This window comes from Molothrus ater, chromosome 10 (assembly GCF_012460135.2).
Source record: "Molothrus ater isolate BHLD 08-10-18 breed brown headed cowbird chromosome 10, BPBGC_Mater_1.1, whole genome shotgun sequence".
NCBI classification, from domain to species: Eukaryota; Metazoa; Chordata; class Aves; order Passeriformes; family Icteridae; genus Molothrus; species Molothrus ater.
Genome location: NC_050487.2, coordinates 15,140,758 through 15,212,644, shown reverse-complemented (window position 1 = coordinate 15,212,644; position 71,887 = coordinate 15,140,758). Strand labels below are relative to the sequence as shown.

Below are 71,887 nucleotides of genomic sequence, written 5' to 3'. Positions count from 1 at the left end.
CTTCAGGATGGAAGGTGCTATAATAAATGTGAGCTCATAACGTTGTTGTTAAAAATAACTGGAACTAAATTATAAGAAAAAAATCAATCTTATTTGGTCCTAGCCCAAGGGGGAAATGGACATGAGGGATTGGGCAATCCTTCTGTAAGTTCTTTCTTTAGACTATATTTAAACCACGTTGAGAGCCAGATTCTCAGCTGGTGTCAATTGTTATTGACTTCAGTGGAGTGAAGCTGGTTTACACAAGTTGAGGCTGCTAAATGCCAGTATTTGGATGAAGCTGAGGCAGCTGGAATTACTTTTGCAGAAAACTCTAGTCTGATGCTAGTTCAAAAGCTCTGATCCCTCCTGAGTGCTTGAGCCATCGGTGCTCTGATTTAGCAGTTCTTTTGGGACGTGAATGGCTATGAAAAGGCCTTTACTTGGGTCAAAATTTGTTCTAATCTTAGCTAGGTTCTGCAACTCTAATGTCTGTCATTATTCTGTAGTCACTGCATTAGATGGGCTCCTCTGAAAAACTCTGTAAAACCTTTTTTACTTGCTACTTTGCTAGCATCATCTCCTGTCTAGACACTCTAATTATGAGAACCAGGGAGCATACAGTGTGATGTGTAGATAAACCTGGATAACTCCAAGGCAACTGAGTGCTGCTTCCATCCCTCCCCTCCAAAACCAGTTTTGCCCATTTGTTGTCTGTTTCAGTATGAACATTAGCGAAGGGGGGACTGTACAGTGCTACCTGGGAAATATTAATTTGAATTTTGCATTCAGAAGCAAATGTTCTAAGCCATAGAAATGGAGAGGCAAACCTCAAATTGCAGTGGGATCTAGCAACAGTGGGTTAGCCTTCCCTACTTCTGTTTTTCAGTATGCCTAAAAACTCTCTGGATTAAGTAAACAACCTCCCCCACCACCACTGTCAGCAGAATGCATTAAATCTGTAAGCTGATTTGAGTAATTTTTGTGTACTCATATCCACTCTAATTCCCTTCTTATCCATGGACTTGTTTTTTATTTATGCCAGCACAGACTGTATCCAAACTCATCCTCTATCTATTTCAGCAATTTTTAAAATAAGAGCATTTAAAGCTACTGATTTAAAAGGAGACCATCAAATTATCAATACAATATAGAATATTGAAATGTGTTTTATTGTTTCAGTTATTGTCCACAGTCTGTCACCCCTGGAGGTGTGTAAGAAGAAAAAAAAACCCACTTTTTTTCTACTGCCCTTCTTTAATATGCCATCTTTCCTGATTCCTAGCTGTAACTGGTAAGAATTGTCTGTAATGCTTAGCAAGGCCCCTGGGATTCAGACTCTTTCTCAAGTCTCTGCGCTTGGAGTGCCACACGGGTTTCCATGGGTCTCTGCAGGAGCTGGGGCATGTGAGAACAATCTGTTTGCTGCATTTTGACTCCAAATCAATGTGCTTTGAAGTGATTATAGGGAGGGATTTTTCGTTTGCCTTTTGTTTTCTTGGTAGCAGCTTTTGAAAATCACCGTGCTGGTCCATGGGAGAAGTGCCACCATGCAGCTCCTTTGCTCCAAGGGAGGCACTTTTTGCACTCCTGGCAGTGACATGGGTGAGCGAATGCTCTGGGACATGTATTTAGTTCCCAGCTCTTTAAGGTCTGGGTCAAAAACCATCTTTTTATGAGTCCTAGTAATGGAAGCATTTGATGGCTAGCATCCTAGCCATGGGCATGGATGACTTGAAAAAAATTGATCATAGAGGAGGTTAATGGGTGACTTGTATGAATCTCCTAGCTTTGGGTTCTGACAGAAGCTGTTGAGTTTGAGCTGCACAGTGCTGCTTCTTTGGGAAAATTGCACAGGTATAATTAGAATCTGTTTCCCAAGCAATGGAAAAGTCAATCTGGATGTTCTTCTTTCAGTGTAAGCTTGAGGTTTCTTCTGAATTCACCTAGGACACATCAGAGTGTATCTTTATGAAGAACTGAATTTAGTGGTGGATGTATTGAAAGAGTGAATCTCCAATCCTGAGCCCCTAAAATCAAACTCCAGGTAGGATTTCTAGGTAAGTCTTTGTGTGGGGGTGTCCTCACCCTGCATTTAGCCAAATCTGAGACTCCAGATGGAGCTGTGACTCTAGGACTTTTCCCAAGGGAGACGGGAAAAATCAGAGTCAAGGACAAGCCCGCTCCAGTCCTGTGTGGAAGTGGGAGCGCATTTTTTCTCTCCCCAGCCTTTTCTACTTTTCTCAGGTGGGTGATTTGCTTTGTGCTGGGTTGTTGGACATTTGTAAATATCCCAGAATTTGGTGCATGCACATGAACCCAAGGGAAAAGAAATCACCATGTGAGGGAAAAACACACTTCTTTCCATTCTTTTTTTCCCCCCCATCATTGTATCTCCATGTTGATGTGAATGAGTGTGTGGACATTGTACTGCAAGGGCTTCCTGCACCAGATGCAACTCTCAACCAGCCCATAACTGCTCTCTCATGCACCAGGGTGACACAGCCACATCATCTCTTCTCCTTCTGTTGATTTTTGGCATGGATTGTCTTTGTTACCTTTTCCATTGCACTGCTACCAAACCTGCAGCAATAGCAGGAAGATGGTTGGCATTCTTCTGTGTGAGACCTGTAGGAAGAGTAGGTTTGTACTTCCTACACTGGTTTGAAGGTAAGGATGCCAGTCTGGGTATGCACTGAACATCCCACTAGGATTATTTAACTCCTTTCCTTGCTGGGGGACATTTCCACAGAATGTACTATGGCAGGCTTTGAACCAATTTGTAGCTCCTCTGTTTATGATGAAATTAGTTCACTTGTTTTATGTAAACTCTCTATGAGATTGTTTACTTTGGCAGAGGGATCATGTGCTTTCAGAGATGCAAGGAATTTAGCTACTGGGAGCGTGTTTAGTTTAGTTAGTTGCATTTGCAAAACAGATGGTGGAGGGGAAAATGTATGTGTGAGCAGGCTTTAGGACAGGATTTGGTTAATGTTTGCTGCCTCTCTAGGTTTTTTTTTGTTGCTTTCTGGCTGAAGCAGCATGAGTTTCCATGACAGGGAGAAGAAAGACAACACATAAGAACTGATATGCATTTTGCACACAGGGAGAAATAAATATTATTTGCACTTGAGCTGTCATTTTCTGGGCTTCTTTGCCAAGGTGGACCTCAAAATTTCTAGGGCTGGTGAGGTACAGATGCACCATGGGGGCATTGTACATTGACTTGTCTCTGCTCTCTGGAGCCCCATGGGCCTCAGCAGACCTCTGAGGCATTGCTGTGCTGCTACAGAGCAAAAGGAGGGAAATCTTCATGAGATGTGTGCCCCAGAGCTGGCTAGGGTGGGGTGAGGCCATCCCCATGACACTGAGGTGTTCTTTCAGTTAATGCATTTAGATGCAGCTCTCTGCTGAAGTGAGAAAGGACAGTTGTCCTCAGTGGCCGGAAGGAGAATGAGGGTGGATCCCAGCTCTGCTCAGCCAACTATTTGAGCCTTGTGTCAGGCAGATCATTTTGGAACAGGCCAGAGTTTCCCTGTTCCAAGGGCCAAATCAGTGCCAAGTTGCAAGGGATGTTTGTAAGGCTCTGCCATGTCCATCTGTGGTGGGTTATGCATGCTGGGTTGTAGGGCACTGGGAGAGGTGTCACTTTCCACTGTATTTCCAAACTGAAAGGCTGTCTGTTCTTGTGAGCTCTGCCACTTGCTTTATATACTTGGGAGCCAAAATCCTCTCAAACCTTCATATCTTTTCTTTGGGTTTGTTATGGGGAGCAAGCAACTCCCTCTTTGCAAGATCCTCACAGGAACAATCTTGGAGCGATTAACCCTAATCAAACTTGGCGCTTGCTCAGGGCAGGATCATGTTCCCCTGCATTCCTCCGTGGATATGGCAGGCAAAGAATCTGTCATCGTGTCTGATGACCTTGCCTGCAGTGCAGAGTGCCAAGAATGCCCCATGTTTTCTCAGGGTGGGGTGCTGTCCACCACCAATGGCCAGCAAAGCGTGATGATGGGGTGAGCGCGCTCTGGGATTGCTGGGGCGTTTGCTGGTGGGCTTGGTGGGGGAGGAGCCCACATGCCACCACCTGGTTATTTTGGGCAATGGACTGAGCTGCTGAGCTGGATCTTTCACAGCTTCATCCAATCTTCTGCCCCTACAGAAACATTTCTCAGACATTAACGCTTTGCCCATCTAGGTGTCATGTTTCTGAGAGACCTCTGTGCTTCCCAGTATGAGCCCAGTGAATATACTTTTGCCCTTCTTCAAATCTCAGAGCTGAGGGGCAGTGGTTAAAGGTTCTTGAGCATTTTGCAAGCCTCCACTGACAGAAGGATGGCTGTCTTGCAGGTGAAAGAGTTTTCTGTCTGCTTATTGACCTCTTTTTTACCAAGGCTAGATGGATATTGGTTACTTTTGGACAGATGTAAGTGGGGACTTGATTAGCAACTATTTAACCCTTGTCCCTTTTAGATTTTTATGAGCTTGAGAAGTCTTATATCCCTTCAATTTCCCTATGAAGAAGTTGAGGCATAATGAGTTGCAGTGGTTTGTCCCCAACAAGTCTAACCAGAAAAGTGCTTGAAATTCAAATTTCTTCTTAATCAGTCAGATTCTTGATAAGAATGTCCTTCTGTTTCTGGTAGTAGTGCCTGCTGGCATCTGTGTGAAGAAAGAGGGCATCTTTCCTAAATGGGAATTACCAGGAGCATGCAGTCTTGCTTCTCCTACTGTGCCCAAAATGAACTAAGAGCTGGTTGGAGCAGGAACAAACCATTGTCATGGATGAACCAGCTATGGAGAATAACAAAAGTCAATGTCTTCCTTGAGCAAGATATGCTGCCATATGTGCCATAGCATCTCAGTGCCCTGCTGCAGAGTGTGCCTGCAAGGTGAAGTGTAGCCTCCAGACATCACCTTGGAGCAGTGCTCTCCAGGATAGGCTGGATTTTGCCTGGCTTTGTGTGTAAGTGTGGTTGCCAACACCTGCACAAAGCAAAGGCAGAGCAGACCTGAAGAGCAGCATTGGGTACCTGTTTGACCACGGCAGGGTGCATGGCCAGGTGAAGGTGTGAGCAGCAGCAGCACTGAAGGTGAAAATGATAAGGGAGAGGTTTTCTACTGGGTTCCAGCCCTGTGTATCTTTTTTTCTTCCCCCATCCTGTGTTAGAGCTCAATCTTTCTCATAATTGTCCACCTAGATCAATTACAGTCTAAGCTCTGCAGCCAGCTGTGGGAAGCACAGATGTATAGCACCATGCACTGCGTCCAGGGATGGCCTGGTCTGCTCAGTGGTCCTGCCTGGAGTCCCATGCTCTTCCCAAACTCTATTTGCAATGCAGGTAAACTGTAAAGGAGGGGGAGTATGTGTAAGACAAGGCAGGTGCACCAGTGTGTCTGCATTTTGCTGCCTCTTTGTGGGCTTTTCAATGAAGACAAAATAGTTGGTCCTTGGTGTTATGGGTTTGCAGTTTCCCTCTTGAAACTTTAAGATGTGAATCATAGGCCTGTGTTGGTAGACACTACACAGCTAAGAAAGAGACCATCCCTGTCTTTAGGACTAAAAACCATATAGAAGGTCAAAGCAGGATAGCTTGTGGGTAGAGTAGAGCTGGAGGGAGAAAGTGACAGTGCAGTTGGAAAGATGTAGTGGAAAATCAGGAATGGCACCTTGCAACTAGTCTAACCAAGACCCTAGGGAAGAAAGTTTCCAGGTGTTGTGGAAGCAGCTTTGCACACCTTTATGGGGAGGTGTTTGGCAAAGAGCTAATTCTCAAACTCTGGTGCATGACCTCTCACTCAACCACTGATTAGTGAGTGCTGCAGGACACCACCACTGCAGTTCATGGGAAGAGACAGCTAGAAAGGGACTGTAAGGTAGTCTATAGGAAAGGAGATAATTTCAGGAATCCCTGAGATGTCCTTGCCTTGGCTAGCCTTTTCAGACCTTGTGCACTCTCTGGCCTGCCCTTTTGGCTACAATACCTGTTGTGGTACCACTGCAAAACTACTGGTGTGTACACTTTGGGGACTCCTGTGGTAGAACAGCACAGGGCAGGATGTTTATTGGGAAGGGTAGGGGTGAAGAGTACAAATGCACCAGGAGTGGAAGGCTGGTAAGAGAAGGGCTGTGGGTCCTGCATAGATTGAAGTTGAAAACTTTGGTTGTGCAAGAGTGTCTGAGGCAGAGGGGATGTTTGTGATGGGCAGGAAGGAGGGGTGCCTGCATGTGTGCATAAGGAAGTACCTGCAGCAGCTGTTGCAACTGTTTTAATAAAGGAACGTTTGCCTGAATTTCTCTTTTGGCACCTGAGGGCCCTTCCCAGGATGCCCTTGCTGCAGTTGCTGTTTGATTTCCAGGGTAAATGCAGTACACACACACACACACACAGCCCCATCTTGTTCATGCAAACCCATGATCCCATCAGCACATGGCTCCTCTTCCTTTTGCTAACAGGGAAGGGGGGGTGTGGGGGTTGGAATAATGACAGAGCTGATTATAATTAATATTTTTTATGTCTGAAGAGTGAAAGTCCTCCCCAAGTCCCCCAGCTGAGCGCAAGCCAAAGTGCTAAATCCCTGTAGGGGTGTGTTTTATTACTGACGCTCTGCGTGTCGAGGCTGGTCGCGGGGTCTGATGCTGTGTGTGTGGAATTTTTGTGGCTATTTTCTATTGTGCCAATGAAAAGAAGGATCCCATCCATATAATAGAAAGGAAACTTGAAGGTTTCCATGCCTACATGGAGGTGAATGCTTGCAGTATTAGTGTTTTCAGTAAGGATTTTACCTTCACATGACATTGCAAATGATGGAGCAGATGTTACTGGGGTTGGAATATGATGGGATTCTCAGTGGCCCTTCCACAAAAGGTTTTGGCTACTCCTTGGTTCGGCTGGGCTGTAACTGGCTTTTTTATAGTCTCATAATTCTTCACTGGGCAGCGTGTGCTGGGTTTGACTCATCCCTGACTGTTCCTCTTTCAGGAACAGGGCTCTGCCAGAATGATGGGGACAGGGAGGCGCTGGTGGCTTCCTGATCCTCTCTTGACCAGCTGGGTGATCTCAAACAGGTCGTTTGCTCCTCAGGACTCTCTTTTTTCTGTGTGCCTGAGGTCACACACAGATTGAAGGCTGAGCTGGGTATGGAAGTTGCCTTAGCCAGGCTGTCTACACAGTGTAGTAATAGTGAGGGAGCTGCCCTTCCCAAATCAGTCCAAAGCCACATCCTGCAAGTACTGATCACTTCAGGGGGATGAAAGGCACCCTCAGCACACACCAAATGGACAGGAGAAAGTGGTACCCTGTGTGACACCTTAGAGGTACCTTTAACTGGGAATGGTAGCGATGGGCTGCAATCCTGCAAGCTTTCAAAGATCATCTGAGCCTTTTGGCTGAGAAAATGTGGAGAGCTCCAGGAGTCTTGGCAACCTGGGTTGTCTTTGTACCTGTGCAGCCCTTGGTCACTTGAAGCAAATTTCAACCATCAGAGTGCATCTATCACTCCCCTGAGAGAGAGGCTGCCTGCACACAGTGCCCAGGAGCTCCCAGACATCCCTTCTCTCTGTCCCCCTCACTAAGGAGGGGTGAGTTGTCCCTGCTGTAGCTGTGTAGCAGGTGAGAGCATGTTGGGACACAGGCCCACAGGTGGCAGCTCACAGCTTCTGCACCCAGCTTCAACCTTGTCTCAGGTAAAGAGGATGTTTCTCTGTGAGGTGGCTCACTGTCCTTCCCTTTCTATCGGCAGAAATTCTGCCAGGAATAGGCTGAACCACACCAGCCTTGGTAGCTGTGCCCACCATTCCAGGATGGGTGTCTCTTCATCTCCCACACAGCTGGCTCATGTACTGCTGTTGCTCAACCTCCTCCTTTCTGCCTTTTTGGCAATGATGTGGACAAAAACAGCCTATAAATCTGTTCAGATTGTGAGCTCCAGTGCCTGACCCTGAATCTCCAGTCTGTACTTGTAATACCTGCAACTCCAATGTGATCTGCCATGCAGGGGTGAGATGCTTTGGGCTTTGAACTTTGCACTCCAAAAATACATTCAGCTGTTTGACAGAGGTCTGAGGTTTTCTCTGAAGCTTTATTATTATTATCACTGTGGGTTTTTTTGACCTTCCAAAACCTATTTTTTTTTTTTCTCCTCTCCCCCAGAAGAGTATGCTCAGTAGCTAAAGGAAAAAGCTGGCTGGAGCATGCAGACTGTGAGCAGTGTAGGAGCTGCTGGGAGAGAGGAAGGGCAGCAGGAGAGTTGGGACAGCACATGGCTCCTGCCCTCAATTAGCCTGTGTGGCCATCACTGTTGAAATAAAAGCACAGCAGGTCTCCAAGGAGTTCTCTTCTGGATCTTGCTGAATTTGCAAGCTGGGACCACAGTATAACTTAATTTCCTGAAATGTCAAGTGGCTAAAACTGGCTGCCTGCTCTATTGGTGTTGGGTTGTTTGTTTTTTTTTTTTTTAATGAACACATTGTACTTCCATTTCCTGCAAAAAAATTACTATCAATGTTTGATGATTGCTTAATAAGAGAAATCAGTAAGCACATGGAAAGTTCACATCCTGCAGATGAATATAATTACTATAACCTTTCTTCTGTGGTGCCAGGAGTTGGTGGGGTTTTTTGGTTGTGGTTTGATTTATTTGTATTTTTCTCCTTCCAGCTGAGAACATCGATTTGAAACTGTATCCTGAAATGCTGAGACCATTGGTGAGATGTAGGAGGCCTTCAGCAATGACCAGATTTACTCCAGAAGGAAAAGGTAGAATTTCCTGGATGAGCAAGCAGGAAGAATGTATATCAAATTGGGAAAAGTAACAATGTTGAGGACAAACCTGTCATGCAGTCTTGTGATAGACTGTGGGTTTTGTTTGATTTTGTAAGAGAAGAGGGCTTATCTAATTGAATTGTGGGTGTGAGCTCTTAGGAAGGTGACTGTAAGGCTTGCAGGCAAGCCTGAAGGGTCCCAAATGGATTTGTGGTTATTTTTTATATCTCTGTTGCTAGACAAGCCTTTATATTATCTCATAAGTGTGATTTTTGAGTCCTGTTAGCTCTTTATTCAAGATCAGTCTTTTATAATTCCTGTGTGAGCTAACATTCTTTTAGACATGGAGATACTGCGTTTATAGGGAACCTGATGGAAAATTTTAAAAGCCTTTTCTTCATGTTAATTTTCATTACTAGCTCAAATACTCCTCTGTCTAGAGCTTTCTCACTCCAAAGTGCTGTGCAGTCTATCAGCAACCTGCACAGGAGGTAAATAAAACTCTCTGCTTTTAGTATGGCCTTTGAATTTTTCCTAAGTCTGAGTGTGGTGTTGAACAGGGAGCCACGGAGAGACACCCATTGGGAAATATTTGGCAGAGGGACTGACTGACAATTTAGACTGTCTGAACACAGGCCTGAAAGGAAAATCTTGTGTTGTGACTGTTTGCTTTCCAAACATCTCTTGCAATTTCTGTCCTCTCCCAGCTCTGTTTCATGGTTCTCATCTCCTTTCCTTGCACAAGACCATGGTTTCCTGGGCTCTGGGGGAGAAAAGAGATAGCCAGGAATTGAAATGGAAACCCTTGCCTGATTAGGTGTCAGGAACTTATTGAAAATAATGCATTTTTTATGCCACTTTCTATATTTTAGAACCCAAGGGCCAGTAAGACAGAAATTGGTCAAGCAAAAATAAAAAAACCCAAAAACATAATGAGCATTTTAATCCTTAAATGATAATAAATGATAATTAGGTTTGATCTGGAGCTGAGGAGTGCACCAGCTTTTTTGAGCAGGAGCAAAGCCCATTTTCTCATCACACCACAGACAGAGGCATATTCTTTGGTTCAGCTCCTCCCCATCTCAGTGCCTTAGATATGTCATATGCAGGAGTATCCTACTCTGATTACACAGTAATGCCTTGCCTCCCTAAATATTGGAGAATATTAAGACACTGAGGAAAATGAACCTTGGGGTAGGGTACTGCCTGTTGCAGAGGGAAGATTTGTTAAGTTTTTGTTGTTGGGTCCTGGTGTCATCCCTTTGTGTGTATATGTGCACACTCCTGGATGTAGAAAATGCTGATGTTTAATCACATTCCATAGAAGGCAATTTGAGATGATTTTAAGAAATGTTGTATTTACTAATTTTTAAGGAGCGTCATTGCAAACAGGCACTTCTAGCGTGACAAAGCTTAGACAAGGAAAGATGAAAGAAAAAATATCAAACCCCAGAATTTTGGCATAGTCATGTGACTGTTTTGCCATTGTCCTCTGACTGTTCAGAGACTTTTTGACTCAAGGGGAGACTCTTTTTACTGTCATAGAGGGTGAAGGATGCAGTGACTGCTGGTTTTGTGCCTGGCCAGTGTGAAGGCAATGGGTTGTAAATCCATGTACTTCCTCACCAATACGGCCATCACTTTGCATTAATCTGACCACTACCCAAATTTCTGTTACAATTTTATTACGGGCTACCCAAACCAAGGAAAGAGAGCAGTTTTGCCCTTCACAGATAAACCATCTCCTTGGGGGCCTAGCCCCACTGGCATCCTCTGCCCCAAGTGAGTTGGAAGCAGCTCTCGGTGGGAGAAGCCAGCTGAGGTCACCCAGGAGCATTGCAAGAGGCTCCCCTGTCTCCTCACCCCAAGGGGCTGAGATATTTAGACAGCTGCCTCACTGTGAATGGGACTCTCTGGCAAAAGAATTAAGCAAAGATTAAAATCAGTTTTAGCTGTTAAATGTGTGCTTTGCACAGCATTAAGCAACTAAAAGGCTAATTATCTTTGAACTTATGCACGTGGTTTTAGATGTGATCCACACAAGTTGCTATTTTTTTTCTTTTGTCTACAAGGAGCTGAAAATCAGGATAAAAATGAGATGCTGGTGTCAGTGAGGGCACAGCTTTGTGAGTAGGCTGGAGGCAGTGCCTGGTCTTCAGGGAAATAGGGCACCTACAGAATGAGAAGAGGTTAAAAAAATTACTTTAACACTTGTCGTTTAAACTCTCCTGTTTAATGGAAGTTCATGCTCTTGATTAAGGAAATGCAAGTGTGCATGAAGGTGGGAAAATGAGACTGCTCAGAGAGAAAGCCAAGCTCCTAGCTGGAGGGAAAATTTACTCTGGATGCTGATGCTTGGGGCACAGAGAGTGCAATCTGGGAGGTGAAGAGCACTCACTGCAAGACCTGCATAGGTCACTGCAGAGCAAATCTGATTGAGTTTTAAAAAGTGCTGCAGGGAGATAAGGACGAATTTGATGCTGAGTTGCAATAAAATACGGAGAGGGGCCCCATGCCCCTGTGCAGCCTGGGTGCTTTGGAAAGCTGCTCAAGGCTCAAGAAAGCCATGTCAATGAAAATACAGACAATGGGAGGAGGTAACATGGTTGATAAAATGTTGGTGCCATTTAAAAACCCTTTAGGGAAGCAAGTAAGCATTGCCAAATGGTGATCAAAAATTCTGGATCTTCTCATCCTGTGCAAGCCAAATCATGACATAAGACAAACTTTTCCAGTTTGGTTGTTTTTTTTGTTTTTTTTTGTTTTTTTTTTTTTTTAACCTTAAATTATATTTCAAGCTTCTTTCTTACCCATAAAGCATGAAATTATTACAGAAATCAGTCCAGGGATCAAAAGTGAATTTTTCATACAGCCACTGAAGGAGGGCTGATTGGAAGCCTTTTTTCCATTTCCTTTCATGGAGAGTTGAAGAGTTCCCTCTTGCTCCCTGTAACCAGCTGTCTCCTTTCCTAAACACCCCAGCTCATGTGTTTGCTGGAAATGGTGTTCCTCAAGTTTCTTTTCCCTGGACTCTGTAATCTGTCCACATCTTTTTTGAAGGGTGAGTGAGGCTACAGGCAATCTACCAGCTGAGAGCTTCCCTGTGCTGAGCAGGCAGGAAGGATGCCTTTACAAGCATGGCATCTTTCACTGATTTTTACTAAATTAAACCTCCCCACCCCCAATTTTCACAAATTATCAAGATGATTGTGACTTTTGATCTGCTCTTCTGTATAATGTTAGCTCATCTTAGCTTTTTTTTTTTTTTTTGCATGCAGAAGTGGCATACATATTGTCAATTAATTAATGTGATTTTCTTTATGAAACTATTGAATAATGGAACTAATTTCCGGGTTTAAGGCTGTCAAGCAGAACACCCAAGATGATGTGACTTATGAAATGTTTATCAGGTGTACCAGCTATAACACTTTTGCCCTGTTTAGGAGATTAATAGTTATTTTTCTCCTATTCTTTCTGTTTCACAAAAGCATCTCATGGGGAAAGAAAAAAAGTTGGTAGCAAGTAGTTGAAGAGCTGTCTTGGGTCCAGAGTTCAGACCATCTGACATCAGCTCAGACCTTCTGATATTGTGTACAGGTAGAGTCCCAGCCTAACCTGTCACAACCCTCTGGAGCTTGTCACACCTCTGTTTTGTCACATGTAAGGTGTGGATCAATAAAGTTAGATTCAAGAAAATGTCAACAAGAACTTTTTGCTTCAGTGATGGGCCAGGCATGAATATGATTTATGAAGTGAAAGGTATGGATTATGCATTTGAGAAACCCATTAAGGGTTAATAACATGCCTTAACAGAAGAAAGATCTCCAGCTCCAGCAGCTTTGATTTGGAGGTATCATGGGAAAACCAATTTCTCCTAGCAGTTTAACAATGCAAATAGGTTCTAAGGTGATGATGAGAAGATGAATATGTTAGCCAGAGTAGAACTGAGCAGCAGCAAAGCGTTGGTGTGGCAAGGTTCACAAAAGGCAGCTTTGAATGGCAAACACCAGTTTGGGCAAGAGGTTTCCAATTGGAGCCAGCCAGGAGAGGTTAGAGATCCACACAGGAGACACATTCCTGATGACTCCACTGCTCTGTCCTTAATTCCATGGCTCTGTTGTTTGCCTACCACCTCGGAGAGGTGCTGCAGGCACTTTCTAGTGGGCTTATGTCATTGGTCAGAGATCTCTGTGTATGTAAAATCAGGGAGAGACCCATACCATCCCTGCACAACTGATGTTTGTAGATGATGGGTGAGGCAGTGGTGTCTCAGGGAGTTACACTGCCTCGGGCTATGATCTCATAAGTTAAGCAGGGTTGGGCCTGTTTGTTTTTGGATGGGGACTTAGAAGGAGAAGTTGATTGCTACAGTCAATTTGACTTGGTAATTCAGAAGGTGGTGCTCTTCCCCCTAGGTAGCTCAGGCTGACATGCCAGAATGATTAGGCTCACCACAACTCTTAACCTTTTGGAAAAAATGTAAACCCAACATCCTCACCTTTCCAGAATGAACATCACGGGACTCCTGCTCTAACCCCAAAGTCCCAACCAAATTCTGTCTCAAAGCAACCACACCCTGCAGATGGAGATCCACCCTGCCCTTCCAGGAGGATGCAGTAAACTTTGCTTTCCCTGCTGGGTTGCGTGGTACCTCCAGCTGAACTGCTGCAGAGCTCGGGAGAGATGGCAGAGGTACTTCTGGGGCTGGCAGCAAATGCCCTCTCAATTAACCTGTGCAAGTGTACTCACTGTAAAGGGACTGTTTAAATGGGAAGCCTTTTCCCACCAGTAGGGATTGGGACAGCCTTGGTGATACCTGGTTTGAGCAATGGCCTCCTTGTGCTGAACCTCCTTGTGCTGGTGCCTCTCTCTGTTTTGCCTTTTTCTCTTCCTACTGCAGCACAGTGCTAGGCATTCACAACACAGGCAACTCTGCTGCCCACTGCCCTCTTAGAGGGACAAAAAAATTTTCTTAGCTGCTTTGCACACCTCTTAATATTCCAGTGTGGCTACTTGGGCCAAAATCTAGAGTGAGGTAAGTTATTTAGCAGCATGTAGGTGTAAAGTGCTGCAATTTTCTGTTCTGAGTGGGTGGTAAGGTAGGGGTGCAGCAGGAAAAGCAGCAAAGAGGATGGCATTAGATAACATGCTCTGTATGCTAAGGGCTGCTGGGAAGGGAGCTCTGGTTGCTTTGGCCATGTCTAAAGGCAGATTTGCTCAGTATTTGTTTGTTTTCTAAGCTGTGAATGTGCTTGTATGCATTCTTCTCTTTTGGTTTAGCTTAAACCTTTCCTAATCCTGTTAGCAGAGATAAATCTCCCTGAACCACAAGTAAGTGTCTGCATGGGAGTTTGCACGAGCTGAATTAATTCTGCATGAAATCATGCAGGGGTGCCCTTGTGTGGGTAAACACAACCTCATGTTCATTCCAGCATCCTTGGCTTTCCCTGCCATGCTTTCCCTGCCTGCTCTCCCCTCTTGGCAGGGGAGGTCACATTGAAGCATCTCATGCTCAATTTCCACAGGAAAATAAGCAAATCCCCCCTCACCACCAGGAAAAGGGCAGAGTGAACCCAAACTAGGCTCTCTGTGTGAGGTCTGTCAAGAAAGACTCCCTTGCAGAGCTGTGTGCCAGCAGGACCATGTTCCTGACCTAGTGACATGCAGAAGGAGGGGTCCTCCCAGTATTATCCCCACTGCGCTGTCCTGGCACAGCACAGTGGGAGAGGCAGCTGGGCTTAGCTCAGGATTTTGCATATTCTTTACCATGCATGTCCTGTCTTGACAGTATTTATGCAAATTTTTAAATAGAGGAAAAAGCTGTCACATAAAACAAAAAAATTCATCCGAAGGCCAAATATGTAGGTTGGTTGGCTTCTGTGTTTTCTTTTTTCTTTTTTTTTTTCAATTAAAAATCAGTTAACCTATAAAACGACGATCTAGTTTAATATCCTCATTACATGTTCCAGGCAGTATCTGAGTCACACCATTTGCACTGTGCTCTGTACCCCTGTGGGGGATGTAAAAGCTCCATTTTTGGAATATTCTGAGGTGCACCCCAGTCAGATGTGCCAGGTGAGAGTTCCAAGTTGCAGGATTGTGGGTAGTGAAAGTGAATTCTCTCAGGATGCAGTTGCTGTCAGGACAGGACCCACAGGTCAGTATTGAGTTAATTGGTTTAGGTGGTCCTGTCCTTGCAATCCGTGTCACCTTTTTGAGTGGACACACACCTGAAGTCAAAAGAAATTCCCAATGCATTGCCTCGTCCTTATTTTTGTTTCTGGTTGGTGAAACTCCATTGAATTTAATTCCCACCTAATGCTAAGATCCATCACCTTTAATTGTCATCAAAAAACACTTATAAGGAACAACAAAAGGAGCTGCTGGAGGATGTCTCTTCTTCAGCACTGGAAGAACTGCTGCATGTTCTCATGTCATGAACAGCCAATTCTCATCAGCATGGGCACTTCCTATGCAGGTAGGGGTCTTCTGGCTTGTTCGGACTATTTCACCTGGGTATTTTTGCAGAGATAACTAGTAAGATGCTAACTGGTTAATACCAACTGTGATAATGTGTTTTGTGACACAGATTCTCGTTTGCTAAGAGCCAGAGTAAACAAGACCTGCCTCCCAGGACGTGCATACCACAACAGTCCTGACATCACCACTGTGGAGACTTCTTTTGATGAAGGCTCAAGGTCAGAGTTGAGATATACAACAGTCCAATAATTTACTGCTGATCAGCTCACAGCTCCTGTTATGGGCCATAGTGCCAAACTTGACTTTTACATAACTAAGAGCATCTACACTGAGAGTTGCCACTACCCAGCCCATGTACAAGTGCCTTCATCTCTGGGGCAGCACTTGTGAGCTTTTCCACCATTACAGGATCATGGAACACAAGGCTGAATGTTATCTTCACTTTTAGAGCACTTTGTACCCAATAGGAAGGGGCTGGAAAAGGGATTCTCCTTTGGGCTATAGATCCCCCACCTGCTGTATCTCCATACCCCTCCCAGTGTGGTGAGCTCCAGGCACTTGGCAGATCTCAGCCCTTTTTCCACTAGAATTGCACTTTCCTCCTTGGGCTGTGTCTAAATTTCCTTGGCATGGAGGTAAGGGCTGACGCTACCATCACTCCAGGGAATGCAGGAGCATACAATTATTACCTTTCAGATTTGCTATACAGATATGCCTGGAAATCTCCATTCTTTCCTTCCTTAAAAATACATGTCTCTAGCTGCTGTATTTGGAAGCTGTGGGTCTCTGACTCTCATGGTTTACCTGTTCAGGGTGACAGACAGAGATATAACCTTTACCTAGTAACTAGTGAAATTGCTTTTCCCAGCACAGGGGGATACCTGCATGCTATTAGCATTAGAGATTTCAGGTTCCAGACCTGCTGCTGACTTCAATGAGTCTATTGTAACATTATTTGAAATATTGTCTGTTGGATTTTTTCCTTGAAAGTTGTCAGCTGAAACTTCTTTTTTGTTTAATGCCTAGAAGCTTTCCTTTACCTGATTTTCCCTCTTTCTTTCCTGAAATATGTGCATGCATGAAAAAATTTGACTTCTGGAAGTCTGGATACTTTCCTAATGCATTTAATAGTATTGAGGACATGGAATACTGTGCTTAGTCCTCTGGGAAACGTACAATTACTGGGATGAAAATACCTTCTGTAAATGATTGAGCTCATGAAACAGTGTGAGTAATTAAAATGCTGTGCAGGACCGAGCTGAAAATCCTTACAGGATTATCAGTGAGGCATTGTTTAAAAGATGTCCTTGGGTTGGACAGTGGCAGCAACACTGAGCTGCAGGCATTACTCAGAGCTTCTGCTGAAAATGGAAGGTGGCAGGTACCATGTGCAGTACCTGGTTAGTCTTCTGTTTTCCTCCATTTTTATCCTTGCTGTTCCAGCCGAGAGGAGCTCTTCATAGCTTATTTTTTTCATCCCAGGAGATCTGCAGGTTGATTGATTGGATGTTGGGGGATTTTTGTTCATTTGTTTGATTGTTGTGGTTTGTTTTTAAATGCAATGTAATGATGGTTAGGAATGTAGAGCTAGAGAAGGGACAGCTTTGAAAAGTTCTCTGTACATGTACTTTTGTGGTGGTCTTAGTGCATGTGTGTCTATGGTCTTACCCCAGGACAGGCCAAAGGGCTGCCCACAGACCTGGTTAAACATTTAACACCCAGCTGCAGTTTCTATACCTTCCATGCAGTTTCCAAAGGCATTTTAGTGCCTGAAGATGCCTACAGAGCTTTCAAAGGGCCTTAGCTCATTGGATACCCAAATTGCTGTGACCTTGATGGGATTGAGATGTCTAACTTTATTAGGATCCTTTGCAAATTCCTCTAGGACTCCATTTGCCATGCAGCCGAAATCCTTGCAAAGTATGATCAGAGCTCATTTTTTGTCTGGCAGGTTTTGTGCCTGGAGCTGCACTTCCCACCACTGCAAGTCCTGCCCAGCTTGCACAGAACAGCTTCGGAAATGGCAAAGGCTGCAAGGTGCTCACACACTGTGATGACCAGCTGGACAGGATTGAAAAGGACAATGACAAGTTATGCAAGGGACCAGTGGGTAATTTACTTTGTGAAGATGTTTAAAACTCACCATTGTTTTGGGCTCATGAGTGGAAGTTTATTATGATAGATTTGTTGGAGGGTAAGGTCACATTTTTGTTTCTTGGATGAAATGTTAGGCCAGACAAATACAAAAATAGAGTTACAAACACAGTTTGCAGATGTCTGCATCCTCTCAAGTGGGGGGTGGTGGGTGTAGGCTGGAGGAAGGGTATGAAAGGGGAAATTATTTACACACAGTAGGCCTGGGGTGAAGTTGAGCTGAAGAACTTTGCAGGGAGGACAGGAATCAGAGAAAGGGAAAAAAAAAATTCTTTGGTTGGGTGAAAGTGATGAGACTGGAGGAACTGGTGTGAAGATGTGTGTGAGTGGGTCAGACCTGAGCCATGCATGAGGGCAAAGGGGAGCTGCCTCGGGTACAGAACAGGTTAAACAAGGACATATGGCAAGGAGGTAGGAAAGGGAGAGGGAGCTGAAGGCTGGGAATGTAGAAGGTGAGTCCAGCATGGCAATGGGGTGAGATGGCAGGCAGGCCTTTCCTTTTCCAGAGGCAGTTGCTTATGAATACCCATTATGTGTGTTTTTATCTCTCTGCAAGGAAGCTTTCCAAAAGCATGAATAATACCTTATTAGGTAGAGGGTAAAGCCCCTCCTTTTTATCCTGCTTTAATTCATGTTTCCTCTGCTTTGGTGGCTGCCTTGCAGAAGGTGCTGTTAGAAGTGCAATTATCATTCTTCCTGGTTGGGCGGTATGAAGGGCGTAGCCTCACTCAGCATCTCCTGGAGGCTTATTACTCAAGAGAGAGGAGCTGTGCACGAGAAGCCAAATTAAACTGAGCAAAGAGGAGGCTGTTCCCACTGCAGGGATGGAACAGATTGTTTTGCTGAAGACCAGGTCAGGAGCTGGTCTAGGGGATAATGTAGCTGGAAGCCTGCAATGTGGGGAGTTTGTGCCACAGAGTTGAAAGGCAGAACACTCTGGGTCTTTGTGGCTTAGCCTGCCTCTCTCCCTTTTGTCCACTGCTTTACAGTTGTGGCTTGCTGACTGTCCTCTGCTTGACAGTCAGTGGAATATTGTCCTGCACATACTTCAAGGCAAGAAGTTATAAAATTCTGATCCCCACCTCTGATCCTCTTCAGGATCTTGACTGTTGCTTCTTAGAGAGCTACCCAGACCTAGTTTAAAGATCTCAAGTCATGGAAAATGCAATGTATTCTTGAAAGAACCACCTTCTCCCTTCCTTTTTTAAAAAGCATCACTTTTCTCAGATGAATTCATCTGTTTTTCAGCTGTCTTTTACCATTGCATCACCACTGTTTTCCCTCTGCTTTTTGGCAAGAGTGTGTTACACACCACTCAGTGGTCTGCTTTGAGGGGCAAACAGTGTCTCCATCTCTGTTTGCCAGGATTCCAGATGTGTCTGAAGCTTTCTGAGCACCAGGCAACAAACAGTTAAGGCAGCCACAGGTCTCAGAACATTTTGCTAGGGAGCCAGGTGAGCAAAGAACAGATAAAGGCAGCACCTGCCTATGGGTTTGGAACAGCCTGGGGCCATGGATAGAATGTAAATACACTCTGAAAATCTTATTGTCTGACACTCTGCCAGCGTCTTCTGGGCTCTTGTCATGGAAAATATTTCAGCTGAGGTCATTCAGTCAGCAAAAAACCAGGATTTAATACCCTCTGAGGTGCCAACTTGCTTCTTTCTTTGTGTCGATAAATAAACAAAGTAGGGTAGCATTTCATGTTGCCAGGATCATCTTTGTTTTATTAGGAAGGGCTTAAAGGTTGTTGATTTTTTTTTTCTTTTTTTTTTTTTTTTTCCTTCTCCTTCCTCCTCTTTAAATGCAAAGGCTGCATGTTACTGCTCCCTTTCTGTTTGCTCCTCCTGGCTCATGCACACGCCCAGCCTTTAGAGTTAGAACTAATGTCTGCTTCTTGTAAATCTCTGCTGGCTGCCCCAGGCTGTGTTTTTAATTCCTTTATTCAGCTTTGCGATGAGTAGGAGAAAGGTGCAGCTTTTTGAGATGATGGAAGTTGCCATTTCCCTTCTTCAGTCAATTAGGCACTTTAGTTGTTTTCAGCTAATTCTCTAAAACTTTCCATTGATGATAGCGCTAAGGGGCGGGGGGGGGAGCTGAGGGATCTGGGAGGGAGAAGGAGGGAGGGCTGGTAACTGGATTATCTACTGGTAAGATGACTGATTTGCTGCCCTGTGCCTCTGAGAGAGAGAAACAACCTGACTTCAGAGCTGTGCTCAGAGCAACTGAGCTTCTGGTCAGTCAGATTTATGGCTGTTGATTGTATTTCTGCAGTGCCTGTCCTTTCTCAAGAGTGACATGAGATGTGGTGATCCTTTCAGTGTGCTCAAGGAAACCCTTGCTTTTTCGTCCAGATCTTTGCAATGGGAAATTCCTTCCAAGTTTGCATGGAGCTTCCTTAACTATGTCTGGTACCTTCTCCACATCTTTCATCTGGTGACCCTTCTCCACATCTTTCATCTGGGTCTCTCCAGACCCTTCCACCAGTGCCTATTTTGGGTAAGTCACAGGTGTGCAGGCACTGCTGGCTGAGGAGGAACCTGTTGTCTAGAGGTGATCCCTACCTATTGAAAGCCTTCCCCTCATCTTTATTTTGGCCAGCTGTCCATCCCTGGCTCCTCTGAGCCTTCCTTCCTGGCCTGCAATTCCCAAGCCCCTCATGGCTGGTGAGTGCCTCATACAATGTTACAGAAGGCCCTGCAGCATCCTGGCAAGTCCAGCAATGGTACTCCTTTTCTTCCTCTGTGTTTCAGCAATGATGTGAGAGCAAAGAATGGCTTTGCCTTCTGAAACATCAGCTCTTTCTGCTTTCAGGCAGGAAGGAATGAGATCAGTTCTTCCACATCAGCACTTTTCTTTATCTTGTTGTTTTCTGCCCTAAGTCTGTCAGGGTCTGTGGCTCACCTGGTAATGAGTCTGCAAACCTTGGGGCAGGGAATTGTCTCACCTGATTTTAGTTATCTAAAACTTAGACATAAAGTTTAAGATTGTCATCTAGACTCCCTCTTTGCTCAGTGAGGAGTGATAAACAGCCCATGCCATTCACCTTACCCACTCTAGACATTTGCCTTAGGTTGAGATGATTCACACTTTGGAAGCTCCCATGTGCTCCACAAACTCTCTGGGAGGCTTAGGGGAACATCTAGATCTGGACCCCTAACTCTCACAGGGCTCTTCATCTGAGAAATCCAGCGCCTCCTTCTTTTTGCCATTTACCATGGATATTGTCTATGTGCAGGGTAGAATTGCAGTCACTTGTTTTAAGGGGAGTGACTTGTGTCCATATGACTCTTGAGATGTCTTTGTGCTGATTTTGATTTTTAATGGAGATGGTGTTCTGTCAGTAGTGGCCCAGAGAAGCAGAGGAGGTTTTAAAGTGAGAAGGTAACTACTTGGACAAATGTTGTCATTCTGCTATCAATTTTTTTCAGTCAATCAGGTGGATTTTAAGGCTACCAATTTCAGAGCTGATGAAAAAATATGGAGGTCTGGTTTCCATTAAAACTAAAGATCTCAACTGCTTTATATTTACCCTTATGCCAACCTGTGATGTGCTTGCTTATCCCTGTGTATATCTTTGAAGGGGAAAGACTGCAGGCATTCCCCACCCCACATGAGACACAGACCTTAAAATACGGAGGGGAAAATAGAGCTTGGAGCCAAGCTAATCTTCTCAGGTTGCTGCTGGGAGCACAATGGTGGCAAATTGTTGTGGCAGGGGGACCCTGCTCTTCAACCAAAGACAGGAACTAGGCTGACAGGACAATAATAGTGTGTTGGCTCAACTGGCAAACACACATCCCCTTTGGACAGACTCAAAATGTTACATTGAGAAGCAGTTAATACACCGTTGTGTAAAGTTCCTAATGGACTGGAGCCAGAATGCTCCATTAACCACACACATATAAAATATTCATTGAGCTTGGGTTTTGTTGCCAAGCTGGAGGAAGGGGGAGAAGCTTTGTGTGTGGAGATAACACTGTCAGTATTGAGGGCTGAAGGGAGGAGTTGATGATGTGTTCTGAAATCTTTTATTCTTTTTAAGAAGAGAAGTACTTTTCATCCTTGGCAGGAGGCTAAGGGGTGCAAAGAGGATTAAATGCAATACTTGCCAGGTTTTACATTTCTTGTTTAATTGACCAAGGGTTGAAAGTACCTCCTGCCTCTGTGCCAAACTCCCTGATCTGTTCTGTACCATGTGCTTTCTGCAAATTAAACACAGGGTCAGTCTTTAGAAAATAAAAATATTGCAAAAACCACAACTGTGTTCTCCAGAAGGTTGGCTTCTAAATAGAATAAAAATTCTCTGAGCACAGGAAAGTGAGGACTGTGGTGATAGGAAGTATAAGCACCAAGGCTTTTCTCTAGAAAACTCATGCTCACCTGTTTTTGTGCTAGTTTTAGGTGTGTGGTAAAAGAAGCTTTGTTTACTGGGTGCTGAATGTACAATGAACATTTAGAAGAGATTTGGTTGGGAGAATTGGCTTGACTTGCTTTGTGCTTGAATTAGGAGACAATGAGGCAAATAGTAAAATCGTGTTTCAGGCTGAATGAGTAAACATGTGTGCAAAAGATACTGTCCATGTGACCCCTCTCTTGCCAGAAGGCAGCTTTGTGGATCCACTTAAGCCAGACACACACTGGAAGAACCACAGCCCAGCTGAGGAGGAGCAGGGAGTGCTGTGTGGGATGGATAACTGGGAATACAAGGCCAGGAGGGAACACATAGTGGTTTGCCTGTGCTCGGGGGCCTTTGTATCTTGTGGTGTCTGAGCAGCCTTTGAGAGGGTACTGGAGAGGAGCTGGTGACCTTCCTTGTGCATCATGTCTGGTCCTGGTTGTGTGAGCACCAAGATATACAAGGGAGAGTCCAGAAAGCAAAACAAAACATTTTGATAGGAGAGGATGGTAAAGAACAGGAGCTCTGTTACAGCATTCAGAAACATCCCAGGCAATGAGAGACCCATTGTGTGTCTAAGGAAGTGGTGTGGGGAGAAAGAGGAGAGACATCTTAGAAACAGGAGAGATGCTCAGGAATGGGTGATGTCTTCTGAAATGGGGCCAGCCAGGCTGGTGGCGCTACAGATGAAAACAAACACTGGGAGAGTCTTCCAAATTATTTGAGATGAGTTCCTGGAGAAGAACACATTCATCCTGATGGCAAATTTCCTTCTGTGCCTTCATGGCAGGACAGCATAGCCACCAATAGTGTTCAGATAATCCAGCAGTCTAAGCAAATGCCTGTTAAACCAGGCACACACAGACTAAGACCAAAAGTGTCTGTGCTTTCCTAGAAATACTAAATCCATATAAGGTGAGGATGGGTGAATTTCACTGTACTGGCCTCAAAGAAATTATTCTGAATGAAGCTGATCAGTTCCAACACTGCACTACCAGGATACTCATGATGTGGAAATAACAGGAATAGATTTTGCCGTTGGAGAAGTGACTCGCAGTCAGTTGGATACCAGAATCCAATAAGATAAATCAATTATCTGTATCATCATTTGCCACCCACTCTCTATGAATTGGATGTTGCCACACCAAATCAAGAAAAACATTATAATAAATTTATCCTTTCAAACAGCTGACCATGACAGTGAAAATATCTATGAAATTCTCTAAAAAAGATCAGAGGCAATGGAGAGTATGCAAGAAAATAGACTGGAGAATATTTATCCTACTTAGGATATAGAGGGCAAATTTTAATTTACATTTCTAAATAGACCAATAAAAGAGAAAAGTAATTTTTGACTAGGACCTTGTCTAAATTATAGCTGTTGCACTGAAAGAATGGCAATAGTGACCATTTATAGTCAATTTCATTACTTTAGTAGGAATAATAACATTAGGAAAAACCCAAAGACCGAGACTGTTTTTATCTCAAAAGCATTTTAATATTAAGAAATTTAATTTTAATAGCATTAATGAGTACATAATTAAAAATGTAAGTACCATGCCTGTATAGTGGAGAAAACATGCCAGTTCCCAAAATTCACCTAAACCCCCAAAATTTACTACAGTAAAACAGTGGAAGAAGGGGACAATACAATGATGTCCTCTAAAAAAGTGGAAATCGTGCCTAAACAAAGAAATCAGAGAGGAGTGTAATTTCTTACAAGTTAAATGTAAACCCATTGCAACACAAACTAAAATGGTGTGAGGGGTGACTCATAAAACCCATAGAAAATCGTAAAATATTTCCTTCAAATATGACAGGAACTGACAGTCTAGAGGGTCCAGCAAATGCTCCAGGTGTCAAAGGAGCAGTGGAGTCAGCAAATCCACCAAGAGCAGAGTCACTGCCTGCACAGCCAACAGGAAAGTCCTCCAAGGGTTGAGCCCAAGGAATGGTCCTGAATTTACTTGCTAACAGAAAAGCTTTTAAAACATACATGAATGAAATGAACAGTAGCAAATCACCAGGACAAATGATACTCACTCAAATGTTCTAATTGCTGTGGTGTGAAACTCTTGGGTTCAGTCAGCCTCAGTTACCTTACCCAGCAGAGGTAACTAATGGGACACCAATCCTAAAAAGTGTTCCAGCAGGGAAGAAAAAAGCCTGCAGGTGACTCCGGTCTGGCTTGTCTACCAGGAAAGCTGAAAGGAAATTACAACAGATTTAGTGGCATCATACCTAAATACAATATATTGTGGGTGTGCTAACACAACCTTTGGAAATTAAAGGCACGCATTGCAAGCCCTGGAGAACTTCAAAGGAATCAATAAGCATCTGGAAAAGCATGTAACACTTAATATAGTGTGCTTGGGGTTTTGATGGATTTTGAAAAAGTCCCAGCAACGAATGAAGAAAAAGAGAGCTGTAGCTAGCCAATTTTCACACTAGAAAATGTTCATGTTCTTTTTAGCGATCCTTTGGGAGTGAGGAGGGGAGCGTAGTCCTTGTAGAGTTCCTGGGGCAGGGGAAACCATGTCTTTCAACAGCCCTACCTGAAAAAATAATTAGTAGGGAGAACATTCAGGCCAAAAAACGTGATTCAGGCCTATAAAATCATTATCACAGTGATAACTAAACCTTTTTGGTTTTTTTCTCAAGAATCTGGAGAGACTGGGCAATACTGTGGCAGACAAAAGTCAATGTTAGTATACATAAATAACACAGGAGAAAATAATCCTGACCATTCTTGCCTCTAGGTTGCTATGTTTTCTGTGTTTTTTGTACTCAGGACAATGATTAATAAAGTCACAGCTGCTCCTTTTCCTGAAATGTCAGACAAGTACTAGAAGTCCTATAAATGCTTTTTGGAGGTTTTTGAATAATTGGCAGCAAAATAAGACTTATGCCACTGCAGGTACATATAGGAGAGAGACAGAGATGTGGATCTTCCCATAATGTTCCTGCATCTTGGGTGCTTCATGAAGGACTGTTCACTCAATTTCAAAAAAGATGTATTAGAAGTAAAAAGCATAGAAAAGAGCAGTAAGAATAGCTAGAAGTATGAAATGTCTCTGTTTTTTTAATGGAGAAGTCTAAATAAAGTAATGCTTCTCAGCCTTAAAAACTGGAGAAGCATTTGACAGAGGCTCATAAAATCGTGAGTGATATGGAGGAGGTGAATGGGAACTGACCTTTCCTTTCTCCCTGCAACATAAGAACTAAGGCTGCTAAAGAAACTAGATGGACAGTGGCATTCAATAAAAGGAGCACTTTTTCATTATTTTATTGTGGAAGTGATGACAGATACTGGAAATAGCAAAATGAAATAAATTTAAGAGAGGATAAGTCAAAATTCTGTAGGATCCGTTCACCAGAGACTACTAAGCACAAGGGCCTGTGTGGGCTTGGAGATTGCTTCAAGTCCCTAAACTGCCAGTTGCAGAAGCTGGAGGACTGTGACCATTCTGTGCACAGCCTGTGTCCTGTGTCTGTTAATTATCTGGTTTTGGACAGAGCTGCATGTAAACTGCAGGGCCAGATAAGCCTTGGCTTTACCTGCACCACCATGCTTGTATCCCTATTCTACTAAGGTTGAACATGCTCAACTGCAAAATTTGCTTCCTGCTTTGTGTTGTCTTGCAGTTCACTTGGAAATATTCCTTTTCCTTTCTGTAGGTTTGTGTGAGCTTTTGGCCCAGCTGCCAATACTCAGCTTTTCCTGCTTGGTGTACAAGTTTCTGCATCTGACCCTATGGATCCCTTTTTATATTCAGAGATCAGGACTGTGTTTTTTCTTTTAAAAATCACAATATTTCAGCCAGATTCACAACATCAGTTGATTTATAAGCCCTGAATTACAATACATGTAAACAGAGGACTAACTTCAAGCATATCCTTAAGTTCTGTGCATCTCAGCCACATGCTTAAGTGCTTTGCCAGGTAAAAATAGAAGCATGATTTAACAGTAAGCCTGACTTTCCATTGTGCTATTTTAGTTTTATGCTGATTTATCTCCAGCTAACTCAGCCAGGATACAGGACTTGGTTTGGAGAGGACAGCTTTGGTCTGAAAACAAGTTATTCCAAACCCTAGAGCTGGAAGAAGTTCTCTAGGACCAAAGATTTACAAGAAGGGGTGTGAGGGCAGAGTGTTAGGCTGCTGCTTCTGGATTCATAGTATGAGTTTGAGTTTCATGCTGGAATTGCACAACACCCAGATACAAGTGGGTGTCTGGCCGAGCTGACGAAGTTAAAAGCATCCAGATGTGAATGTTTTGGCTATGGAAACTTTTGTGCTTTAAATATGCTAGCCCAATTTTCTTGGGAGAATATTTGGACTTCTCCCTCTGCTAAGATTTCTTTTTCAGCATCATTTAAAATGTTGAGCAATGTAGGGGTTTGTCCATAGCGTAACATAACATAAGAATCTGGCCCTTGAAAGGTAATCACAAGCTATTTCAACTGGATTTGCCTATAATGTGAACAGATATTAGGAGAGAAAAAGTACGCTCCTATTTTGAACTGAATTGAAAAATCAAGAAACCTCAACAGTGCTTGAGAGAGGAATAGCAGAACATTGTAAATATTATGCTAGGAGGACAAGATGCTGCACCCACCCAAGTTTGATAGCAGTCCAAAGGCATGGAAATGATTCTTTAATTTCTAATGTTGCAAGCTCCTAAATCAGAGAATCAGCAGCCTGATTTTGTTTGTATTACAGTTACCCTAAAGTTTGAAATGGAGACATCAGACTCTTCATAAAATTATCTAGATTTATACCAATTGCTTTCAGCTCTGTGTGAATAGATGTCCTAGAATTTAGAATGCTACTAACTTGAAATTGTTGAGAGCTCTTAGTTTTGAATTATTTTATTGAATGTATTTCTTTGTTCTGAATTGATTATTTAATAAGGGAAAGGAAAAGGCACGAGAAATCCCTTGAATCATTTGAAGGAAAATATTGGTCCTGCTCCACTGAAACCCCAGGCCTACAGATGTCCCATAGGAGACCTTTAGTGAACATCAGATGAACAATGGCAGTAGAATTTTCATTGCACTCTGTCAGGAAAGGGAAATGAGGGATCAGCACAACAGGTGGAAACCCCTAAGTACTTAAAGGATGATGTAGGGAACATAGAGTAATATTTGTAATGCTTTGTGAGTGGCTGGGGGTTTTAAAAATTTTTTGTCTTAAACTCTAATATAGCCCGCAAAGGTTACTGATGACTAAATTTTATGTGTTCTTCTAGACTAAAAATCTAAATGTGTTCTTATAGCAAAACTAAAGGAATTTCTATATCTGAGTTTTTTGAGCAGCTTACCTCCTCCCATTTGTACTGAAGTCTTTCAGGACTGGTAAGATTAGTCTCTTTTTTTGGCTGGGCAAATGCAAACTAATACTAGATTGTGTAGGCAGCTGTGGATTGATATGAATGAATCACCAAAACTCATCAATATCTGCAGATATTTTCTTGACAGAAGTAGAAAACTGCAGGGCTGGAGCTGCAGGGTGCTAAATAATAAATAGGGTATAAATAAATTTTGCTAGCACATATAGGAAGTACAATTCCCTTGAGTCTAGAGGCAGAAAGAGTCACCTGCAAGGGGATGTGTGGCAGCTTCTTCTTTCCATCCCAGCAGAGGAATGCTGAAATAGTGTCTTTCACTGTGATGATAAAGCCAGACTAGCTTTGAAATGAGTGTCTGCTGTCTTCTGCAAATAAGATTGCAGCAGATGGTTTCATTGTTCCCCAGTCCCAATCAGACTTATGAATCCCACTTAAAAGACTGAGGAAAATACTATGAAAAAGCTGTGCAGGCTTTGTATGCTGGTGTGAAATGGGTGTAGAGATACCATGGCTAAAAGCAGAGGTGTAAGACTTGCCTTTAATGGGTACCTTATCTGGAGAAATTACATAAACTTCTGGGCTTATCTTGCAGCTCTGTGCACAAATAGGTGTGTGTGCTCTGTCTGAACATAGCAGAGACCAGCCTAGACCACAAAAATAGAACAAGTCTTGTTCTCTGGGACACCACATTGGGATTTTAGGAATATGGAGGTCCATTTCTTATTTTGTTATAAAGTTTTCCCATGTCTTCCTGCCAGTTCTGCCAATTTATGGGCAGGTAGTTATGCATAGTACTGTAGGGTAAAATATTTGTGCATCTAAAAATATATAGGGAGATGTGCTCCTCCCACTCTTGCAGAGAACCAATGAAAGGATTCCTGAGTGCAGTTATGTCACCACTCTGGTTCTGGGACTGGAATCTCAGCTGTAGAAAAGCATTCTCTGGAAACAGCAAACAAAGAGTGTGTTGTCCTCTCTGGCTGCAGTATATCCCCAAGTCCTGGTGCAAGGAACTGCTTTTCATGTGGGCAGTTACATCTCCCTAAATATCTACCTGTATATGCATGTGCTCTCTCTGTGTTTTTTGCACTTGAGGATAAAACACAAATCCCCTTCAGGTGTGAAACCTCCACATCCCCACCTCTGGTTTACTGTGTACCTCACCAGGAGCAATATGGGTGCACAGATAATGGCTTCTTTCACAATGTAGTTGTCCAGCTCCAATTCACTGTTCCTTTTCCCTTGCACTGAATTCCTTGCTAATGCCAATATAACCTCTGCTTCCCTCCCTCTCCATCCTCAATGTAAATTGACTTGCTGCAACCTGTTACTCTCCAGAAATTACAAAGCCTAGGAAGATAATTTGTTGCTGGTGCTGATAGCATCTGTTTATTCTAATGCACCAGTCGGGCTGTGCTCGCCTGCAAGGGGAGAAAATGACCTTCAGTAGAATCACAAACTTTACTCTGGATCAGCATCTCCCTCGGCAGCTGACTGCTGGGAATCTGCAGTCCCTGTTTTCAGGGAGACAGCAGCCAAACCAGTGCAGAGCAAGGCTGCCACCAGGGAGGCAGAAGGCAACCTAGAGCTTTTTCAAGAGTAAGTATCTATCACAGCAGATTTGTGGCCTGAAAAAATGCTGTGCACCAGATCTTTTTAGGATGCTTGGATTCCTTGTTTTCATAAGTGTGAAAACTGCTTCTGCTACTTTGCACACCAATGCCCAATTAGACTTCAATGCTGGTGCCTCAAGGAATGTCTGATTGGGGCACTCTTACCTGGAGAATCAGATAAATAAAGAAGATAATAGAGTTTAAACTAAATAATCCATAGGAGTTCAATTGGCTGACTGGTTGTGATAAAATTGATAATAGTGGCACAAAAAGAACCTTCTTTGTATCTTATGAATAAACAGAAGATGAATGTTTTCTCTGGATAATGGAATAATTTTCACTTCATTGGTACTTGGGAGTATATTAATCAGATTTTAAAGTTACATATGCAAATCTCACTGGGTTTTTCTAACTCCAAATCCTAGAGGTACAAAGCTAAAGAGCTCCCTAGGTCTTTATTTTGATTTCTGATAAGAAACACTGGGGAAGTTCTAGAGGCTAAAGAAATCTAAATTTAGATCAATATTTTAAATAGATTGCTATGATCATTAATAATTAACATTAATTCAAGGACATGCAAGGAATACATAAGGAATAACATACTGAAGCAGTGTATCACGTGAAGAGATATCTAGTACTGTTTTTTGGAAATTAATTATGGTCAGCTGCAGCTGGATTTAAAAAACAGAAATCTATCTGGTTGATTATTACACTAATGTTGATGGAAGAACTCCCTGTATGCCTTAAACTTGCTCCCATACATATTCTTTCATAAACTCAAATGGTACAGTACCAAATAAGAAACAGCAGATGGATTCCAACTGTTTCAGTTATAAATTTCAAAGTGGGATTTATAAAGAGGTTTAAAGTATAAATACATCAAATAGTTGTGTTCCTAGTGGGACCCATTTGTTGCACTGAGTTGCTTAGTAGTGTGGCAGTGACTGTAAGAAGGGGTGGACTCCACTCTGCTGGTGTTAGCAGATGACAGAAGGAGCAGTTTAGCATGGTTTGGATCCTTTGGTAGAATGGAAATAGCAAATAATTTCTCTTTTCAGAATCCTACAGGTAAAGGAAATGAAAAATCTGAGATCTATGTACCAGATGGAATAGACTGGGCTGAGAAACAGCGATCTGGAAAATGACTGAGGACTTGAGTGCATAATTGGCTGAGTGTCATCTCTCACTTCAGTGCCGTGGCCAAAGGGTCTAAAGCAATCCTTGGAGCCTTTCTAATGCCTGCTTGATATTCCCTGTCTCTCTGCTCAGGGATTGCTTTACTGCTGTGTTTGGCATTGGTGCAGCTGCCTTGGGAGCACTCCATCCAGCTGTGGTACCCACAATTAAAGAAGGATGTTGAAAACCTGGCAATCTCTCAGAGAGGAGCCACAAGAATGACTGGAGGATTGGCAAACACTGCTCAGTGCAGTGCATCCCCTTAGCTTACCAAATGAGAAGTCAAGAGAAGTCTGGTTCTCAAGTATGCTATATAAGGAAGAGAAATTCAGAAACAGAAGCTCCTTTGGGCAATAGTGTAATAAGAATTAGTAGTTAGAAGTTGGACAAGTTCATACTGCGTATAAGCCTTCACCATTTAACAGAAGAAACCATTCTTGGAGCAAAAGTCAGGGCTATGATTTATTCCATCATTTGCCGTAGAGATTGGATGCTTTTCCCATCAGCTTCACCCAGGTTCATGCAGGAGATTCATTCAGAGCAGTCTTGTTGCTGGCATCCTTTCAGAGGTCAGACCTACATGACCATGGCTGCCCTCTGGCTCTGTTAATTTACAGATCAGAGTTCTCACTCCAAACTGTGATCTAGAGACACAAAATCCTCCAACATACTAATTCTGCTGTCTGATGCTAAACCCCATTCTTCAGTTTCACTGTAGGATTGGATAGAAAAAGCAAGAATTTGTGGAAGAATTTGTATGTGAGATTTTGTTTGACCATATGAAAAGCTTTGGGACTAATGTTAATTTTAAAAGCATTTTTCCATTTTTACAATTCCCATATCAGCAAAAGCCTTTGGCAGGGGGCAGGGCAGGAGGTTTTGAATGAACAGTCAGAGTCAGGCTCCTTTCCTCAAAGGCTTGAAGTCATGGTCTGGCAAAAGGATCCACCAACATTTGTGAAATGGACACAGGAGAGCAGGGAAGAAAAGAGCCATCCCTCTGGTGCCAGGTCCTACCCCTGATGTTCCCTGTAGCAGAACCTGACCTTGCAGTTTTGGCTACCAGTCAGTCTGTGTTGTGCCCTGTGGCCTTGGTTGTTACCCTGCCTTCCTTTCTGAGGAGAGAATTCCTCTTGGGCAGCAAAAAAAAGCACATTGGCTATGGCACAGTAAGAAATTCTGCCTTTCTGCTGCCCACCTGTGAGGAAGAAGTCTGCCTGAAATATTCCTCAGCCCTTAAAAAGAGAAAGAGGCATGGCACATCTCAATGTTTGTTGAATTGGGATTGAATTCTAATATTCTTTGATCAAACCTCAAGTTTGGAGAATGTCTGAACCTTGAATTTGGGTTATTGACATTTTAGAAATACTACTTTCTGGTCTGTTTCTCTAGGATCACTCAAAACTCTTCAAATAAAACCAGATCTGTGGTTTTCTCCACTTCCCTACTGGGCTGCTTTGATTTCTGAGCTCTGAGTTTAACAAATAGAGGCCACTTTGCTTCCTCCTACAGAAAAGTATTGTCACCAGGATGATGTGAAGCAAGGAATTTTTGCTGAAGCCTTGATCTGAAATGTTTTATTTCAAGGGAGGTTTTTTTGCTTACTTTCATGTCTATATATAGCTTCCTCCAGGAGTGCTTTTGTAAGACCCAGACTCTTCTATGATTGAAGTTGATTCTTCAATGAAGAAGTACTCCTAGTTTTTCCCATTTTTATTGGAGAAACTTCCCTTTTTCTATGCCTACCCCGACAGTGGAAGAGAGCCCAGCACAAGGACCCACAGCTGGTTGTGGTCCTGCACCAGGCTCTCCATGCTGACACCTACCCAGGGCCCTTGGCTTCCTTTGGGCATCAGAACAGGTGTGGTTGTTCAATTGTTTTTGTGAAGCTGGGCTTTTGAAATCCCATCCCCCAGGAACTCTAAGGGATACTTCTTGTTCATTTTTTCTCTTTAAAGCTCTTTATCAATGTGGTAGATAGAGATGTAGTTCTCTGTTTCATCTGAAGGTATTTGGTATGATGACTGTAAAGTGATATAAATATTTTAGTTATCAGCAATTGATAGGCATTCAAGATAGGTTGTGGATGATTACATTTGATACCTTTGAGGAGCAGTGGTAGAGATATAATGAAAAATAGCTTTTAAAATATATTCTGTTTTATAAAAAGTGAGTTTGGTTTGGATTAGTTGGAAACCCCTGGAACAACCTAATAATAAAACTGGAAAGAAATTTTCCTTTTTTCAATATACCATCAATATTGGGTCTCCTTAGTCAAGAAAAGATTGAGGTTGAAATTAACTTTGTGGAGATCCAGTCAAAGCAAAAATAACACTGAAATAGATTGTGTTGATTCTTATGAGACAAACATTCTTTCTGGAGCTATTCTGGAAGGATATTTCACCTGGAACAAGAAAATCAGGTGAGGAAGAACTTAAAAAATCATTTTCTGGATGTCACAAGTTTTGGTTTTTGGTAAAATAAATATTTGTATTATTAGATTGATGAAAGCCCTTTTTTTATAAGGATAAAGTGATAAATTAATGTGATCAGAATAAAGCGATAAATTAACTTGTGATTTCCAGTTTTTCAAAAATCAATACCTTTCACATTTATATTTCTATAAGTTTCCAGAAAAACAGATGAATGACTCTGTGTGTTCCCTGGGGTATTGTATCTGTCAGGAACCCTATATTCTCCCTTAAAATATGCCCTGCATGGTAAATATTACCTCTTCACCCAAAAAACTCTAATTGCACATCAGCCTTCCAGCTCCAAGCTGTTCCATTTGTGTGCAGAGAGAAGAGTGAATCACTGTCTTAATTAAGGTCAGTATGTGATACCTCTGCTATTCTTCCAGCTATTCTCAGCTGGTGAATAAAGAGTTAAAAATAGGACATAGACTGTCCTCTTTTGTGGTCTTTACTGCTAGCCCAGCATGTTTATAGAACCTTTCTCAGTGATAGTGTGTTTTGATTAATATTCACATTTCCATCCAGATTTTTCTTTAAAAGCCTAAGTTAAATCAGACCACAAGATCAATTAAATTGTGTTTGCCAGTACATCACTGGCAAGTCAGGCCATCAGTCACACAGGAACTTTTTTCAGCCTAACTCTGAGTTGATTGATCTTAATATTTTTAGTGCCCCTTGATAGGTTTATTTTTGTTTAAAGCACATCAGTAGAAATATCTCAAATCAAATCCATTTCTGGGACTCCAGATAGAACAGTAGTTAAAAGTCAAGGTCAGGAACTTAAAAGGGAGGGGAGAGAGGAAAGGGGGATGTGGGTTCTACATCAGTGCAGCTTTTTCTCCCAAAAACTTGTATGAGCTTCATTGCAGGCCCCAAGGGAAAGAATTTTCTGCTTGGCCTACAGAAGGGAGTGGTGGTGTGTTGGGAGAGGCAGGGTGAGAAAGCAGCTATGTTGTTCTTAGAAAAGCTTCATTGGCAAACAAGCACAATAATTTTGCAAAAGAAAAAAAGTCTTCCCCACAAAGGAGAATTTTGCTGACTAGGTGTTAAGAGATGAAATATCTGCTTTTATTTCATTCTGTTCTCTAAAGGGATTTAGAATTTTGCTGTGTAGGTCTTTCATACCAAACTAACTTTCAAAGTAAATCCAGTTCCTTTGCCAACACACTTTTTAAAGGGGTAATACAGCTTTATTTTCAGAACTTCATCTTGTTTGACATTTGTTGAATTTGTTGAGTTTTTTCTGGCCTAAAGTGAGAGTGAGTGCTTCAGGTTCTTTTTGGGTTTGGGTAAAAATAGTGGTAACATGGTTGAATCCTGCAGAAGTCAACCATGGACAGACATTTCTAACATCATGTCGTGTGTGATTTCCTTCAGGATCAGAACAGGGATCCCACAAAGGCTCCTTAATGCTGCTTGGAGGCTGATCCCTGCTCTCATCCCTCCTTTCCAGAGCCACAGGCAGTGGGCAGTGCTGGGGACAACCTACTCTCCTTTCTGGTGCTCCAACTGGATCACTGGCACCAGGTTTTAAAGGTATGTTATGGCAAAGATAAACAACAGTTCCAAGATTGCTGGAGTGCTTGGATTCAGCTTGTTGGTCTGGCCTTTCGGTAGGTCTGGAATGGGAACAGAAAATGGCTTTGACCCTATTCCTCCTGGATTGTCTGTCACCATTCAGAGTTCGTCCTGCAGGTATGAGTATCTCTTTCACAGAGCGGGTGAAAAGAGTGAAGGAAAAGGGTGTTTTGTGTGTTCAACTCATATCAGCATTGAAGCACATGTGGCTGTTCTCCCATCAAGGCATGCTAAGTAGGGACACCTCACAAGGTAATGTAAGGGCTGAATTTTATGACCTGAATACAAAACCTGTATTAGTTTCAACCTGCTCCTAGTAACATGTGTCTAATGCTAAATTATCTCTTTCATGTGGTTTTTGTATTACACATTAACCTCAGATTGCTTTCATGTGTTCAACTTTCACGAGTTCAAGAGTTTTGCAGGAAGAGCAGCGAAATGTGTTTTTGTCAATCTCTTTAGTTTTGGGGCCAAGCTGGGTTTCCAGTGGGCAATTGGAACAGCACTGACTGCCTGGAGGAGCAGGAGTCAGCAACCTGTGTGGTGCAGGCATGTGTGAGTGCCTGTGCCTGGAAGTGACTACAGAGGATCCCATTTGGGAAGAACTGTCACGGTGCAGGGCAAAGGCTGGAACAAGCAGACTGGAATGGGTAACCCTACACAGTCCTTGTTTTCCTAAGCATACATGTTTCTAGAGATGTGGACATGAGTGTATAAATTATAGACCTCTCAATGGTTCGTGCTGGGCAATGCTGTTCCACAGCGGGTGGCTGGACTGACAGCTTTAGGGCTGCTGGGCTCGCTTCTTGCTGGCCTGTCTAAGCCTGAATCTGATTTTTAAACTAGAACTAGTTTTAGATGCCTTGGGAGTTGTTTAGGATGGGTGGCTTCCACATTTGGTTACTGAGATAGGGCTGGTACCAGCATGGCAATAGTCATGGGGACTTTGTGCTTGTCATGGTGTCATGTGGATTTCCTGCCCTTAAAGCCAAGTGTCCACAGCCCCTGACTCTACCCGAGCAGGGAGGCTGGGAGCAGGTGCAGGGAGGTTGCACTGTGGCAGGGCAGTGCAGGGGTTACAGCCAGGCTCAGGAAAGAAGCAGAGGCATGCCAGGGATGCTTCTCCCAGACTGCCCCTGGCCAAGGGCTGTCACTGTGATGGATGCCATGGCATGGGCTGGCAGACAACATCTTCCTTGGGGGCTGTCTCTTTTCTTCTGCATAAAAAAGCCCCAAACCTCCCCAGTCGCAGGACCTGCTTTGCTCCTCCATGCCACAAGTCCTCCCTGTAGGAAGAGGGACAGCTCCTTCTGTGTCTTCCTGAGTGGGATGATCTCAGCATGAGTCACTTGCAGCAGGATGTGGACCCTTTTTCTTTGGAAGCAGCTGCACAGCTCAGCACGTCCCTGACACAGCTTCTGGAACAGGGCAGGGCACCTTCCAAACCAAAGCATTCGTGGGCAAGGCTTGAGCATGCTCTAATTTTGTGAATGGCTCTCACCCGAGAGCAGGATGTAACAACCAGAAAAGGGTGGGGATACTGTAGATCCATTTCCCTCATTCTTGGTGTCCAGTTAGTACCCTAAAACAGGTAACTTCTGAGCTTACAGGGAAAACCACAGGAGCAGTGAGCTCTCTATTACAGATATTGGCTGTAACACAAAGGGAGATATTGGTTCATTGTTCACCTCGTGGTCTTGGGTCTGTCTCACTAGTGTTTCTCAATGGCTGAGGATTATTCCTGAAATGTCCATTTGAGTCCCAGCCTTCTTGAGTATTTTTCTTTTCCCTCATTTTGAATATATCTCAGGAGATTATCAAATACCTCCTAGACCAACACCTTCCTTTCCTCACAGAAAGGTCTACCCTCCCCTTGAGTCATTGGAAAACACTACCCCAAAGCCATTTGCTTGGGCTGAGTGACATGCTGGGCAGTTAATGAACCAGCACAGCTGTGTCCAAGCATCCCAGCAATGAACATGGGCTAAAATAGAAGCCACAAGCGGGAAACATGCAAACCCTTCCTGTGCCAGAGACGAAATCCAGGGAGTGCTGGGCTGGATTGCTGGATTTTCACGCCTCTCACTAAATAAATCCCAGTCTGCAGTCCACCCCTCTGCTCTGTCCGAGTTGGTGGCTCCTTAAAAGCTTTATGGAGGCATTTCCAGTGGGGCATCTTCCAGCAACAGCAGAAACCCTCAGGAAACACCTTTAGGGTAGACACACCTAATTAGGCTGGTTTTTGGAAAGGTTGGTTTGCTACTGGCAACTGACCCATCACAGAGTTTAAATGACCAGCTTGCCCAGTTTTCAACCTCACAAAGATTTTGTTACAGTTAATTCTTTCCTGATTGTCCCTGAACCTGGTTCCAAGTAACTTCAATGATACATCTAAAGTCTATTTAAAATAAAGGGTGGAGTATTTGTCCCTCTTCTTCCAGCAAAGAAACAAATCCAGGCCAGTCAAAAGGTTTCAACTAATATTGAGTGATACTTGATATATGAAGCTATTTGTGTTTAATGATCCAAATGTGGTGAGTGGAAGAAAGTTGTCTAGCTTTTAATCAACATTTTAATCAGCAATGCTGAATGCAAAGTGGGAGCAGTAGCTACTATGTAGCCATTTTTCATTATTTTATTCTGAATTTTGCACTGTCATACTATCTAAAAAAAAATTTAAAAAAAATGTTGTTAATATCTAAGAAGTTCAGTTCTCATAAAAAACAACCAACTAAACAACCCCCCCCAACCAATCCATAATGTGTTTCTAGCCCTTACACTTATGGAGAATATGACCCATGTACACCCCAAAGTAAAATAAAAATACCTCACTAAATCTTACCGTTTCTGAGTCAAGCCCTGTACACTCATATTCTATTTTGTATTTAACTTTTTGTGGTGTTGGCATTTCTGCAGTTATAAGTCAAGGGCTGCCCTGAAGCAGTGATTTGATCTCCCTTGCCTGAGCTTGCCCCACAAAAGCCTATTGGTAATAAATATTATCCCAAGTGACTGTGGTGTAAGTAATGGCATTCCTTGCCCAAAGATCAGCCCCCAAAAATCACTCTCTGCTCATGTTTGGAAAGAACTGTTGGGGAGAAAGGTGCAAATGACTCTTGCTTCTGCTCGTAATGTCAGATACAGATCACCTGGACACCAAGAACAAGACAGACCCAGCAGGACCCAAGCGATCTCCAGTTCCTGATGTCTGACCCTGTTTTTCTAGTGGAGCCTATGTCTGAGGCTGTGCTCAAACCACCCTCTCCTCCCTTTTCTATGAGGAAGTACATGGTGCCTTCCTCTCTTTGGGCATGGCAGCTCGGGCCAGATGTGCACAGATGTGCACCTTCCCAGCAGCAGCAAGGCCAAGCTTACTCTAAGCAAGCATTAATGCCTTGGGCCTGAGCTTGGCCAACAGCAGCCAATAGGGAGACATGTGAAGGACATCAGATCATTCAGCCTCCATGGCTTGAATCCCTGCTTTCACCAGTGCCATCACACCAGCATTGTCCTGAAGAGGCTTCCACGCAGCACTGTGGGATAAGCCCAGGTGCTGCTCCCTCCTTCAAAGGGACACCCACAGGAGGTGAGTGTCACTGGTGATCCTATGAGGAAAGAATGAGTCTCCTTTTTTTAGTGCTCCTCCTTTCTTCTTTCTTGTGTTTGCAAATACAAGTGGTAGAGGGGTGGGAGGATTTGGAAATGCATTGCTTCGTCTGTATTTTTAATTAAGCGCTTTGCATTTTAAGCTTTGCCATAAAATGTGATAGATTTCTTCAATAATAATTACACTGGGGAAAAACAGCTTCATCTGAGTTGCATAAGACTTGCTTTATCCAGGCATGTGGTTTTATTAGAGCTTAAATGTGATTATCTAGGGAAGACCACAAGCTTTTGTTTAGTGATAAGAAGGGTCAAAAAAATTAAAGGAAACACAAGCCATAAACCCCTCTATGAAGGCTGTTTGGTTCCACCACAGTATACTAGTGATTCTCCCTGGAATCAGCATGTGGTTTCCCCTTATCTTGTGGTGGGGAGATAGACAGTCCCTGGGGAAAGCAGTAAACTGCCTGAGTCTTTGAGTCAAGGAATGGAAAACAGAGAGTGTGATTATCAGAGTCACTGTCCCTAATCCATCCTTAAATGTTCCCATAGTTCTGTGCAGTTTGAATTCCCTTAATTATGTGATGGATTTACAGTTTAACATTTCAGATATAATTACCTCTTATTATCGAAAACAAAGGAGACACGTGCCAGTCTCAAAGAGTAAAGACATAGCCCTGAGGAAAGGGATTAGTTCATCTTGTCTTTTCCCCTCACACATGCACATGCAGATATTTCTGCACAAGTCCCTCTATACCTACTTGTCAGTGCATTCCTTGTTCCTTGGCTTCCAGGGCTGCTCTTTCTTCATGCATCTGGGAAGTGATTGAAAAGTCCTTTGGTTGATTAAGTTCATGGTCATCATCGTAGGCTCAGGTACCAACAGAGGTCCAGCTATTTGAACTTTGATATACATGGCAAGACTAAAATAAGCTGTTTAACAGTGCTTCCCAAGGTTTGAACAAATAGAAACCTACTGGGCATCAGGCAAGAGCACCAGGGTGCTCACTGAAATCACTGTACCTGGTTCATAGAGTGTAAAGTTCTTCACATGAATGCTGGCTCTGTGAGGCACTGATTCTCATCTGTTAAATCCTCTCTTTGGAGTCCTTTTTGCATTTAGGATAGGCAACATGTCTGCAGGATCTTCCATACCTTGCTTATTCTCTCACTGGAAATATCTTGAGTTACTCTTGGGATCTGGCTGTTGAAGGAATTGATTGCAAATGGAAGACGGGCTGAACTCCAAATTTTGTTTGTGTTTAGACATTTTTATGAAAACTATTCACTTACTACTATCCAGTCAAACCATTTGAGTCCACTCCTAAACATAAACATGATGACTAATGCCCTTTGCTGGAAGTGGACATCACTAATATTGGACCACTAATAGTGAAAATTAATTTTAAAAATGTAAAAGGTACCTTTTATGGCAAGCAGTGCTGGTACAGCTGAGAGATACTGAGACAAGGGGCAGTGAGGTGTGTTTGTGTGTATGTAGATACATAGTAAGCTTTGGAGAATGACACTGAAGAATTATCTCCATTTCGGCAGGGTGGTGCCATTTCTCGTATCAGCCTCATTCATCTCTCTGCAAACTGTGCCAGGAATAAAAGGTGTGATGATCAGTGACACAGAAACAGCTACCTGATGGTCCTGTTGTGTACACACCGAGGATGTTGCCCTGGAGACCATGTAGCAGCAAGGGCAGTGTTCCTGTTTTCATCCAGATGCTGGGAGCTGCTTGGAGAAGTTCATCCATCAGGAAGGCTAACTGGGGGCTTCATCAGCACTGGCCCTCCTTCCCATGTGGCTTCTTGCTGCCCCTGCAGAACTCCTAGAGGGGAACAACACAGTTACCAAAATACCCCAGGAGCAGAGGAGAGCTGGGCTTTGGGCACTGTTTCTTGCTTGCAGCCACGCGTGGCTGTGCAAGTCATCCAGGAATGAGGCCACTAAATCCTCATGGGTGTCTAAGGCTCTTCTGCCTGCTTGCAGCCCTCTGCCCTGCTTACCAGGGTGGTGTCAGAGGGTGCCTTGGCACAGCATGTGGTCCTCCAACAGGGATTAATCCCACTCAATGTGGACAGGGCAACGCCTACACCTGAGCTGTCTAGACACCCCTTCTAACAAGCAAAAAGCAAGAGGTGTGGCTAGGGGCTGACTCATTTTAACTTGACAGCCCAAACAAGCCTGCCTAATCTGCCCTAAAAAGATGCCTGTTTTTTTCCAGCAGCTGCAACATGAGCTCAGAGTGCTCAGGTTGGATGGAGATCCTGCATTGTAAAGCAAGCTGAATCCCTGTCCCTGGTTTTGTGTTGACTGTGGCCATGTAAAGCATCAACAGATGAGAAAGTTGATTTTGTTCTGTACTTGTCTCTGTGTCTTCCAGGTATTCTGCTCTTTCTGGGGTTGCAAAAGGACATCCAGCTATCAAATCAGTGCCCCATCTTGAATTTTTATACATCCCTCTTCATCTTATAAGGAACTGTACACCTGGAGGTGTGTCTCAGTGTAGTCAGTGCAACCAGCTGGGCATAGTGCTGAGCAAAGATTGTATGTCCTTTCTCTAGGAAGTCAGACCCTACTGAGAGCTACCATCAGTTACACAACAAGTCCCCAAATTCTTGGTGTCTCCTTTGCCCAAGCATGAGATCATTACCTGTTGTGTGGGGGTAAGTTGGGTCCCTTAGTGAAGAAAAGCCCACAGCACCAGGCTTCAAAAAAGACAGGAGATTCTAAGTGACTTTCAAGTGTGTGGCTGGAGTTCTGCTAGCTATTCTCCAGTTCTGGGCTGCTTCCAGATCCTGCTGATAGGCACAGCATTCAGCAGGAGCTCTAGCAGCCAATCCATCAGAGCAGCACTGTATAAATCAGGAGATGGATGCAAGGAATCATCAAGGGTGAGGAGCTGGCTTTAGGAGTATGTTTGCACTCATCTGAAACCTGTCCACTGTCTGAGATGTTAAGCCATTTTCTGAGCTTCACATTGTTGTGTTGTGATCTTTCTTTCCATTGAGTTTGCATAAAGAACAAGCCTTTGGGGTAGAACTTTTCTGCCTTTGACACTCCCAGCTCATTCTTGCAAGTTTATATTTGTTGTTGTTGAGTAACCAGTAATAAATAATCTTTTGGTCAAGACTCTTAAAATGGGTCAGTGAACCTCAAAGCATCTCTGAGCTGTCTGTACCATGAGAGCCATTCCTCCTGATTTAGAATTTGGTGAAGCACTGACATTCTAGGGCATTTTAGAGTCAGACCAAACAGCCAAAAATTTGTGCTGTATTGTATTTAGGGGTATGTAGCATTCCCTAATAGAAATCCTGCACACCTGGATGTAGACAAATGAACAAAAGTCCTGAACAGTCTAAAAGAAAATACCTCCTCCATCTAAAAAATGTGGGTTAGAAAGGAGACTTTTGCCTTGTGCCTCCTGCTTCAGTTTAGAGTTGATCAAGCAACTTCCTTCTACAGAGAAAGTATTTCTGAGTGTTTCTGTAAGTGGCAGAAGAAAAATATTGCAGAGGAAAAAACCCTAGCTCTTGAATTCCAAAAATACTGTCTCCTTTCAAAGTAAGATTTATATGCAAGAAGACAATCTCTCTTACAGAGTTTTTCCTGTCACTTGGAGTCCACTCTCTGGAAACAAGCATACAGTTTAAAAATATATTGGAAGAGCAGCTTGGACACAAAGAAAGGAATGACCTGTAGTTCGTAAAAACAGAGAAGCTTTTCAGTAGCTTGAGGCTTGGAACAAGAATCTAAAAGTTATGTAACACCAGTAAAATTTGGGGCATTCTTGTTACCTAAAAAATAACCATTCTTGGCTTCTCACATTAATATCTCTGCTTAGGGATTACGTTAACTGTTTTGTGGGGAAACTGGATGGAAATCTGCAGCTGTGGTGGTGAGTTCTCTTCAGTGTGTACAGGGTCAGGATGAGTGAGTGGTTGGGTTATTTGAGGGCTGTTCCTGAGCCCTCTTTGTCTGGGATCCAGACCAGCCTTCCTGTTGAGAAACACTGTCCTACTTCAGTGCAAGAAAAACAACAGAACAGCTCCTGCTCTAGCAGGACAGTGGAAGCAGTAAACTGTTTCCAGTTGATGCTACGAGCCTGGAGTGGCTCCTGGAGTTATCAAAGCAGAGGTAACACACCTCCTTTCTTGCTCTCCTTGGTTTTATTAAGATAGTTTTGGTTCTTGCAAAATTCTAAGAGATGTTGTGTGGGCCTTTTGCAAGGAAAAGGTTGGATGCTCATGTGCACCTCTGAGGTGGAAGCAATGGGTACCCCTAGCTCTCTTCAAGGACACAACTTCATTTTCAGCATGAGTGGAAAGTATGTGGGAATGTTTAATAGCTTTTCCTAGAACAAAACAATAACCTGAACAAATTGCCCTCTTCCAAAAAAAACCCCAAAAAACCCCAAGCAACAACCCAGAAAAAAAACCCCAACCAAACAATAAAACAAATAGAGGAATATGTGTTTCATTTAAAAAAATAAGTCCAGATTTAAATATATATATATATGTATTTGTATATATATATATATATATATATATATGTAATTTTAGACCAGAATAGAGCAAGGACTTGTATGTCATGTGATATGTCATCCCAGCAGTGCCTGGCAATTACTTTGCTGCTTTGGTTAGCTGGTCAGTTCTCAGCCATGCTCTGAGGAGCGCTCTGCTGGGCCCCTTAGCAAGCACTGTTTAGTAAATGGGGAAAGAAGTGCAGAAAATGTTTTGTTACACCTTTGAAACTGATAACTTGAGTCTGTAAGTTCAGCTGCTTTTTGGAACTGTGTCCAGGTTGTCATGGGGCTGCTTAAGAAACCCCAAAATCCCACAGTACCCCCAGTGGTCCCCCCTTTGTTCCACCACAGATGTCCTGCACAGAGGCAAAACCAGATGGATCTGCCTTCAGTGGCTTTTGGTTTTATTCTTCATTTTGTTTTTATTCTTTATGGTATTCAAATAGCACAGTCTTTTTGTCTCCTGTCCCTTATAAACCCTTGTGACCATTTAAAGGGGTCCACAGACTGTCCATATAAAAGCATGTGTGTAAATAGAGCCTGTCTGCTGTACTGATGACTAGATGGGCTATTACATGTACATTTAATAATTGTATCACATGCCTAGTTTTCTCTGTGTGAAAAGCATAGAGGTACCTATCAGCAGATATAAATGCCTACAAAAAGGCTGTGATGTGGTAGAAGGGCTCTTAGCAGGAGATGTGTGGGAAGTAATCTTTGTTATGGCTGTACCGACCTTAACTAGCCCAACTGTGATGATCCCAAGCTGAAGAAACCTTTGTACCACACAATATTTTCCAGTTAATTATATATATTTGTGCATCTGGGTGTGTGTGTGTGGACAAGTGAGATCATCCATTCCTGTGAGAGTTTTTTTTAACCTATCCAGAATATTTTTCCTCTCACTAGCTCCTTTCCAGGAGCTCAACAACAACAATAGGGCCAAGGGCCTTCCCTCTCCTCTGGTGTCTGCAGTCCAGTATCTGCACTCGGGTGTGGGCTCTCCAAGTCAACTCCAAGGACTGCTCCAGCTTGAGTCTGCTGCATTTCCAAGCTCAGATAACATGGGATGTTTCCAGGCCAGCCTGGCTGCTGGCCAGGATCTTGCCAGAAGTGGGAAGTGGGAACCAGGAAAACAAATACTTTTTTTTTTTTTTAGTTTGTGTGTGTCTGGATATGAGAGAAAAATGACAGAGAAAAACTCTAGATTTTGAGCCATCTGGCATCCCTTAGTGATGTGCAGTCAAGGGTCTAGCTCAATTCAAACAAATTGTTCTAAAGTTGTATTTGAAAAATTCTAATTTAGTGCTTGCTTAGAAGACTATGTGTTAGTTTTGGTTGATTTTTATAAGGTGGGTTGGTCTGTGTAGGGTTTTTTCTTTTTGAAAATGGCACTATTATTTTCTCCTTCCCGTATTTTCTTGGATCAGAAGGTTCACTGAGATGCCAAACTATGGCTGGCTACAGCTCCAGCACATCTTGTAACCAGGCAGGCCATGACATGCCAGAGTGGTGGAGCGTGGTGTGTACAGTCCAGGAAAGATGTGACAGATGAACACTGCTGATAATGTTCACCACTCCGGATATTCTACTAAAATCCCCTTCTTCCAGGTAGGTTAACTCTTGAGACACTGATATAACGAGCACCCGAAGAAAGCAGATGCCTACAGACACCCACCATCAGAACAAGGTTTCTTTAGTGTAGAGCTGAGCAAGAGTAGAAATGTGAGTTACCCTTTCCTAGCGGGGGAACCATCATTTCTGCCCAGTTTCTGTGTAATTTCAGGCACTGTGCTGGCTGGGATCTGCATTCTGTCCCTGTTTCCACAAGGAATATGAGGAACACTGAGCAGCACCACCATAGCTTGTTTCTCTTCAGCATAAGGTATGACAACCCCAAAATATACCCCTCTGTCCTTGGTCAGAAAGGGCATTCACAGTCCTCCCACTCTTCCCATTCATCATCTCCCCCTTTTCACACCCAGAAAACACAAAAGTATTGTGCAATGCCTGCAAAGTATGGCATTGCATAGTATGGGCCAGGCCTTGAAAAGGTACTTTAGTTCTGTCTTGGTTTGGGGGATAGAAACAGGGATTTAGGGATATAATCTTATGTTTAAAACTTTGCTTTGGGTAAGGTGCCATGTACCAGTGAGATCCTACAGCCCTGACCAACAGGCCAGCCCACAAGGGAAGGAGGCAAGCTGGGAAATGGGATTGTGAGTTCTTAACCAGCAAGAGGAGGGCTGTGCAGGGTGTTACTGCTGACTATAACACACCCTTCCTAAGGAAGCTGCACTCTTGTCTAATGAAGTCTTTACCTTGTGAGAGGCAATGAAAGCTGATTGCTGTACTCATCAGGCTCGTGGCTTCCTTTGGAGTCTCTTTCACTCCCTAAATGTTGATAACATCAATCTGGATGGAAGGAGAGAGACTGTAGGGATGGTCTGAATATCAGGATTACTCACCTGCCCTGAAGGACTGATCTTCCTCCTGCTCACCTGAGCAGTGGCAGGGCTCTCTTGGTGAAGCTCCATTCCTGTTTTTACAAGAGGAGGTAAAAGCAATTTCCAAAATCTGGATTGAAAATATACTTACAGCTCTCCCTTCTTTAAAATAACTAATAGAAGACAAGACAAGAAAAGACAAGAAAAGACAAGAAAAGAGAAAAGAAAAGGCACAATGATCATTATTGTGTTGAAAATAAAAATCTCCAGGATATCCTAAACTTGGGTTAGAAAGACAGTGTTTCTTTACCTAGCATTGGACAGGCTCAGGCCAGGCTCTAGGATGAACTCTTCATTTGGGATAGAAGCCCTGTTTTATCGGGAGCAAACTCCACAAATAAGTTTCACAAATCTTAAATGAAACTCGAGGAACTTTGCCTGGCACAATCCAAAGGTGGAAAAGAAAGGACAGATTACCAGAAGCAGTCTGAAAGCGTGTTTTTCTGGAAAAGAAAGAAGAGAAGGAAACACTTGTTAGTTTGTCATTGTGAAGTGAAGCATTGCCTTGTCAATAGAGCCTCTGGTATAGGGAAACTAGACCCCTGTTTGTTATTTGCAAGCATTTATTTATATATATATTTATTTATTTGCTCTTATGAAACAGAATCTTCACATTAAGATCCAGCCCTTTCTATTCACCCTCTTAATTATCTGATTGTGTCCATTTCTATGGCATTGGCTGTTGCACATAGTCCATACATCCTTGCATCTGTGCTGGAGAGCAAAGTTATTAACAGATAAGATCAGTTATTGCACAGATTGACTGCACTTTATCTCTTCTGCTGTACCCAGCCACATGCATGCCCTCAGCCAGCAACCTTCAAAAGGCAGCCTGTGCCATGTTCAGCAAGGACTTAACCTCCTTCCCTGGTCCCAGGACAAGAGCTGGAAAAGGGAAGTTACCTTATTCTAAGTGCTCTAAAATTCCACCCTCGCTCACCTTGCGGTAACTTGCTCGTGTAGTCATGGTCTTAAGGCTTTGCTTTAGTATCCATGGCCACAACATCTAAGCATTTTTATGGTACAGCACACACTAAACATTAATTTCAAATTATTGAGAGTATGTTCATGACTCAACAACTTTCTAATGACTATGTACCTTGTTAAAGTCTTGCAGCTCTTTAATAACAAAGTTTTCCCTGATCCCTTGGCATTCAGGCATTCTGTACAACTGAAAAGAAGTGCATAGCTGAAGTGGGTTTTTAGGACACTCGATTTAAAGTAAGCCCAAGGCAGGAAAGGACTCTTTGAACATCTCCAGAGTGGACACTCCCAGAGCTGTCTGTGTACGGTTTGAATTAATTATTCTCTTCATGGAATTCGTACAAAATGTCCCTCAGGCTCTTTTTGACTGCCTTGCTGCCCTTTTGTGATAATCCCTTGCTATCCACTGGGCTTTCTGTGGTCCTAAACTTAACATACAAAGCCATTTTTATCTAGGGGCTAGGGTGTGAATAAATGCAAGGAATGTCTCTCAACATGACTTTGTGTTTGTGAATCTTTCTCCAACTTGATTAGAAATGCTCAAACTGTCTTGCAAGCTGCCTTTAAGCATCTTCCTGTGACATAGCTGCAGTCAGAAGGATTTCTTCTGCCATGGGTTACTCAAGACAGCAAGCAGCCAGGAGCAAAAGGGAAGCTTGGAGGCAGACTGGAGGCATAGGAGATGGATCCTCTGGTCTCTATTCTTCAGTGCACCATGTAAAATGACCTTGGGTAAGTCTCCTTGCCACCTTGGGTAATGCAGGTGTGACAGAGCCATGCTGTCTGCCTTTGCTGGGCTCAGCTAAATGCCTTTAGCTCAGGTTTCAAGAGCACCTTAGGCAGATGGGTTCCCAGCCATTTCCCACTAATTTCAAATGGGGACACATGTGCCTCTAGGGTTCTTGAAAAACCCAGCCCTTAATGTTTTATGAAAAGGGTATAAAGGGCCAGAAGGAGGATTTTGTTCACATCATTAGTTGTGATGAGTTCTTTGGATGGAGGAAATTCCGTGAAGCATTGCAAAGATCCTTTGCAACAAGGCCCACAACCTCCAGTCTTTAATGATCACGAGCAGAGAGCACACAGCAGAACTGCTTTGTACCCAAACACCACTTTGGTCAGGCAGCAGACAGCAGCAGCTCACCTGCTTTGCAAGAGCCTCAGTGAGCTCCTCCTGGCAGCTGGGCTGCTTCTGAGAATCCAAAAGGTGTACAACTCTAGTTGTTTCATCATTTAAACATCAGTTGAGAAACAACTGCTAGACTTCCAAAAAAACAACCAACAAAAACAAAACCACAAACAAAACAACCAAAACAAAAACCAAGCACCAAAGCCAATAAACCAATGTAACCAGCTTAGAGCTGCTGTTTGGGGTGAGTCAGTGTCCTTGGGCACTGCCAGCTGTGCTCCAGCTGTGCTGGAGACCACACTGGCAGGTTTTCTGGCTCAGGTCTCGATACTGCCTTGTGGCTGCCTGGTTCAAGGCTTGCACAGGGATCCTACAGAGACCCACCACAAGCTAGACTGGGATAAAGGCTGGCTTACAGGCAACATCAGCTTGCTTGTGGGAGGGACAAAACACTTCCAAGCACCAGCAGCCCTACCGCTGCATAGGAATTCATGAATTCAGTGGCTCCTGCTGTGACAAAGAAATGGTGGTCTCAGATGTTCTGGGCCCATGAGAGCTGTGGCTGGTCAATTTGGGTCACAGGTAACATGACCAGCATTCTGTCAGGCCATCATCCTTCTTATTTCAGTGTAAACACTTCCCACCTGTCCCAAATATGCATGTCATTCTCCAAGACTCTCCAGCATTGCTTCCATTGGCAGAACTTTATTCCCTGCTCCCGCTCCCTGTGCCGCATCTGTTCCCATCACAGCTGTGGCCACCCTGTTCTGGCTGCTGACACCCTGGCCCCCCCTTCCCCTCCAAATCACCTCCCCTTCCAAGATCAAAATACTCTGTTTTTATTTATTTACCCTGCAGCTGTCAGTGTTGTGTCTGGATCACTGCACTGCTACGTGGACGGACATAGGACACACGATATGTAGAAAATCCTTAAAACTGCCATCCTGGTAGTAACCAACATACAGACAATCAACAAATGGATCCCTTGACCCCCTGCACATTTGAAAACAACAGGTCCAGGTGATGGAACAAATGACGTTGGAGGCTGGTACGAGGTCCTGGCCCAAACCAGAGCTGCGTTTGCCCGTGGTCAGGGAGAAGAGCCAGGGCTGGAGATAGCGGCTATCCCAGGGCTGCCCACCCCGATGGTTTTTGGCGCTGTACAGAAATACACAAGGCAGAGATGTGGCTCTGAGATATCAGTGCTTTGTTTTCTCTCTGCCCCACATGCTGCTTTTTGAGATGAAGGGAAACACTCTCTCAAATGTCTCAAGGTAGAAGATGCTGTTGAGGACCAGGAAGCATCTGGGATGGTGCATGGTGGCAAGGAAGGGCAGAGCCTAGAATGAGTTTGATTTTCCTCTGTTTGCTGATTTCAAGTTCATTATCCAAACACTGGCTTTGGAGGTGAAGCCTTAGCCCTGTTCAGCCACAGCACCTTATAAAGACAGGCTGCCACATGGGTTCACCAGTGGCCTCTCACTCCTACATCAGTGCTTAGGAAAGTAAGTTAACATTCCAGCAAGCTCCCACTAGCAGGGTACCCAACACCCTGCAGCCCTGCTGTTGTGTCCTCATGGCCACTGGGAACCAGGATGGATCAACTGGCTCAGGGCTATTGTATGTCAGTAGCAATTGATTTTTTCAGTATGTTAGATAGCGTTTTATAGCCAGCCACTCTGTAACCTCTACCCCACCAAAATGGAAATGCCTTCTAAAGAATAGCTGTAGTCTGCCCACTGCTTAAAGATGCTCACCTGAGTTTCAGCTACACCCAACCCAGGGCTGTGGTTTCCTGAGCATGAGGAGCTGGGTGCAGCCAAAGGCAGCATTCCCTGCAAACCCAGGTGTTCTCTCCCGCTGGCAGCTGTGATTCAGGCTGAGGTAGGACACACACCGCAGCACTTGGGTGTGTGGCTGCAAACCAGGTCTCCTTCAGCTGCCAGCCAGTGCCTCAGGCAGTGCTCAGGGCCACAGGCACTGCACTTTCCTCTGTGCCTCCTCAGTGTGCAGGAAGAAAGAGGCATCATTCTCCTCATGTAGCATCAGGATGATGTTAAAAAAGCCTAGCATGGAAAAAGGAATTATCTTCTTGTCTTTCTGCTTCCCTAAGAATAGGTGGGTTTTAGGCCTGTTTAAAATCAAAACCAGTAAACTAATGCCCAGTTGAGGAAGAAGCTGGTAGCAGCACTGTAGCCAGGTCACAGGTGCCCTTGGTCAGCTTCCAACCTGCTAAGCATCACCTGCCTTTTCACCTTTGGTACCTTCCCAAGTTCTGGAAGGCAATGAGTGGGCACCTCAACAAGAACCATACTGGAACCTCTCTCTGACCACCAGGACACACTTTTCACGTCCAGGTTTTTGGGAAAGAGGACAGAGATGAGCAGGTGGGCAATGGTAAATGACTCCAGGTAGGTGTCATGGAAGCTGCAGGATGTTTGGAATCTGGGAATATGGGAGTAGAATTGGGAACCTGAATTAAGGGGTGTGTTCAGTGGGGACATGCCAGCTCCAGGCATCAAACTCTCACTGTAATAGTCAATTGTGTTGTCATACTGCTCTCTCTTCGGCCAGGGAGGGATGTGCAGGACCCTGAGGGCTGCAGAAGGCACTGGGAGAACAGAACCTGTGTCACAGCTTTACTGCCATGCACTCTTCAATCTCTGCAGCTAGTGCAGCTCATTGGTAACCGCAGCCCAAGCCATGGCCTTCCTCCTTCCCCACCTCTGCCCTCCCAACCACCAGGATGTGCCTCCTTCTTGCACTGTGGGGCAGTGAGAAGAGAGACATGCAGATGATGAGAGGTGGGAGAGAGAAGATGACTCTTTTCTGGCAACTTCACTCCTTTTCCACCTGGTGTTGGTTCCTTTCTCAAAAGCATCCTTTGAGAAGACATAACCCCTTCCAAAAGGTGCAGGAGGCTAAGAACTACATTGATATTTATCTATTATTGTTCTGTAGTGCACATAAGTGATGAAAACAGCTACTGACAGCCTAGCAGGTTAGGCAGAAATAGATTGCCTGGAACTACAGATTCACATCCCAGCAGTAAAATTTCCAGTCCTTGAGATGCAGCTAAACTCGTAGCCAGGAGCCTGCTGGCTGTTCAGAGATTGATGTTAGTGACCTGCCATGCAAAAGCATCTCTTCCAGGACAGAATCTTGTTCCCCCCAGTGCAGCACACACAGTTCCTGCTGCCTTTCACCCCAGAAGTGGCTGCATGTCTGATTCTGGCCATGTACACAGCAGTTTGTCAAGCATGCCAAGACTCTCCAGCATGCAAGGCATTAGAGAAATGCAAGACAGGATCTGAGCTATGACAAGCACAGTGCACGGCATCATATTCCACTGTGCAGAAGGGGAAATGGGGATGCAAAATATCTTCTTGAGCTGAATAAGCCATTTCAATAAAATTAGGACTGAGGTGTGGTTTTGCCTCCAAATTGAAACCAAAGTAAGACCATAATGCCTCTCACATTGTTCTGTCACAGTTAATTCATGAAATTACCCCACCTCCATTGCCACCAGCTATTTTCTAGTGTAGGAGTTTAATTTATCATTCCAATCACTGTAAAACACCCCAAAATTAGGGCAAAGCAAACAGGAAATCTTGTAGCTGGAGTGCAGCAGGGTGAGTAATTTCAATACTCAGTGCAGTGTACAACCTCTGACCCCAATGATTACTTTTAATTTCTCTTTTGACCTTTTGTTAATTGGACTTGCTCTGTGAGAAGGCATTTCAGATGTGAACATTTTTTTAGGTCTTCTTGCTGCTTCATGATTTGTGGTTAGTTTCTAGCTGGAGAAACCCAGAGAAAAATCTCTCTGGTTAGGCCAGTGTAATCTAATCTAGTCCAGCTGCAGCCCCTGAGCAACAAATTGCAACATCTAAAGATTTTTCAAGCCAAGTAGCACCTCATCACATCCAGTTACTGCTTCCACCTGGAGCAAAGGGAAGATGGGAGCCCCAGCAAGAGGATGATGTGTTTGGGCTTAGAGTGCATCCATGGGAGAGAGACCCCCAATGCAAATCAGGGCCAGCCACTATCTCTGCTCTTCAGCAGGAGTTGCACTTGTGTCAGCCAGGAAGTGTGAGCTCTCCATTCTTTGCTGGTTACAGTGGAGAGTCTGTGCAGCCTCAGGGACTGTTCAGCAGCATCTGCAATCTGTGTTTCCTTCTGCTGTGGGATGTACTGGTGGCTGCAGTGCTGGCCATGTGGAAGGGCTTGAGCAGGGTGATGGCTTTCCTGTGCTCTCTAGGGTGTATGTGGCTCCGGAAAACCAAGCAGTCAGCAGCACCAGTGTGCACCAGAATCTCAGCTTGCACAGACTGGGGCTCCCATCAGCCTCACCAGCATTAGGTGGCACTGGTTGTGCAGAGAGGACAGCTGGCTCTGTGTGCAGCAGTAACCCAAGAGTTCACACCACCTCTCAGGAAGGATTTTCTGAGCTCTCTGTTATGTGTCTGTGTAGCTCTGGACAGCTCAAAGCTGCTTTGGCCACCCGTGCATCAGCTGTGCTCAATGCCTAGAGTTGTTTGGGGATGTTTGATTGTCAAAACATTTTGGTGTCAAGGGCCTCTCCACACCCTCTGGTGCGATGTGATCCCTGGCTCACAGACTGAGCAGGACTGTTTGGGAGCCCATCCCAGTTCTATTTAGACCCACACTGAGGGTAAGAGAGCATGGTGTCAAAACTATACCTGATGTGACACTATCTGCTGGGATGGCTGAGGTGCTGGGTGTGCAGACTCTGAAGCAAAGCACAAGTGTCTGGGCTCATTCATCTGCTGTGGGACTGAACTGAGGACAGCAGAGCCCAGACCTTCCTGTCCCACCAGGGCCTGGTGTTCTTGAAAACAACCAGAGAGGCTGTTTCTTGTTTGGGGAATTTATTCCCTTCTGCTTTAGTTCTTTAAGATCTTTGGTCTGAGCTTGCCACAGGTTTTAGTGCCTGGTGCTCGACCACGGCTCAGTGAGCCAGGTTCAGCTGTTGCCATGTTGGGGTTGGGAGCTGTTCAGCTCCTCATGTGCACTCTAGAAGAGGAGCTTGCAGTGGAGCAAAATCTGCTTCCACACCCAATTGCTGGATAGGATTGGCTGCACTGTGCTCAGGGTGCAGCCCCCCCAAGGAACAAGTGGCAAAAGCTGGCATGTCTCGGGCCCTGGGCTCTGTCCTCTGCAGTGTGTGGTGCTGCAAAGGGGCACAGGCAGCAGCTGCTGACATTCCAGAGTGCCCAGCTCCATAACTAACCTGGCAATCTCCCTGCTGGTCCCCACTGGGTGCTCACTGGGTTATCACAGCCATCAGCAGCCCCAACGACTGGCAGCAGCAGCAGGGTGACTCACCTGGCCTGGCCCTCCTTGCACTAAATCTTGCTATCAGGATGATAATCTGCCGGTAATTTTTGCTCCAGCTGAGAGCTGTAGACCTGCTCTCACGCATCCTGCTCTCCCTGTAGGCAGAAAGCTTCCCCCCAAATTACCCCACCCTCGCTCAGTGTACCCACAGCCCCTGGCCACTCTCCAGCACATTGTCTGGTTTGGAGACCAAAAACCTCTGCCCTAGTATCTCATTTCAGGAATTAGGCTCTGGAGGCCAGTGAGGTGCCGTGGAGAGATTCAGGCAAGTGCATTTTTGTGGAGGTTGCAGTGCTGAGGCCATCCATCATTCAGCCAGGGAGGGGGTGCCCATGCTGCCCTGCTGAGCACAGTTAATGCTGAGCAGCTTTTCCCTGAAAGTTTCCTCCTCGGCCTGTAGTGCCCAGACAAGGACATGGCACATCTTGGCACAGCAGTGGAAGAAGCCATTAGACCTTCAGCAGCTCCAGAGCACAGACCACAAGCTGTGAAGTGCAGATGTGCATTGCTGCACTAGTAACAAGCACACATCATGACTGTGTGTCCTGCTCTCTTCTCTGTTCCTCCTGTCACCTGTTTACCCCCCTTTTCCTTCTCCCCCTGTCTCCCCCCTGTGTGATAATAGATGTGATACAAGGGCTTTGTTCAAAGAGGATGCTGCACTACAGGGCTGGGCTGAGAACTGGCAGCTGATTTCATGCAGGACTGAACAACTCACTCCAGTCTGCCTGGGCACAGTGGAAGTGCTGAGAGAAACTGTCTGAAATCTGTAACTGATTTCCCTGATCTGACTTTGGTGAAAAAAGAGCCAGGCATGCACATCTAGACCCTACTGCACAATCACTGGCATTTAAGAAAAAAAAAAGAATAAGAAATTAAATGGGTTTTTTGCTTCTCCTGATTCCTGGGAGGAGCTCCATGTTGAGCACTTGATGGATTTGCCAGTTTGGAGGGGGGACCCTTTATGTCCTTGGAAAGGGAGTCTGAGTCATCTCCTCTGCTGGAAAATGAGCAGTGCTAAAGCTGTGCCACCAGCCATAAGTCCTGTAGTGACACTTCCAGGGATGGTGAGAAAGGGGAAAGCTTTCTGCTGGAGGTAGGCAGAGATTTCTCTGTGCTCAGAGGAGAAGCATCCCTTATCCATAGGGATATCAGAGCTACCAGCAAAGCTGAAAGGTCTGACTGATGTTATGAGAGCATCTTGGGGCTGGGTTAGAAACTCTGGGGTTTATCTGAGCTGGGACTGTGAGGAACCTTAATGATGTGTTTCTGTTTCACAGCTACTAGAGATACAGGAAAGCAAGTATCCCCTACATATGTAATCCACAGACCAGGAGTAAAGAGAAGGATGATGTGAATGATCTCTTCCTGCATATCCCCTTCCTGTAGACCCCTTTAATCTAATTTACATTATTATTTATTTCAGGGTGACCAGTGTCCTGCCTTGCCTTGGAGGTCAATGGAAGTTCACTTATCGACTTCATGCACAGGATTTCAACCCGTGTCTGTGATCAGTGATGAAATGAAATTCACAGCTTGGAATAATTTATCCACATACCAAATCAAACACAAACATCCTTTGTGATTGAAAATGAATCAGGGCTGGAGGCAGCTAGCCTGCTGCAGAGGTTTGTGATAGATTAATGAGCTGAGAACAAGCTGCCACCTCCACCCCCATCATCAGTGACTTTCCAGTCTGAGGAAAGGGACGCTGATCTGGAGGTGAAGGATATACTCTCTGATAAGTGTTGCAGTGGGAGGTGAGAAATACGAGCTTCAAGTGGAGGAGGAGGGGAGGAAAAAAGACAAGCGCTGTCCTCTGTTAAGCAGGGTACAGTTTAGACAGAGCAGCTGCCTGACAGTCTTGTGGCAGGAGGGTCAGGGCAGGAGCAGCCCCGTGCTTGCAGCACCTGTTATTGAATGCTACCCGCAGGTACCAGGGCAGCACAGACCGTGATTCTCTGACTTCTTCCAGTCACGTGGGAAGGCCAGGGATCTGTGAGACCAAAGGAGATGATGAAACACTGACAACGTCTGCCCTCAGTGAGATGCAGTAACACCAATGCAGAAGGGACCGTATCCCAGAGGCTTTTTGGGCTTCCAGATGAAAATAAAGTTTGAATTCTGAGTGTCTAAAGTCTGAGTGTCACAACTCAGTGATTTTTAATTGGGAAATTCATATTACTTACGCTTTCCTTTCTTTCCCTTTAACGTGCCAGCTCTGGAAGTGTGACAGAAGGTCCAGGCTGTGACAGTAACACGCTTCTCCTGGTGCAGAGTGGCTGCAGCATCAGCTGAGCTGAGCTGTGGGTCAGGGTGGGAGCTGTGGTTCAGCTGGGGAATGGTTGTGCATTAAGCCAGGGCCAGTCAGCCACTTGCACTTCTCTGCCCTCATCTCAATACTCACTAACATCAAAGTGAAATTTCAGTTCCCAGATTAGCAAAGAAAAGCTTGAAAGGGTGAAATGTGTATTGCCTGAAAGTGAAGAAGACAGAAAGCAAAGCCAACCTTTAAGTGATCGTTTTGAGTACACATTATTTGTGATTGTGGGGGGTTTTTTGTGACTGGGGCAAACCACACTTCAGAGAGATATGAGACTTTTATAAGCGATGAGCTGACACTGTAGGTTTGACAACCAAAGAAGATGAAAGAGACATTTCACAGCTGAGGCCATGGGTTGAGCTGGTGCCTAGTGAGGGAAGGATTTTTGAATTTGGTGCCCCTCATGTGCCATGTGCTCAAACACAAGAACACTGCACTGGTGGGCAGCTGGCAGGAGAAGCTGCTACCAAAAGCAGAGCTGGGGAGTCCACTAGGTCTCCACCCTGACAGCACTGCATTTTTGGGCTGTCTTCTGAAACCTCCTTTATCAGCATGTGCTGGGGGTCCACAACTGCATAAGGCAGGGGAAAAAGCTGTGCTGATCCCACTAAATAGCTGGGGTCAGAATCTCCTGCCTGCAGGCTCAGATGAAAAAATCTGGTGTGAAGTTTTCCTTCCAAAGGCAGCAGACAAATTAAGCTGCCTTAAAGCTGCCTTTCATAATTTAAAGCAGCTTCTGGGGTGCTCCAATTATGCATCTTCCTGGTGCTACATCTGAAACTCCAAACCCTCACAGTCTGAGTGACAAGAGTAGCTCCTGCCTCTTGCTGCCTGCCTGATGTTGTGTCCTTTCACACCAGCCCTGGAGGGGTACTCTGGAGGGGTGGCTTTGCCTTGACTCCTGTAACATCTCTTTATATCAAAGAGGGAGAAGAAGCTCCCAAGTGACTGAACTTGAGGCCATCCTGTGCAGGTCCAAAATCTGGACTTTCATGATCCTCCTGAGCCCTTTCCATGTCAGGATACTCAATGATTCTATGAAGCTGCAGTACCAGCCACTGAATGGTCTTGGGTAGCTGTGGGAACCAGGCACCTCTCCTGCTCCCTTGAACCAGCTTTGGGAAGCACATCCCTGTGAGATGAAAAGAGCCTCTTCACTGGAGCCCAGCTCTTGCACATAGGCATGGAAGCAATGCTGGATCTCTTAAAGCACTGTCCTATCTGTTCTTTTGCAAGGAAATGTGAGAGATTTATTTTTAAGCAACATCTAATTAAAAAAAAAAAAAAAAAAGGAAGTGGTTAGGGGCATATTTTACTGTGCACTAATGAACTATAAAGGATGTTGTCTAAAATTTTCAGATGTTTCGAAAGCAGCCCTGCAAAAAGCAAATACACTTCACAGAAATCTCTTTGAGCTGGTGCTAAACTAGAAACTCCTTCAGCTGAGGATCTTTTCACCATCCTCCCACCCCCCACTGCTTTCTAACTGCTGACAATAGGTGAAAATATTCATGTTTCAGTCCAATACCTTTATATGCATTTCACACTGGGTTTTTTCCATTCCCCTGGGGTTGGGCAGGCCATGATTATCACTCTAATAGAGTTAATTAAGAGCCTTGAGGCCCTGACGTTTTGTTTTCTTTGGGACCAGACCTATGGCTTGGGCCTCTGAGCTACCTGCTCTGCCCCATCCCTTTCCTTAGAAAAACAGCCAGGCAAAATCTGGCAACCTGCTCTTCAGGAGCTGTGTGCACCCTCTGGCCTGAGCTGGTGCTACAGGATCAGATGCAGATGTCTCCTATCCTGTGGCTAAGGTAAGCTCCCTGGAAAGGAACAACGTGTGCTGATCCTTAACTGTGAATTGGACAATAGCTCAAAGAAATAAATTTACCCTAGGAAGTGAATCAGCAAGACAAGACCTGTCCCCAAGAAGCCCATCTCTGGGATGGGTTTGATGCTGCCAGAGCAGCAGTCTTTTGAGAGAGCAGGCAAAGGCCATCAGCTGGGGGCTGTACTCCCTTATCCTTAACACCTGGGAGAACCATCCCCCAAAGGGAGCTTTTCCACTTGCCCCAGTCTTGCTCAGCTCAATGGGAATCGCTGAGATCAGGTAAGGACTTTTTTATTTAATAAATCCAGGAGCATAGGGTCACTCCCAAATGTGGAATAAAATAATAAAACACTTTCATGTGGGAATCTTGCTGTCCTCTGGAGAGTTATAGAGATCAAAGGCTTAAAACAGTGTCTAATTGCAGGTGAGGTTATTCCTGTGAAACAATTAGCCTGTGTGCATGCGTGTGAAAATGGAGTTGCTAGCAAACTGAACTGGGTGCTATGAAACTGCCTCAGTTTTAGGGAGTGTTAACTATTCCCTTGCTGGGTTATGATTCTTTTTAGTGACCAGTTTGAATCCACAAGGTCTTAGTACCCCACTGGCTCCTGTCCTCTTTCTCAGCTTGTAACTGGAATACAAGTGCAAAGAGCATGCACAGGACATAAATGATGGGGAGAAATGAGGACAAACTGGTGTGGTGGTCTGGAGAGGAGACTATGTCCTTTAGTTTGTGAAAACTCTTAGTATAGCAAAGAGGAAAATGGAGATTTGAAAAATAAAATTTGGGGCCCTGAAGCCTTTGTCTCAAATTTTCACAGGACTGTTCAGTAACTTAAAGGATGACAGTAAACTGTAACTAAAAGTCTAACAGACAAACATACAAAACCAGGGTGAGAAAACAGACAGCTTTACATCAAACTGAAGGCTCCCAAGGAGAGGCTCTGAGCAGGAAGTCAATCCTAGATTGTTTACTGCTTCTGTGGAAGCTATGATGAATGGTAGAAAAAAAACTGTCCTTAAGAGTAGCAAGGAGGGGCTTCAAAGGGAGGGAGTTGAGCTGGTAACTGACCAGCAAAATGGCCTTGGGAATTCCTGTCTGAGAAATGTGAGTCTGGAAAGCATGAGCAGAGCTGAACAGGAACAGCCCTTGAATGAAGGGTAGCCAATGTTCAGGACACAAGGCCTGGGGCTGGCTCTGTGGTGAACCCTGTCTGGTCAGAGGAACAAGCCAAACATGACCAGTGAGGAGTAGAAACCAGGACCTGATGTTTTCAAGGGTCATGGCCTGATCTGGGCTCTTGTGTTTCCACCTCAAGTAGAGGAGAGGCTGAAAAAGCCTGGGAGAAGGAACAGGAACTTGAGGGACAAGGAGTAGTTCTGTGTCAAAGCAAAGTGAAAGGCACTGCTTAAGAGAGTTCTTGATATAGTAGAGAATTGTGAAGAAGTGATGAAATGGCAAATAACAAGGAAAGTGCACCTATTTTCCCATTGCTTCTCTTTCATATGCGAGAGATGCTCAGTGAAGAGGTTAACAACAAGCAGGTTTTCAACAGCTTGAGAGTAATCAAAGCAAAGTCTTCTGTCAGCTTTTAGGCAATTGATTGTTTTTTTTCTTTTTGTTAGTATCTATGAACTCTGCAGACTGATAAACTGTGAAAAAGGTTACTGACATGCATCTGAGCCTTAGAGGCCTATAGGCTTGTAAGAGGGCCCCTAGTCACATTGTGTAGGCATTTGAGGTCTTTGTTCAGAGACAGGAAGAAAAAGCCTGTGTATCCTTGTTCCCTCCTGGGCTTTGAGGTTCTGCTTCACATCCTTATAAAGTCTGAGGCAAGACACTTGTCCTCTGAACTTTGGAACATGGCTGTGGCTGCCACTTAACCCCTCTTTTCACAACAGGTATCTCCTCTCCTCTCCTCCCTGCACCAATGGCCTAATTGCATGCATGAGTGTTGACACAGGGTGGAAAGAAGAAAGTCTTTAGTTAAGCAATTAGTTGCTGCCATTGCAGGCCCTGCCACAAGATAATTGAGCGCCATTAAGTAATGTTTGGTTCTGAAATGTAGCAATTATCTTGGTAATTGCAAGGATGTTCCTTGAATTCTAACCCGTTTTTATTGACGTGTTGAGTGTTTCTGCTGCCATCCAAGCTGCTAGAGCACCTGGTGTGAGACAGCAGAGAAGGAAAGAAGCATGTTCTCTGGGAGAGCCTGCCAAGAGTGATAATTTGGTGATGCTTTTTGTGTTGCAAGCACTTGATATTGAGCTGGCTTCACCCTGCTCTAGCCAAGACCTCTAGCCTGGGCAGGGAGATCTTACCCTTCCTGAGACCAAAGCAGAGCTGGGGTGGTGGAGCCTGGGATGGCATTTGAGCTTGCCGGAGCTCTGTCTCCTTTCACATGTGCAAGTCATTTCTGCCAGCTCCAAGCTCCCTTCTGGTCTTGAGGGCTTGCAGTCCAAGGCCTGTCCTCTGCCAGGAGTGGAGATCCGAGCTCCAAGGGGATGGCATTGGCCACTAGAGGGTAGCACAATTAAAAGCATAAGGAAGTCTCATTTCTCGGAATAGATCCGGCTGTGCCAAGGGTGCGCAGCAGGGATGGTGAGAGCACACAGTGACTCCAGGGTGCCCGTGGATGGGGCAGTGCAGGACCAGAAGCAAACTCATGGCAAGGAGAGGACTTTCCACAATGGATCAGGAGCACGTGGCAGCAGAAGCAGAGCAGGGCTCCCAGTGCTGCTGCTCCTCTTCCTGGCCCCATTCTCACTGCTCCATCTTCACCAGAGCCCAGGCTCCCAAAGGAGCCTTTTGGCCTGGCTCTACTGTTGGTTTAATGTAATTTTTTGGTCTGTGGCTCTGGCTCCAAGCTCAGAGCTGGGATACCATGGTGCCAGATGGCCAATACCAAGGTCTTTCTCCCTTTTGTGAATTAACACATCTATAAAAGACTTCTTGGGTTAAGAATAAAGAGTATATATTGTTCTTCTCTTGGCCTTCGCTGGCATGTACAAAGTGCCATGCACACTACCAGATAAGAACACAAACACTTTTTAGAATTCCACTGCTGTATGAATGGAGATAAATTGGTGGTGGGTCACAGAAGAAGAAAGGTTTTAATTTTAAAGCGTGCCTCTGGATCCAAAGGTCAGAGTGGAGCCATCCTCCCTTGAATAAAATCCCCACCACAACACTGTATTAACATGATACTTAAAAATGCAGCTGCGCTCTCGGGTTAAAGTCCTGGCTCTGCAGAGAGCACACTCTGGCAGGATCAGTTTCAAGGATGGAGAAATGTGGTGTCTGACGCACACTAAAATGTCTGTGCCCCGATCTGCTGTGCAGCAATGCATCAAGCGTGTCTTGAACCGTGGGCTCTGCCAGCTGCCAGCACGAGCCAGGCACAGGGGGGTGGTTGATGGTAACGTAGTTAATTGGGGGGATGGAGAAGGCAAATGCTTTCCTTATAGTCGTGTGGCTCATTAGATCAACTGCATAGCACTGGTAGTGTGAAAGAGCTTTTTCTCTTCAAGGGTATTTGTAGCATGCCAAGAAGCCTTGTTGCTTCATGGGGGTCATGATGATGTTTCCTCGCAGTGTTTGGGGCAGCACTGGGCCACGAGCAGGTGCATTGCAATAGCACAGGGCAGTGTTATGACACTGCTGTGAAAGAATCACAGTGACTCAAGGTAGAAGTTTCTCATTGCGTAGAAAAGGGCCAATTTGAAACTGATCCTCACTAGCTGCAGGACATCACCACTGTGGTAGCAAGACTTAAAGAGCACAGAGTGCTTGTTTAACTGTGAATATACCCTTGTGACTCATGGGGCAAAACTGTGGTCTTTGTGCTGTGTCTGACCATTTTAAACCAAAATATTTATTCACCAGATTGAGACCCATCAGGTTAATGCATCTTCAGAGGTCATTGCCAGTCAGCTGACACCAAGGAAAGTTTAATCTGTTTTTCCCAGAATACCCTTAATGAGAAGTGAATCCTTGCCCACTCACACACACACACCAGTTAACCTCCAAGAATACTTGCAGTATTTCCCCTTTTGGATGGGTTTATACCATTTTGGTCTCAGATACATAGTTCCCTTGGAGCACTGGGGGAAGTCATGTTCAACCCCCACCTTGTTTTACAGGCTGCAGGGTGACCTGGGGCACTTGAGTTTGTGCTTTGGAGAGCACTCTGTGTGTGTGTGTGTGTGTGTGTGTGTGTGTGTGTGTGTTACAGTCATGTCTACAGTGAGGGTCATTGCCTTCTGGAAGAAAGGTGTCTTTCCTAGAGACATGGGCAAGGAAGCAATGGACCTTGGATGTACCAACTCCTCCTAAGCAGCACATTTCCCCTGTGCCTCCCCTGGTAGCCTCCAGCCCTGTGTGCCTCTTGCTGCATTGCTCTGGGCTGGTATGTGGGCAGGGCTGCCCAGGGGTGGCCAGCAAAGACTGGGAAGCTCTGAAGTGCCTTGCAGAATGAAATGAACATCCACCAGCTGGAAGCACAGGTGTGAACCTTTCCCCTGGGACACTGGAAGGACGAGCAAGTACAGTAGTGTGTTGAGCTGTGTGTGTTGGCTTTTTCCTTGTTACCTTAGGCAACAAACAGGCCTCTCCTTAGCCCTTGGGTGGCCTGGTCTGGGCTCTGTGTTCAGCGTGGCACACACTGCTTCCCTGGCCTGACCCTGACCCTGGAGAGCAATGGGAGGAAGATGACTGGGAGGGGGAGAGCACTGGGGCTATTTTTGCTCCCATATCACTATCTAGTTAGACTCCAAGATGCTGTCCTTCACTGCTGTCTGCTGCCTCGCTTGCTCTGTGGCTCTCAAGTGTTTATCACTGACAGGCTGTGAGCAGATGGACTGGCAAGAAGAGATAAATTTGACCCAAGAAGATGTCACTTGAGGAACAGCTGAGGCTAGTGTTTCACCAGATGTCCCAGCTTTAACCCATTAGCAGCTTCAAGGAACTCAGCATTGTCAGTGGCTTAAACACGCTCCATTACCAGTCAGGGCGCAAAGGCTATTGTTACAATTTGCACAATAAGCAGATATTCCAAGTTTTTCCAAGGGGGTTGCATGAACTCGAGCCCAATAGGGGCATGCAGTGGTGCTGTGTACTGTGGTTAATGGTGTCCTCTGCAACCTTGGCTCTGACTCTAAACAGCTAGAGTTAGTCAAAATGTTACCCATTTAGTGCTAAATGAGTCCAGCAGATACCACCTTATGGCAATACTGACAGATGCTCCCAAAGGCATCTGTGTGATTTGGGTACTGGTTTTCCCCTCCATGGTCTGAATTGGGTGTCCCAAGAGGCTCTGCTGCTTCTGCTGCCAGATTAAATATGCAAGCACGGGCCTGGTGGCAGTACCTCAGGCTGTGTCAGTGTGGGCTGTTCATCACCAGATTAAACCTAGAAAATACTGCAGAGCAGTGAATGAGCCTGTGTGGGTGGGTGGATGTGCACAGCCACTGAGCTAGAAGGTAGAGAGCACTTTCCAGCCCCCTGGATGGAGAGAACACACAGCACAGAGCAGTGATGGCTCTGCATCTCACCCACTGTTTCTGTAGCTCTGCCTCTGTGGTCCTCCAGGAAAGGCTCTCATCTGCTTCTCAGATAAATTTAACAAACCACATTTAAACTGGTAAAAGGAAGTTGTGGCTGTAAGGTCATTCCTGAGTGTAGAGATGTGAGATTTCTAGATATTTGAGCCAGTGAGACAATCTGGTTGTGGCCTGATCATGGGAGTATCTCCCACAAGGACAGTATCTCCCATCTTCCACTAATGGCTTTATCCTGGTTTGTTGGAGATGAATTCAGCACTGGTTTTGTTGGTGTGGCAGCTTCTGCACTGGGACAGTGTTCAGGGTGGCAGAAACACAGGCAGGTGTTGTCACTTCCCCATGTCCCCCTTCTTGCTGTCAGTCTTGTCAAGACCTGAGCATCATGGGGTTTTTTCCTATGTGAAGTTTGAAAAATACAAAATACCATGTTTACAGCATCTTGTGGTAAACCCCAGCTTGTCACCTTTAGCTCTGATGAATCCATTACCATGTACACTCCCAACTGACACAGCCAGAAAGCCCAGGGGAAACTGAGCACCTTTTCACTTGCTGGTGTTATTTAATGGATGTTTTTTTTACTTCAGGCAAAATTGAGTCTAATCAAGTTGCCCTTTTCAAATTAATTGCCTTGTTCAAGGCTTGATCTGGGAGGTGGAAGAGCAACTCCTCTCTCTTTATCTGGGAGAGTGTGAGGGAGTGTTTGGCACTGCATGAGCCTATTTCAAATGCAGCACTTCTCTTGCTGGGTCTCCACTGTGTGATTCTGGGGAAGTCACAGGTTCAAATCTGCCTCTATCTTTCCTCTAAAGCCCCAAAATGAGCATCCCTCTTGGCAGCAGTCTGTACAGTTTTCTACCAAATTTTGTAAAACATTTAAGGCCAGATTCTCAGCCAGTATAAAACAATGTCCTCAGATCCCCACAAATCCTTTTCCTGCTGAGGTGATGCCATACACTTCTGGACCTAATTCTGCTCAGCTGGGAGAATGCTGACACTGAAGTCAGGAGTTGATGTGTACCAGCAGAATAATTTTTTGGCAAGCAGTTTAACCTGGGATTCTTCAGGGGAACCACTCCTGGGCTCAGTCACAAAGCTGAGAACTCCATACTGCAAGGATTGTACTGCACACAATTTTTGTGCCTGAGCAGGGCTCCAAGGGCTTGGCTGTGAATGCCAGCATTTACTCGAGCTGCCCAGCTGCTTTTGGATGTGTGTGCTGTTTATGTGCAGACTCCAGATGGTTGCTACAGTAGGATTTAGCCAGGCAGGGTCTGTTGGAAAAAGCTTCCCTCTGCTACAGAGATGAGGCAGTGTCTGTGTTGCTAGCAGGACAAGCTGGCTGCTTTTATCACCCTGGGACTTGCCTTCTGGACAAGAAAAGTCACCAAATCTGCCTCAGAAAGGCAAAGGAGTCAGTGGTGTTAATCTATACAAAAGATGCTGGCACTCCCACTGCAGGGGCTTTTGATGTCTCTGGAGCACTTGTAGGGACAGCTTTGCTGTCACTGGGGAGGGCAAATAAAAACTGAAGTACAGAAAGCAAGAACTCCCTCTTTCTGTCCTAGCAGTTTTGGTTTTGGCCACAAAATGGCCTCCTTTCCTAGGAGATCACCTCTTCCCAATTCTCCCTTCAGACAATCTTCAAATGGGAAGATACAATAACAAGGACTGAGTTTCTTGAAAATAGTGCTCAGATAGGGAAAATTTGAAGCTGTTCTATGCACTAGGCTGGGAATCCAGCACCCCTGTGGGCTGACCTTCGCAGACTGTCTATATGGGAATGGAAGCTTTAAATATCAACACTTCATTGGTATTTAATTCAATGTTTCATTCAAAAGGGATTTTTTATTCCTCCACCTTCTCTCCCTCCTCCCCTGAGTGCTGGGAAGTTCATCCCAGAAAAAAAAAGAGACTGGAAGATGTGTGTCCCTTGGGGATTTTGAGAACAGATAAGAATTGTGGAAAGTCCCATAGGTGTGCATTTTCCTTCATTACTCAATCAGACTTGGCGTTAATATTTCTTAGGAACCTGCAGTTTGATTGTTATGACATGTACAGTAGCTGAAATTGAAAATCCATTGAACTGGAGCCAACATCTTCTCAATGGCCACTGATTGGGAATTCTGTGATTTATTTTTTTTTTTAGATACCTATGGTTTAGATACCTTTAGATACCATGGTTCACCCCTGCCTTTCCAGAGGAGCTGAGCATTTGTGAGTTCTCTGAAATAATAGAGCATGACATGCTCCTGGGTTGGCAGTTTTAATGAGATTCATGGAGCAGCTCTTGCGATCTCATTATTCTACTGCCTAGTAATTGTTAATGAGAATTCTCTTTGCCCAAAAAATGAATATATTGTAAGGATAAAAACTGCTGGAGCTTATCAACTACTTTCTTATTCGGTTCCTCAGTCAATGTTTTCTGATTAGAAAAAGATAAATGCTTTGGAAATGCTACTTTTAGGGAAACTACTCTTGAGAAGTAGAATTTTGAGAGTTTGCTGACATATTTCTGAAGCATGATGCAATTTTTTTGTTTTCAAAAGGTTGCATGAGAAAATGTGGATTTGTTTTATTTGGGATTTTTTATTATTTGCTTTTTAATCAAGAGCAAAGCAAGAGACTAAGATCATTTAAGACTGAGACTTAAATGAACTAAGACTAAGATCAAAGCCTTACATCATTTTACTGGGCAAAAATGTTACTCTTTGAGTATTTTAAATGTATTGCCCATGCTATGCCATAGAGCAATGTTTCCTTCTTGATGGAAGTAAGAAAGATGTTATAATCAAGGACAGATCCTGCAAGGGCAGAACAGTATGAACTACCTGGTGACATCTGGGCTGTCTTCTGGGCAAGATGCCTCTCTTGTCATTCAGTCCATGCTCTCCTGCATGGCCTGGATGCAAACCCACAGGTGGGCTGTGGCTCAGGTGACCTGGGAGCAGTGGGGGGAGAACTCAGTGCCTTGTGCTATCCCTCACCATGCACCATCCTGCAGTGCCAATGGCACAGTCACATTTTGCCTGACCTGGCTTGCCCCTGCACCTCCTCCCTCCTTGCAGCAATCCCAGGTGAGGAGAGAACCATTCTTGGAAAGGCACCCGAGACCCAGAGCTGCTGAGGTCAGTGCTCCTCTGAGCTCGAGCCAGCACGGAGCTGAGCAGACATTTTCGGGTGCGCTCCTGTGGCTACAGAGCCCTTGCCTTGCTGGGCCCACACAGAGCTTGGCCTGGCCCTGGGGCTCACTGAGAGCAGCAGGTGATTTCCAGAGCAGCCTTTCTGGGAGATGCAGCCCAGGGATGGCCGGGTTCACCTCCGGGACGGATCCCGGGGGTTCACTGCGGGCCAGGCGGGAGGAAGTCGCTGCTGCTGCCTGGCTTAGATCTTCCAAAAGTGCTGAAGGCAGAAAGGAGAACAAGCAGCAGACAGCAAAGGGAAGATTAATTGGCGAGCTGCCCGAAGGGCTGGTTGGGGTTGTATTTCTTGTTCTTACCCTTGCAAATTTCTCCAGGATTGTAAATCTTGAGCTGTTTCCCAAATGGGGAGACTTCAGGTGTGTTTTTTTAAATAAGTAAACCTGAGCATACTTAACTTTGACTCAACACCCAGGAATTCCCATTGGCTTTATTACACACTGACAAGCGTGCTGGGGAAAGCAGAGCAGATCAATGGCTGTGTTTGAAGCGGGCCATAAATCACTTGTGACACCAGGCAGCAGATTGAGTGACTCTCCTTGTTCCTCCTCCCCTCCCAGCAGCCCAACGCTGACCCCGGCTTGCCACCGAGCCCCGGGGAGAGCTGCCCGTGATTAATGCTGCAAATGAGATTCTGCCCCAGTCAGCAGCAGGCAAACTTGAGCCAAAGGTCTCTGCAGGGAAAAGTCAGAGGACAACAGAACGAGTCCGACAAGGAGTACATTTAAATGGGTTAAATCCTGCCCAGCTCCCAGCACCTTTGCTCCGTACTGTACCCACCCTTTTCTCTTTGCCCCTGTGAAATCCTGGCTTTCCATGAGTGCCTGTCCCTGCCCCAAACACGCTGTGAGAGCCTTCAACATCATGGGTTGGGCAATGATGATGTTAGAGCTGCAAACGGGAGAGGAGCCTTTCTGATGCCAGACGTGGGAATCTGGCCTCTGATGGGTTTTGACTTTTCGGAAGGAGCCGAGATGGGCAGATGGTTTTGAATTTAATACTTTCTTCGCTGGAAATTGTAGCCTTGGGGTGATAGAAAATCAGACATAGCCCTGGTCTAGACAGGAGAGGGGTGTGAGAACCTCCAGAGTGCCAAGCACTCTCTTCCCCTGCCCCTGTGCGCCAGGGCTGGCGTGGGAAGGCAGGGACAATAAGGAAAACTGCTGGAAAAATCACACCATTCTCTTTTGAAGCTTTCAGACCGCTCTTTTGTATTTAGCGATAGATTGAGATCAAAATTAGGGAAATTATAATTTAAAAAATGAAAGCAATAGAAAGCACAGCCACTCATCCAGTCTGGTTGAAACCCTTCTTTTTGGTGGGAGGAGAGAATGAGATCTATATTTTCTCTGTGGAGGAAACAGTTAGGCAACTAAAAGAAACCCACCCGTGCATGCACAGAGCTTGCTCCTTCCATAGGAGTACAGGATACTGGGAGTGCCTTGTGCTGGCAGATAAGAGATGCCAGGGCTGTGGGTCTGCCCACAGGCAAGTTCTTAATTAAAAATTATCTGTATTATATCAAATATTTTCCTGAAATTTTTCAAAGTTGTTTCCATGTCCTCTGCTAAAAAGTAATCAAGGGAATATTTTGCAGGATCCTGACATTCATGCTTATATCATTGACATCCTTTTTTTGTTCTAAAATAATCCAAGCCCTGTGCTGATACAGAGTTTGGTAAATAAGAGGTCTTGGTAACATTGACAGAAAATTATTCTTTTTTTCCATGTCAATAAGAATTGTAGGAGAAGCAGGAAATGCCATTCATGATAGCATCTTCAAGCTTTTCCTCTTGAAAAAGCAGACCTGTAATGTACACCCAAGGGCCCTGCCCTGTCTGTGCAAATATCCTCAAAACTCAGGAAAATGCAGTAGAAATCAGCTACTCTGGGGATGGGACCCTTCCAGCCTCGCAGGCAGGGCAATGTGCAGTGTTAGCACATACCAGAGGACTTCTGCCAGTTGTGAAAAGGGAGTTTGATGTTTGTTGGCACCTTGGTTCCTGTGCTCTGGGAGTAGGCAGGCCTGGCCAAGTTGCTTTCCTTTGTGGGTTTTTTTTGGGGTTTGTTCTTTTTTTTGGTGGGTTTTTTTTTTGGTGTGGTTTGTTGGTTTTTTTTGTTGTTTTTTTTTTTTTTTTGGGCAAAGCATTCAGAAATGGAAACTCTGGTGAGGAGGTAGATTTCTTTCCCTGCCATCGTGCTCTTCTCAAGCACCACTCAGTTTTACTTTACAGGGTTTCCCTTTCATCTGAAGCCTTCCAATTTCAGGCATGTTAGCTTGCCAAGGTGCACCTTCCCTTTCATAAATATTGCAGTAGCTACAGGCTATGGAGAGTTAGCCAAGCCAGTTCTCTTCATCTATCATAATCTCACCCCTCCCTTAACCCCCTCCTCTCCCACTCTCTCATTAAATAAGAACAAAAGGTAAACCGTAGCCCTCTCACATGCCACATTAATATATGGTATAATTTTCCAGTTCTGCCCAGTTCTGGTATGGCAGCTGTGTGCTTGTGTAGAAAATGGGGAATCCTTCATGTTGGGAACACTTGCAATCCTGTGTGAACACTTGCTCCACACCAGAACATCCTGGGCTGCCCAAATGCTGCTCAAATAACGAGGTATTGGGCACATTTTTGCCCTCTGGGCATTAGAGGGTGAAGGACCCACCCCTGCTCCCCAGAACCTAGGAGGCAGCTTCCCAAACTCCTGTTTCCCTGGCCTTCAGCTCATGGAGGGTTAGCAGAGCTGCTGTCTCTGATGTTTTGAGGGTCAGCTCTCTGGGGAAGTGGCACTTGCTCTGCCCTTGTCTGCTGTGGAGGTTTTCCTTTTGGGTCTGGGGCTCCGGGAGCTCTGCAGCTCAAGCTCCTGCCAGGAGCCAGGGCTGCTCTGCCTCCCACCTGGGCTGCAGAGGAGTTCAGTTTAGTTCTGCAAACAGAAATGACTTGAAATACAGGTTCCCAGTGCTCAGCTAAGGAGGGGATGCTTTTCATTCCCTGTGGCTTTCTGGCACTGCTAGCACACGGGAGAGTGGGTTTTGTGTGCACCCTCAGTGCTGGTCTGTTTGAGGCTCTGTGCATAGGCACTCGTGTGACTGCAAAAAGGCACTCTTTGAATCAATGTGCTTGTAACATGCTTCCAGGATACAATTACTTCTGGTTCAAGCAGCCAAAGACAAAGATAAGCAACTAATATCTCATGGAATTAACTTATGGAACCACACCTTTGTTCTAATGTCATAACACCAGAACTGTGCCTAGTCCTGTTATTGGCTGCATTACAGCTGTGTCCAGAACCCTGGATGCTCTGACCATGCTCACCCCTGTGCACAGTGAAGTTTACACATGCATGTAAGCCTGAGAACATAAGATGATGAAATGGGTGAAGGATGAGACCAGAATCTGTGAAATTATGTGAAAAGGTGCTTCTCAATAATTTCATGCAAAGAAGTAGAGCAAGGAAAAAAATTCTTCTGTTTTCAAATTTTCAGGGAAAATGTGACACCCAAGCTGTTGGCATTTTGTGGGTTTTTTGGGGATTTTTTTTTTTTTTTGTTTCTGGAAAGCACAGAATTATAAACAAAGTACAAAACTGCCATAAAATCTTAAAATTTCCCCAGAAGATAGCTCTGCCACTTACATGCAAGATACATGGAATTGATCTCACATTCACAGGGGTGAATATGTCATGAATGTGGTCCAAAAACCACATTTCCCTTATGCTTTCTTAGAAACTTTCTAACAAACTCTGATCATCACTAGACAGAGCAGGTTATGTGGAGGTGGGCTTTAGGGCGAACATGCTTTACCCTTAGCACTACCCTCCATTGCTCCCAGAGCAGAGATGCACTGCTCTGCATTTTTTCCAGTCTCTCATTCCCCTTCACTCTGAGTGCCTTTCGTTTCTGTTCAGGGCTGAACTGTCCATCAGGGGCTCTGCTGGACCCTTGGTTGCTGCTGAGAGTGGTTTTCCCTCCTTCCCTCTTTCTATAACCTCTCCCCTTGCATGCCCACACTTACATCTGTCAAGGACACCAACAGGTGACACCTTCCTCCTCCCCATCGTGTCCAGGCTAGAAAAGGCTGTGGCAAAGGGAGCACTTACAAATAAGGCCAGATTTGGGGACCAAGGTGCATGATGCATTTTTTTATTTATACCCATGCACGCACACTCGCGTGTATGTTACAATGACTTCAGGGGACTGAGGGGACTTTCCACAAGGATTAACTGAGTGTGCCTCCAAGGTAACACAGCGAGCTCGCCTCTCCTGCTGCGTGCTCACTTAGGGCTTTTTGTCACACGGAAACTGGTCTTTTAAAGAGCTTAATGTGCTTAATGAAAGATACACTGGATTCTGCAGTCCTAATCTGGTGAAAACCTCACAGGAAAACTAAGCAGGTTTGTAATGGGTCTTCTTTTAAAATCATTGCTAGCTAGATTTTGTCACTGATAGTGCAGAGATGGTGTCTGCTAGTTGCCTTCTGTATGTGAGCAATGAGTCCCTGCTCCAAAGAGTGCACAGATCCAGATGCTGGGTGCAATCTGATGAAGAGTGGAGAAGATCCAAAGACTGAAAAATATGCCAAATTTGTGCCAAGTACAATTCTCTCCCTGAAGTCCAAAGTAATATGCATTATGGTTGAACTGGATCCTGAAAAACAATGAGAAGAGCATGGACTTTCCTTTTGCACCACCTTTACTTCTGTAAACATTCAATTCACCAGGTGGATCTTTGCAAGAAGGTCACAAGGTCACAAGCAGTGGTCACAGAAAATGCTGCTGGTGTGCTGACAAGGTGAAGCATCTCCAAGGGTCTCTCTCTCAGACATTTTGAAGAATTACCTGTCATCTTTTTAATGTCCACGGCATGCTCTTGCTCTATCTAAACCTTAGTACAGCATCTTCTAAGGAAAAACCCAGCTTCATCTCTGGAGGTTATGCTACAGTGCTGGAGAATGAAAAGAGTTGATGCATGTAGGAATCAAGAGATTTAGAGAGTGTGTGTGAACTTAGACTTTTCCAAAGGACAGTTTCATGTGCTGCAGGGAGCTGGGAGAAGGGATCAAAACAATTTGCTTTTATTCCATCCCAATCCATCCACTGATCGTTGACCTCGGGTCTTTGAGTGGCTGTAAGGTAGAAGTGAAACTCCTGATGTGAGTTTTCTCCTGCACTCAGCATCTGTGAGGGAGCTGCTCCTCAACAAAGGTCTTGCTGTGGTGCCTCCCAGACTTACCACACTGCAGTCACGGGGAGCAGGAGCTTCATCCCCTCTTTCACCTGCTCTCACCACAGCTCCTTTCATGAGTTATGTGCACACTGCACTCACGAGCACAGGCAGCCACTGAAGAATAATTTAATAGGGTTAATTTGCACAGCTTGACCCCAGCATGTTTCTGCTCATCCCAGGAGTCAGCTGTATCAGTAAATTATGATTTTGACTAACCACATGCAGTTTAGTGTCTGTAGAAGCACTTGAGGCTCTTCAACACTCATACTTGCAAGAAACACAAACATGGGGTGACCATGAAAGATGAGTGGAAAGAGCCTTATCCTGCCCAAAAACCTGAGAGTGCTGGAGAAGCAGGAATGGCTCAGCAGAGTGGAAGCTGAGAACACACACTCTGCAACACTTGGTGGCTCTTTGCTTTCCTTCCCTCTCTTTTCCTGGCTGACATTTAGGCTGTAGGACAGGCAAGGTAGTATTTTCAAAGTCACGTTGTCCCAATGGGGATGTAAGGGGGTTTTGGCCAAAGGTCATGGCTCACGAAGCAGTGCAGAGTTTTAGGGAGGCTGAACTCATTACCACGTTGTTGGGCTCTGGTTGCAGCATTGCCAGAGCCTGGCCAGGACAATTCCTACTCATTATTTCATGAATGCCATGATCTCTGTGCTGAGTTTTATTTTATTGCATCAAAGCTCTTTGCTTGTCAGTGGGACATTATTGGAAGCTGGGTTCCTAAGGCCCCAAAGGTTCAGGGATCAGCTTACTACTTGCTCTCCTGTCCAAAACCAGCCTGATCTTGAAAGCTTGGGATGGCTGAAAGTGGTTGTTCCTGGTGACTGGGAACTTAACTTTGCTCTAGCTGACTGAGTATTGATGGATGAACTCAAAAAGGCCTGGTTATCCTACATCAAGGAAGTATCAAGCATTTGAAAAATTACCCTGCTTAGCAGTTTAATCTTTTGATACTTCTATGAATGTTAAGTAAATTGAAAGGTTTTTCTTCACAGATTTTTATTTTCTTCCTCTGGTATCCCCTGGAGAAAATAAGAGAATTTAGCCATGTGCTTTGCAAGGGTCTATTCAGTGTTGGTGGGGCTGAGTCACATGCCTGCTCTGACTGATGCCATCCCACCCATGAAACACATAACATGTTATTGCTCAGTGGCTTAGCAACATGCACTGTAACCTGCCTCCTGCAAGCCTCTCACCTTTGCCTTCCCTTCAGGGCCAGTATTTAGCAAACAGAATTTGCAGTGCCATGGTTACCAGCAAATAGGGCTTGGGACCTTTGAGCCATTTGCCAGTGTCTTGGGTGATTTCATTAGCTTATAATATTGTAGTACCTTTTGCTAATTCAGCATTTCATAGGATTGTAGCTGCTGAAAGGGGAGTTAGATTTTGAGGAGTCTCAAGATGATGGTGTCATTTTGTCTCTCACTGCAATGACACTGGAGCTTTCACATGCTGAAAGCCAAGAGAGAATTAGGGAACTTGTGTTTAAGCTTTCCACACCATCTGCCAGCACTGGCCAGTGAACTATAATGTGTGTACTGTAATATAATGGACATCTGAGCATTTATATGGAAGGGAATTAGCTGCAAGAGGAGAACTGCAGGGGCCCAGAGATCTGCTGAAGGCTAAGGACTGGAGTAACCCCAGCGCTG

General features: G+C 44.6%; 1 long non-coding RNA gene across 1 annotated transcript; it reads left to right on the top strand.

Annotated features, from left to right (window-relative positions):
* Positions 1-43,502: 43,502 nt before the first annotated feature.
* LOC118690160 (uncharacterized) lies at positions 43,503-54,156 on the top strand. The gene is made up of 3 exons (XR_004980742.1): positions 43,503-43,990; positions 46,131-46,328; positions 53,513-54,156. It is a non-coding gene; the product is annotated as an uncharacterized LOC118690160 (long non-coding RNA).
* The last annotated feature ends 17,731 nt before the right edge of the window (positions 54,157-71,887 follow it).